Source organism: Pinus tabuliformis, chromosome 1_1 (assembly GCF_031772625.1).
Source record: "Pinus tabuliformis cultivar Carrire ecotype Pingquan chromosome 1_1, CPIR1, whole genome shotgun sequence".
In the NCBI taxonomy this organism is placed as follows: domain Eukaryota; kingdom Viridiplantae; phylum Streptophyta; class Pinopsida; order Pinales; family Pinaceae; genus Pinus; species Pinus tabuliformis.
Window position 1 is genome coordinate 88,143,510 of NC_142297.1, and position 72,089 is coordinate 88,215,598.

General features: G+C 38.4%; 1 long non-coding RNA gene and 1 pseudogene across 2 annotated transcripts; both read right to left on the reverse strand.

The window, feature by feature from the left end:
• Positions 1-9,688: 9,688 nt before the first annotated feature.
• On the reverse strand, positions 9,689-10,551 carry LOC149211771 (uncharacterized). Of its 2 annotated transcripts, none has more exons than XR_016250182.1 (4): positions 10,422-10,551; positions 10,242-10,299; positions 10,120-10,164; positions 9,689-10,025 (listed from the first exon to the last, which is right to left on the reverse strand). It is a non-coding gene; the product is annotated as an uncharacterized LOC149211771 (long non-coding RNA). The 2 variants fall into 2 exon arrangements; XR_016250181.1 differs by having other exon boundaries at positions 10,412-10,503.
• A 14,177-nt stretch (positions 10,552-24,728) lies between these two features.
• Positions 24,729-26,260, reverse strand: LOC149211772 (putative protein phosphatase 2C 53 pseudogene; annotated as a pseudogene).
• Positions 26,261-72,089: the final 45,829 nt, after the last annotated feature.

Below are 72,089 nucleotides of genomic sequence, written 5' to 3' on the forward strand. Positions count from 1 at the left end.
GTGCTCAAAAATTAAAGTGTTCAAAAGTGTTAAAATCTGGTTCCAAAATTTCGAGCTCATTGTCTTGAATCCAACACAACTTGAATCGCTCAAAACTGACATCGTATACTCAAGATATCGTGTTATGATCGTTTTCCTAAACAGGGAAAACTTTTGCAAGTTGCTGACTGGACTACTAACTGGGTAGTCTGTACAGTTGAGTCAGTAGGTTGACTGGGTGTACCATCGAGCCAATTAGGTGATGACAAGTGTCCTCTTATGGTTCGTGCACATGGGTGGATTTGATTTGATGAGGGGTTTTGATGTGTACCAATGGGAACGTGCCACATGGACCAATCATGGGCTACCATGTGGCACCTCCACGGTGCTGTAAAATATTATGGGGTTGGCCCGTAGGCTAGGCAAGATCAAACCCCCAACCTCTCAGCAAACACCAAATAGCTATAACACTGCACTATGATCATGTTGCTTAACTATATTAGCCTCCGACTTTACGTTAAATATTATCAAAATTGCGTTGGGAGGAAGGGTCCGAGACTAAGTCCTGGCCCCTGGTCATTAGAACCCACATGACCTCGGCAGGCACAAGATGGAGGGGCTCGGGCCTAGCCCTATCCCATGGCCACATGACTCACACAGGACCGAGCGTAGAGGGCTTTTGGAACTGGCGAGGAGGGAAGGAAAGTGCAGGAATTGGTCCCAAGTTTTATGGACACTGTGGAATCGTCAGCGGGTGGATTGGTGCTAGCTCGATGGGGGCAGGCGATTAGCCCAAACCTCGACCTTATGGGCATTTATGTCACCATGCCCACTGGCGGAAGGTGTAGAGTGGTGGGGGCATGGTTAACACACCCCTTGGCCATATGCATTATATGACCAGGAGCATATGAATTTTTTTTTTACGCTAAGGCATTATTGGGAAAACTAATTGTTCAACAAAACGCACCATTTGCGGTGTGAATCCTGCTAGCTCCAGACATAATTTTTGCTCGATAGTCTCCAAAATGGCAGAAAACGTAGGATGGTTAGCCAGAATGTCTAGTTTGTACATCAGTTAGTGGAAAAACTTCTCTCAGCCATAACATTATCAGGTTTTGGTCAATTTGAGCCCAACAAGAGCCTATCTTGGGATTTTTGGGTCTTATAAAGCCATTGGAGACATTGTTTCTTCATTCTGAGCATTGTAAATCCATGACATCACATATTTGATCACTTAATGAAAGAGGCCCAACATTACAAGTAGGACAAGGAGATGTAGCCAAGGAAGGGTGAACTCCTTTATCATTTTGTTGTCTTGTGTTGTTGTGTATGTTATATTTTTATATGTTTTTATGCTACAAATTGAGTTTAAAAACCATTAATTTATGTACTTTTGAAAATTGATCCATTTCCTAAAAGACATAAAAATTTACTTGCAAATTTTCCATAAACCTTCAAGTTTGTAATACAGATCAGTTTGATCTCGAAGCTTAAGGATATTTTAAGGGTTTGATTTTCTTTGAAAGTGTTTTCTGGAACTTATAAGGTTGAATTTGAAAAGAGGAGGAGTGCTTGAAGAGCAAAATACTCAAATGGGTTCAAGGAAGCCACACATACCTCAAGCTTCAGCAGTCATGGCACATGAAGAAGGACATGAGATGATGTTTGAGGATGAGAGAAATTTCCAAAAATCTTTCTTTGAAATGTATGAAATGGTGAAAGTTCTATTTGAAGAGAGAAACACAAGGTTGCAAGGAGAGAACTCAAATCCTCCAAAAGGTAATGGAGGAAATGGTGACAAACCACCACCTCTACCTCGACCATTTCCTTCACCTCCATATTCACCCTCATCTTCTTCTACTTCAACCCCTTCACTTACTCCTCCAAGAAATCCAAAAGGACATGTTAAAACACCTTTGTTAAAGATTTATGTCAAATTTTAATTGCCTATGTACAATGGGGAAGTAAATGCTGAGAAATTAGATAATTGGGTTTGTCAACTTGAAGTCTATTGCAGGGTTCAACAAATTGAGGCCAAAACTCAAGAGGATTTAAAGAAAAGAAGTAAGATAATTTCTTCTTGGAATGATTTCATATCTACATTAAGGAGACAATTTTATCCATTAGCTTATGTGCAGAAAGCAATAATGGATTGGAAAAACATTAGACAAGCAAAAGGTATGAGTGTTCAAAGTTATACCCAAGAGTTTAGATGAAGAGCTCTCATTTTTGGGTGTAGATTTATCCTCTCAAGACACTCCCCTTAAATACATAGGTGGTTTATATAGTTACTTGAGGAATACAATTCTTATGTTTAACCCTATAAAGCTAGATGAAGTTTGTGTATAGGCAACTCATTTAGAAGCAAGAGGGAAAAATTTTCCTCAAGAGACTAGCAAGAATCCATTCAAGAGTGGAGACAAAGGAAAGGGGAAGTTCAAAGGCAAGGGTAAAAAGAATGCTTCAATCAAGAAAGAAGGAGAGAAACTCACATGTAAACATTTCTCAAAAGAAGGCCACCATGAATACCAATTTTGGAAACTTCATCCTGAGTTGAGACCCAAAAAGTTTAACAACAAGGGGAAACAAAAGTCTGTTGCAATAACTCAACATGATTTAGGATTTGATTCCAAATATGAAACCAAAATCATAGTCATGGGATTGAAAGGTAAGGATCCTATTGCAAGTACTACTTCTTCTGGCAAGCCCATTGAAACTCAAAATGAAAAAGAAAGAATTGAGCTTTTCCATATTAGGGTCATAACAAAACATAACAAAGTAGATACTATGTTTGATAGTGGATCCCAAGGAAACCTTATTTCTGAGGCCATTGTCAAGAAACTAATTTGGAAACGATTCCTCATGCTAAATATTATCCTTTGGGTTGGGTGTGTGACAATGCACAATTTCAAGTGACAAGAAAATGCATACTTAAATTCACCATCACTGCAAATTTTATTGATGATGTAGAACTTGATGTAGTACCACTTGACATATGCAGGATTTTTTTGGGAATCTCATACTTATATGATGAGAAAGTCATCTTTCATCGCCATAAGAACAAGTATCCTTTTTTTAAACACAAGATTGAGTATATTGTTACAACAAATTGCAATCAATTGAATTTGTCTCTTGTGATTGTTGTACAAATGAAGAGGCTTGTTAATGATAGTAAGAATTTCGTACTATTGACGATCAAACCCAAAGATGATACTGAAAATGAAGCCTTCCAAGGATGTGATGCAAAACGTAAATTTGATTTGGTTGAGGTTGTTAGCACGTATGATAAGATGTTTAAGGAACCTAAAGGATTTCCTCCTAAAAGAGGAATCCAACATGAGATCCAATTGAAGCGGGATATTACTCTTCCAAATATTGGCATGTACGAGATGTGAGTTATGGAGAATGTAGAAATTAAGAAAAAAACCCAAGAGTTTCTTGACATAGGGGTCAACAGACCAAGCACATCTCATTGTCAGTCTCCTATTTTTTTGGTACCAAGGAAGGATGGTACATTTCGCATGTGTTTTGACTTTAGAGCCTTGAACAAAATCATGATAAATAACTGATATTCTCTTCCTCGAATTGATGATTTTCTTGATCAATTGAAAGATGTTGTTTATCTCACTAAGTTGGACTTGAGAAGTGGTTATCACCAGATTAGGATTACTGAAAGTGATATTTGGAAGACAACTTTTAAAATGAAGCAAGGTTTGTTTGAATGTTTGGTTATGCCATTTGGGCTTTGCAATGCTCCTGCAACATTTGTGAGAGTCATTAATGATGTTTTAAGACCATTTCTTGATGATTTTGTGATAGTCTACTTAGATGATATACTGATTTTCAGCAAGACTCGTGAAGAGCATGTCAAGCATGTTAGGCAAGTTCTAGATGTATTAAAGAAAGAAAAGTTGTTTTTGAAGATGTCTAAATGTGAATTTAGGAAAACCTCGTTAGTATATTTGGGTCATATTGTTGTAGGGGGTGAATTGAAGATTGATCCCTAAAAGGTCGAAGTCATTTTGAATTAGCCTAAACCCAATAATGTAACAGAGGTTAGAAGCTTTTTGGGAGCAACCCAATATTGGAGAAAGTTCATTTCTAACTTCTCATCCATTGCAGCTCCATTACATGCTTTGACAAGTGTGAAACAGGTTTTTCAGTGGGGAGGCAAGCAACAGAAATCCTTTGATGCATTGAAAGAGAGAATCAATACAACACCAGTTCTTGCACTTCCATATCTAAAGCATCCATTTGAGATACAAATCGATGTAATTGACTATGCCATGGGAGAAAATTTGATGCAACATGGTAAGCCTATATGTTATCATTTTGAAACCTTTACCAGTGCAGTGATTAACTATCCAACATATGACAAAGAGTTGTATGCTTTGGTGCAAAGTGTGAAGAAATGGAAACATTATCTGATGGGCAAGAAAACTATCATTCACACTGACCATCAACCTTTGCAATACTTGCAATCACGGGCCAATCTAAAACAAGTGACGCATTTCAGATGGATGGGTTTCTTAGAGTAATTCCACTTGGTAATAAGGTGTAAGAAAGGTATATATAGAAAAGTTGTTGATATGTTATCTAGACCAATTGTTAGTGCATATGTTATTATTAAGCATAATTCTATCATGCATGAGAGCGATGTTGAACAATATGCTTTAGATGAAGATTTTAAGGATGTATATGCAATGTTGTGTCAAGGCAACCAAGTAGAGGAATTAGGTTATCATGTTAATGATAAATTGTTGTATCATCTTGGAAACCTATTTATTCCATAGGGTGAAAGAGTCAACATCATAAGGGAAGTGCATACTTCTCTTATTGTTGGCCTCTTTGGTGTAGGCAAGACGGTGGCACAATTACAAAGGTATTTTTACTGGTCTTGTATGAATGAAAGTGTGTCATGATATGTAAGATGATTTTCTTTATGTGCTACTAGTAAGCCTAGAAATATAAAGTCGGGATTGTATACTCCACTTCCGGTTCCTTCCCATCCTTGGGAAAGTGTTTATATGGATTTTGTGGGAGGGCTACCTATGTCTAGGAAAGGTCATGATTATCTTTATGTTGTTGTGGATTGTTTCAGCTAAATGTGTATTTTGATGCCTTGTAATAAGCAGGTTACAACTAAAAAAAATGCATATATGTTCTTTCAAAATATATGGGTTCATTTTGGCTTGCCCACATCTATTATTTCTGATCGAGATTCTCGATTTGTCTAAATTTTTGGTCAATTTTATGGGGACTTGTGGACACCAAGTTGAAGAAGAGCATGGCATTTCATCCACAAACTGATGGTCAGATAGACATGGTGAAAAGAATAGTATTACATCTCATTCGTGGTTATTGCAGCAAACATCCTAAGCTTTGGGATGAACACTTACACTACATCCAACATGCTTACAATCGGGAAAAGCATTCATCGACTCAAAAATCTCCATTTGAGGCATGCTTGGGATACTTACCAAAATATCCTTTATATTTTATCTTTGGGAAAGATGTTTCTATTGATGTAGTGACATAGATAAGGCCAAGAGATTCGTTGAACAAGTTCAATTCGTGCATCAAATGGTTCAAGAACAAATGGAAAAGTGTCAAGCCAAGTACAAGACAAGGCATGATAAGCATTGTGTTGACCATAATTTTCAGGTTGGAAATGAAGTTTAGTTTTACATTAGCAAGGAGAGGCTTCAAGGAGAAGGTAAAAAATTAAAAACAATCAGATATGGATATTTTAAGATTTTATAAAAGGTTGGTAATAATGCCTTCTAGTTAGATTTGCCTCCATATATGCAAGTCTATGCAGTTGTTAATGTTGATAACTTGAGATTATATGAGCCTCCTTTGATTGAAGATCAAGAAGAGAATGTTCATATTCCTTTAATAGAAGATTTCTCTCATGAATACCTTGACGAATTGCGGCAAGATACTATCCTTGACAGAAAAACAAGAACTTCAAGAAGAGGGAATGTGGAGTACCTTTCTGTGGGGCTCAAAGGAACAAATCCAAGCAAGGCCAAATGGATTGAGATTGGAATGATGGAGATATATCCTCACCTATCTGTTGGTTGAAAATAGTCTTTTGGTGATCTAAAAGCTTCCAGTGGAGAGGAGTGATCCAGTGGATCAGTGAAATGCTCAAAAATAAGAGTTTTCAAAAATGCTTGAAACCGGTTCCAAAACATAGAGCTTGTCATCATAAATCCAACGCAACTTGAACTGTTGAAAACCAAAATAGTATGCTCAAGATATCATGTTCTGGTTGTTTTCCTAAATAGGTAAAATTTTTGTAGGTTACTGACTCGGCTGCTGACTGGGCAATCTGTATAGCTGAGTGAGCAGGCTGACTGGGTGTACCATTGGACCTATCAGGTGATGACAAGTGCCCTCTTATGTTTTGTGCAAATGGGCAGATTTAATTGGATGAGGGGTTTTCATATGGACCAATGGGAGTGTTCCCTATGGCACCTCCACAATGTAGTAAAATTTTATGGGGTCAACCTGCAAGTGAGGCGAGATCGAACCCCCAACCTCTCGATGAACATCACAGAGCTCCACCACTGTGCTATGATCATGTTACTTAACTATACTAGCCTTCGAATTTATGTTAAAGATTATGCAAAATTGCATTGAGGGGAAGGGGTCAGGACTAAGCCTTGGCCCCTGGTCATTGGCACCCACATGACCTTGACAAGCACAAGATGGAGGGGCTCGGGCCTAGCCCAAGACCATGGCCACATGAATCACATAGGACCGAGTGTAGAGGAATTCTGGAGATGGCGAGGAGTGTGAAAAAGTTAAGGAACTGACCCCAGGTTTTATGGACATCATGGAAACATCGGCGGGTGGATAGGTGCTAGCCCAGCCCCCAGACTTATGGGCCTTTATGTGATAATGGCCAACAACTGAAGGTGCGGAGTGGCGGGGACACGATTAGCCCGATCCCTTGGCCACATGCGCTATATGACCAGGAGTGGAGGTAGAATGTTCTGCGCTAAGGCATTATTGGGAAAACTAAATGTTCGAAAAAATGCACCATTTATGGCACGAATCCCGCGCCAATTTGTAGATCAGTTAGCAGTGAAACTTCTCTGAGCCATAACTTTGTCATTTTTTTGCCAATTTGAGCCCAAAAAGAGCCCACCTTGGGGTTTTTGGGTCTTTTGAAGCCATTGGAGACATTATTTCTACATTCTAAGTATTGTAAATCCATAAAATCATACATTTGAGCACTTAATGAAAGAGGCCCAACATTAGAAGCTGGACCTGGAGATGTAGCTCAGGAAAGGTGAACTCCTTTATCATTTTGTTGTTTTGTATGGTATATTTGTCTCTATTTTTGTGTTGCAAACTGAGTTTAAAACCCAATAATTTATGTACCTTTTTAAATTGATCCATTGCCTAAAAGACATAAAAAATTACTTGCAAATTTTCCATAAAGCTTGAAGTTTGTAATACAGATCAATACATGTTGATTCCACCTCTTGTTTACATTTCATTATTGTTTTACTACCAACTCAGTGTAGTTTCTAAGACTCATGTGAGTTCTTTAATTGGAATCAAGAAGGATTCAAGGGTTGGGGAATTTATATCTCCATCCTTGTTAGGTAGTTGAAGGCCGTGGATTTTATCTTTTATGACATTCGTGCTAGTGAATTGTTTGTCCTTAGCCCTTGTAGCTTGTGTAATTCTTCGACCTCAAGTGTTATTCTCAGGTAGTCGGTGATGTGTTTTGTTTTAGGGTTCCAGCATCTTGGTCACCCATGAATCACAGAGAACTTGAGTTAGAAGAGGGGTTGTTTACTATAGGGAATGGGCCCATCGGGGTCACACATGCATGCACCATCGCATAGAGTACTTCGCCTCACGATACATGGAGATCACTCAAGCCCATATATAGGAAAAAACCAGCCAAGGAAAAGGGGGAAGTTTCTTCCCATAGGCCCACACTATTTTACATTGAGGTTTTAACTTAATAGGTCGATTGGACCCCAAACATAGGCCACACAAGGGATTGGTTCAACTAGTGCATGTAGAGGGTGGATTTTACTAGAAAATGAAGTTTCTATTGGGCAAACCTTGCTAGACTGGCATGAAGCCCATATGTACATTCTTCACTTGCTTAAACACTTGCACAAGAATCTAGGGGATTTAGACTAGAGGATGGAGAATATAGAGAAACAACCAAGAATTCCTCCAACAACAAGGAAAGCAACAGAGGATCCAATGGATATTATCCTAATTAGAGGCTCAGATTTAGACCCCTCATCATGATTATGATATGGTGATGGTTTTTTTTTACCATTGTTCTGTTACTTTTGTGTAAGGTTAGTTAGGTGAATGCCTTAAATTTAGTTTGATTCTTTTTGTTTCCTTTAGTTCTCACTTGTCTCTCCTCACCTTAGGGAGAGACTATTTTTTGTTATGGTATGGTATCCCATTCGATAGAGAGGCTGGAATTTTGTAATTCTCTATTCACACTTTTACAATTAATAGAATTGACCTCGAACACACACACACATTTTTTTGAAAAAATTGTAATTAGATTAAAAGGAATGAAATGTATAGTTAAAAATTTTAGCATGCTTCATTTTTGACCTATTAATTTTCATATCACAACTAGTTTGTGTCCTAAAGGCTCCTCAACACTTGTTTGAACATTGTACACTTTAAACCTTTTGCACAATATTCTTTCAAAAAATTTTAACAACATGAATAAATGTGAAAATCTACATTCACTTAAATATATATATAACATTAAAAAAATCAACTATAATAATTAAAAAGAACTAGCTCTGGGGCTGTGCAACTTGTGATGGTCGTGTAAATGAAGTATTACGTATGAGGAGGTAAATCTCACTGATTCGGGTTGTATGCACAAAAAAGGGCCTACGTATGTTCCTAAATTTTATAGTAACATTGATTCGAAGCATGCCTAAAATTTTTAGTAGTAATGTGATGCAGGAGCATCCAGCTCCGAGGAGACAGAACGTGCATGATTGTCTTATGGAGAGGTTACAAACAAGCAAGGGACACGTGCATGGCGGACAGGTTATCAAAAGTTATCGTTTCTTTTAATTTACCTTTAGTCTTTTTATTTTATTTTCCAAGAAGGTCACTTAGGGACCATGGTACTTAAACATTGTTCTGTTTTAAATTTAGAAAATTAAAGTAGCAGTTAACAGAAACTTTATATGTATTACAAGAAATGAACAGACAGTTGAACCAATTCGAAGTAACAGTCTAACTGCAAGCGGGAGCAGTTACGCTGCCCGGTTGTAAATACAAAGGGTGGTGAATAACGAAAATCTTCTTCTCCTCGAAAAAGAAAAACAAGAACAGAATTGTTCCTCTGACCATAGAAAATAAAGATTTTTACTTTTTGAACCACTACTAAAGTGTATTGACATCTATCACATGTTCTGAGTTTCTTTACATTTATTGAATTCTGTATATCAAGAATAAATTGAACAGTACGCGACAAGGAAACGGTACCAGTGGAACCGCACAGCCACGACGACCAAAACATACAACAAGGAACGAGTATAACCAGGTAACCAAAAGAAGTCATTTTGCATTTCTAAGTAAACATATATTGTCTGTAATTAAATATACTGTCCGCATCAAAAATTCAAATACATTATTGAGTGCGTAGTTCAGCATTGCCTGAGCATTATACGCTCGGTGAGGTAAACCCTCACAAAACAACAAATACAAATAACCAGAGAAAGCGCAACGGCTACAGAGTTTTCTAACAGTGAACTGAACGAAACATAAAGGAGGCCGCCAACGGCTACAGTTTCTACAGAGACCGGGAAGTTCCACTAAACCCTACGAAACGACCGAAGACTACATACAATAACTACAAAGAAAGGAGCGACGACTAGCATAGCCATACCCGGTGATCAAACAACAACGAAATTCTAAATAGAACAACGTGGAAAGACCCTACCCGGTTAGGGTTTGACGGTTTTCGACTCAGAACCAGTTTGCAGAGGAACAAACCCTCGATCGAAACCTCGGGAAGTGGCCTGCGAGGACAAAGGAACAACACATTAGGGCACAGAAGTGAGAAACCAACAAACAATGCAGAAGCAAATAAATGAAACAGAGAAAATGACTTACCTGTAACGGCAGAGGCCACGTTGGAGCAAACCACCAACTCACAACCTGGACTAGCAAGGAGTGAAGCTGTTAGAGACAGAGTGAAAAGGAACCAGAGAATCTAGCAGGGAACCGGAGCTTACCTTTTTATTTTGACACCATTGCGTGAACGAGCTTGCAGAACCTTGGAGCGAGTTATACCTGTAGCAGAGATCTTACCAGTTAAGGACGAGTGTTATAAAGGAGCGTTCAACATTAAACCTCCATGAAAACAGCTAAAGCATAACGCTACCAAACAAAGGACCATCGTTACCAACGAATACCAGTGTATTGGGGAACAGAACGACCGGGCATTCCCGCGAGCAGAGAAACCTCAGACTCCAAAACCCTCGGCAGAGCGGAGCAAGTTTCTTACCACCAAATGGCGAAAATGGGAAACGAAGGTAGTGTATAGTGAGTCAAAGGGCGGGAAGAATTGTCGGACAGAACCCACATGTGCCGGTTAACAACCGATGGAACCCGTGGTTGACCCTTGTGGAAACATCTGGACGTGTACAGCTCTGTTTACGCAGGCTTTAAAACTCATTAATTACCGCCAACCACTCAGTACGGTGGGCTGGGCCATCAAAAGTGGTATCAGAGCAGGTTGACAGATAGGGAAAAATGGAGGTTGGTAGAAGAGGACGAGGAAGAGGGAGAGCGATCCGGAGAATAGCAGAAGAGGGACTACGTGAGGAGATTCGTGTTTTGAGAGATAGATTAGCAGTGGTAGAAGCTGGGGGAAGGAGAAACCCAGCGGATGACAGTGATGAGGATGTGGCAGCACCCGAAGAGGAGTTGGAAGGAGTGACACCGAAACTCCGGTTACTAAAGTCAGTTTTGCTGTCTAGTCACAAGCCGAAGCATGAGCTGCCCACTTATGACGGAAGTCTGTCTGCAGATGTATTATTAGACTGGTTAAGTGAAGTCAATAAATATTTCGAGTTCGAAGAGACCAGTGAGGATAAACAGGTGAAGTTCACCGCCACCAAGCTGAAGGGACATGCGTCCTTATGGTGGGACAGCGTTCAGGCGGAGAGAAAGAGGTAGCACAAACAACCTATAAAGAAGTGGGCCCGAATGGAAGCAAAACTGAAGGACAAATTTTTACCAAAAGACTATCAGATAATGTTGTATAGACAGGTGCAGAATTTAAAACAAAGAGGGATGACTGTTAAGGAGTTTACAGAAGAATTTTATAAATTGAACCTACGAGCAGGATATGTGGAAGACACCCCAGAAAAGACAGCCCGGTTTGTGAATGGGTTGAGGGGGGAGATCCTGGATGAAATTGGAATCCTCTCGCCCGGAACCTTGGATGAAGCTTATCAGTTTGCCTTGAAGGCAGAGGAGAAAATAAATAGGAAACAGAACACCCGGAGAGGAGGTGGAACCGGCAGAGGAAAAGGCAAGGTTTATGGTAGAGGGAGAAGTACAGTTTCTAGTGAGGAAGGCAGCAGTTCCAAGTCCGCAGGCACGGCAGAAAAGGACAACAGCACTAGAGGAGGACGACCAGTTCAGCAAGGGCGAGGAAGTGGTCGGGGCAGGGGGACTGTCCAATGCTATCGTTGTCATAAACTGGGACACAAATCATATGATTGTCCTGAAGGTGAATCGGTAGGCGGGAGAGGAACTTATGTTGCTTAGCCGGAGGATGCTGAGACAGCACCTCAGGAAGTGGAGAATACACCAGAGACGGGTGAAGCTTTAGTGTTAAATAAAGCGCTGTTAAAACCAGCAAAGGAAAGTGCAGAACCTGATCAGCGAAAAGCTCTATTCCGGACTGTTTGCAAGTCACACAGAAAGTGTTGTAAACTGATCATTGATAGTGGGAGTACCGACAATTTGGTGGCAGTGGAAATGGTGGAGAAACTAGGATTGAAAAAGCTGAAACATCCTACTCCATATAAGGTGTCGTGGCTGCAGAAAGGACACCAACTGCTAGTGGATGAGCAGTGTGAGGTGGAGTTTCAGATAGGGCGGTACAAAGACAAAGTTATTTGTGATGTTATGCCTATGGATGTCTGTCATATATTACTAGGACGACCCTGGCAGTGTGACAGAAGCGCAATTCATGACGGAAAGGCGAACTGTTATAAATTTGTTAAGGAAGGAATCAAGCACACGCTTGTACCCATTAAGGAGGAAAGTACAGCTGAAAACAGTGGGGTTAAAGCATTGTTGATGGCAGGTAAAGAATTTATAAAGCAAATTTGGGACAGTGATGTAAATTTCGCTGTCGTAAGAAGACCAATAGCAGTGATATTACATACACAGATTTCTGATTTGCCTGAGGAAATCCAAGAGTTGCTGCGGGAGTTTGGAGACATCGTGGTGGATGACCTTCCGGATGAACTTCCACCCAGAAGAGGTATTAGTCACTGCATTGACTTTATACCAGGGGCAAGTCTGCCAAACAAAGCAGCCTATCGAATGAGTCCCAAAGACCATGAGGAAATCAGAAAACAGGTCCAGGAGTTATTGGACAAAGGGTTAATTAGAGAGAGCATGAGCCCCTGTGCAGTACCGACTGTTTTGGCTCCGAAGAAGGGAGGCGAGTGGCGAATGTGTGCGGACTCTAGAGCCATAAACAAAATTACAGTTAGGTACAGGTTTCCCTTACCAAGAATGGACGATATGATGGACTGTTTGAGTGGGGCGGCTTATTTCTCGAAGATTGACTTGAAAAGTGGATATCACCAGATCCGGATTCGGGAAGGAGATGAGTGGAAGACAACTTTCAAAATGAATGAAGGCTTATATGAATGGCTAGTGATGCCATTTGGGTTAAGCAATGCTCCCAGTACTTTCATGCGTTTGATGAATGAGGTACTGAAGGAATTTATTGGAAAATTTGTAATCGTTTACTTGGATGATATTTTGATTTTTAGCAAAATGAGAGAAGAACATTTTAGACATGTTCATAGTGTGTTGAGGAAACTACAGCAAAATAAATTGTTGATCAATTTGAAGAAATGTACTTTTTTCCAGCGGGAGTTAGTGTATTTGGGCTTTGTCATTGCAGAAAATGAGTTAAAGATGGACCCAGAAAAGGTGGCATCCATAGTTAGCTGGCCTTCTCCGGGAAGTTTGTTTGAAGTTCACAGTTTCCATGGATTAGCAAGTTTTTACAGGAAATTCATCAGGAATTTCAGCGAGATCTGCGCACCCATGCTGGATACAATTAAAAAGACAAATCAGCGATTTCACTGGACTGAAGTAGCAGAGAGAGGTTTTCAGATTTTGAAAGGAGAGATTACTGAAAGACCGATATTGAGGCTGCCTGATTTCAACAAACCTTTTCAGGTTCGTTGTGATGCCAGTAACGCAGCTATTGGGGCAGTATTAAGTCAAGAGGATAGACCAGTCGCATTTTTCAGTGAGAAGCTGAACGAGAGTAGACAAAAATACTCAACCTATGACAAGGAATTTTATGCAATTGTACAGGCGTTAAAGCATTGGAGGCATTACCTGCTAGGTAATGAATTCGTTCTGTTTACAGACAACTCTGCGTTACAATATATTATGCAGCAACATAAATTGAATCATAAGCATGCAGCATGGGTAGAATATTTACAGAATTTTACATTTGTACTGAAACACATTACTGGACAAGCAAACAAGGTGGCAGATGCTCTGAGTAGAAGAATCTTACTTTTACAGGAAGGTACGATGCAAGTTTTAGGCTTCGAGCACCTGAAAGAGCTGTATCAAACTGATGTTGATTTTAAAGAAGCCTATGAGGCTTGTCAAAACCCTCTGTTAAGAAACAACAGTCTGTGGTTGGATTATAATTTACAGGAGGGATTATTGTTTAAGGGAGGACAGCTGTGTATTCCTAACTGCTCTATGCGCGAAAACATTATCCAGGAAAAGCACAGTGGAGGTTTAGCTGGACACTTCGGTATAGACAAAACGGTCGCACAGGTACGACATTTTTATTTTTGGACAAAATTACAGCGGGATGTACAAAGGCATGTGAGTAGGTGCAAGGTTTGCCAACTGGCAAAGGGACATAGTAAGAATACAGGGTTGTATTTACCATTACCCGTACCAAACCGACCATGGGACTCCGTCAGTTTAGACTTTGTTCTGGGCTTGCCCAAAACGCAACGGGGTTTCGATTCAGTCATGGTGGTGGTAGATTGTTTTTCCAAGATGGCACACTTTGTACCTTGCAAAAAGACCAGTGATGCTACGTACATCGCACATCTGTTTTTTACTAAGATTGTTCAATTACATGGGCTTCGCAGATCCATTATTTCCGACAGGGATGTAAAGTTCACCGGTCATTTTTGGCGAACCCTGTGGAAAAAGTTGAACACTCAATTACAGTTCAGCTCCGCTTATCATCCGCAGACGGATGGCCAAACTGAAGTGGTCAACAGGAGCTTAGGAAACTTGCTTCGGAGCTTGGTAGGTGAAAATGCACAGACGTGGGACCGTGTACTAGCGCAGGTGGAATTCGCGTATAACGACTCCCCTAACCGCAGCACTAGTTATAGTCCTTTTCAGATTGTGTATGGCATGCATCCACGCGGAGTGCATGAATTACGGGATTTGGGGAAACTTGAAAAACGAAGTGCTGATGGGGAAGATTTCGCCCAAGCCATGAGCAATTTACATGAGCAAGTGAAGCTGAAACTACAGGACAGCAGTCAAAAATACAAACAGCGAGCTGACTCAAGGCGCCGGGAGGTTCAGTTTAATGTTGGGGATGAAGTCCTTGCGCATTTACGAAAGGAGCGATTTCCGAAGCGGGAGTACAACAAACTGAAGTACAAAAAAATCGGTCCCTGCAAAATCATTCGCAAATTTTATGCAAATGCTTACGAGTTGCAGTTACCACCAAGGATCGGCATTTCTCCCATTTTCAACGTGGCAGACCTATTTCCTTATGTCGCTGATTCTAAAGATGATGCAGTAGTAAAGCCACCGCGGGACACCAATTGTGAGGAAAATTCATGGATGAGGCAGATGCCAGTAGCACCACCCCTCGAGATCGAAAAGATCCTTGACACCGAGGTAGCCAGGCGAACACGCCAGAAGGAATATCTGCGATATTTGGTCAAGTGGAAGAACCGTCCCATAGAGGACAGTTCGTGGCTTAACGCAACGCAGATCCAGAAAGCAGGCTATTCTGTCGATGACCTCATGGAACGGAGCCATGACTTATTGCCACCCCGGGAGCCTGATGCAGGAGCATCCAGCTCCGAGGAGACAAAAGGTGGGTGACTGTCTTATGGAGAGGTTACAAACAAGCAAGGGACACGTGCATGGAAGACAGGTTATCAAAAGTTATCGTTTCTTTTAATTTACCTTTAGTCTTTTTATTTTATTTTCCAAGAAGGTCACTTAGGGACCATGGTACTTAAACATTGTTCTGTTTTAAATTTAGAAAATTAAAGTAGCAGTTAACAGAAACTTTATATGTATTACAAGAAATGAACAGACAGTTGAACCAATTCGAAGTAACAGTCTAACTGCAAGCGGGAGCAGTTACGCTGCCCGGTTGTAAATACAAAGGGTGGTGAATAACGAAAATCTTCTTCTCCTCGAAAAAGAAAAACAAGAACAGAATTGTTCCTCTGACCATAGAAAATAAAGATTTTTACTTTCTGAACCACTGCTAAAGTGTATTGACATCTATCACATGTTCTGAGTTTCTTTACATTTCTTGAATTCTGTATATCAAGAATAAATTGAACAGTACGCGACAAGGAAACGGTACCAGTGGAACCGCACAGCCACGACGACCAAAACATACAACAAGGAACGAGTATAACCAGGTAACCAAAAGAAGTCATTTTGCATTTCTAAGTAAACATATATTGTCTGTAATTAAATATACAGTCTGCATCAAAAATTCAAATACATTATTGAGTGTGTAGTTCAGCATTGCCTGAGCGTTATAAGCTCGGTGAGGTAAACCCTCACAAAACAACAAATACAAATAACCAGAGAAAGCGCAACGGCTACAGAGTTTTCTAACAGTGAACTGAACGAAACATAAAGGAGGCCGCCAACGGCTACAGTTTCTACAGAGACCGGGAAGTTCCACTAAACCCTACGAACCGACCGAAGACTACATACAATAACTACAAAGAAAGGAGTGACGGCTAGCATAGCCATACCCGGTGATCAAACAACGACGAAATTCTAAATAGAACAACGTGGAAAGACCCTACCCAGTTAGGGTTTGACGGTTTTCGACTCAGCACCAGTTTGCAGAGGAACAAACCCTCAATCGAAACCTCGGGAAGTGGCCTGCGAGGACAAAGGAACAACACATTAGGGCACAGAAGCGAGAAACCAAAAAACAATGCAGAAGCAAATAAATGAAACAAAGAAAATGACTTACCTGTAATGGCAGAGGCCACGTTGGAGCAAACCACCAACTCACAACCTGGACTAGCAAGGAGCGAAGCTGTTAGAGACAGAGTGAAAAGGAACCAGAGAATCTAGCAGGGAACCGGAGCTTACCTTTTTTATTTTGACACCATTGCGTGAACGAGCTTGCAGAACCTTGGAGCAAGTTATACCTGTAGCAGAGATCTTACCAGTTAAGGACGAGTGTTATAAAGGAGCGTTCAACATTAAACCTCCATGAAAACAGCTAAAGCATAACGCTACCAAACAGAGGACCATCGTTACCAACGAATACCAGTGTATTGGGGAACAGAACGACCGGGCATTCCCGCGAGCAGAGAAACCTCAGACTCCAAAACCCTCGGCAGAGCGGAGCAAGTTTCTTACCACCAAATGGCGAAAATGGGAAACAAAGGTAGTGTATAGTGAGTCAAAGGGCGGGAAGAATTGCCGGACAGAACCCACATGTGCCGGTTAACAACCGGTGGAACCCGTGGTTGACCCTTGTGGAAACATCTGGACGTGTACAGCTCTGTTTACGCAGGCTTTAAAACTCATTAATTACCGCCAACCACTCAGTACGGTGGGCTGGGCCATCATAATGGTTAGAATCGACCCTATGTCACATGAGTACAATATTTGCCTACGTATAAATTCCTTTGATCATAAATATAATAATAATAATTAAAAAATATTACTTCATAATTGTTTTATTTAAATGTTTTAAGGAATTGATGTTTAAGAATTCAAATTGAAGTATGTTTAGACTCTCTTAATTTTTTTTTGTAAGCTTGGTATGACTTTCCGATTTTCGTGTTCACATGTCCATTATTAACCCCGCTATGAGGGAGAGTAGCGCAAGATTCGAACCCAAGTTCTTTGGTTCGATAAGACTTCATTTCCACGATCATCACCACTTAAACTACCCACAAACAGAGTCTCTTAATTTTTAATTATTATAATAATTAAAAAAAGAAATCACTATTTCATAATAGCGTTATTATAACTTTTTAATGAATTGATCGTTAAGATTTTAAATTGGAGTGAGTTTCAAGTCTCCTAAGTCAAAGTTTGTTTAAAACCTCCATAACTAACGCCATCGGAATAGACTCACAATGCCGCTATACTATTTGAATGGAACGTCAAAATGTCCCCGAAAGTATAGTGTCTTTTTATTATTTTTTAAATAAAATATTATTGAATATATTAAATAATTAAAATAAATTAATATATTTGTTTATATAAGTATTTTAATTATATTGGCTTATTTATTTTGACATAGTTTTTTTTCCCTTTTAATTTTAATTTTAGTTTAATTATTAATAATTATATTTTTGGAATTAGGTTTCTACGTTTTTAATTTAATTATAAAATATTTATATTAATAATTAATAATTAAATATTGAAACTTATTTTAAAATTAATGATATTATTTTTTTCTCTTTTAATTAATTAAAAATAATGTTACATAAATACATGTTACATGAGTATGAATAATGTCTTTTAGGCATTGTTATTAGTAAGTTAGGATATTGTAACAAAACCTATTTACATGAAATTTATATGATTAAGAATATTTTGTTAGATGTTTGTTAAATTTTTTATATATTTAACTTATTTTTAATTAAGCAAAGTCTCTCGGTAGAAATTATAATAATAATAATATATTGTTTTGATAAATTTTATGAATTTTTTAATTTTGAAAACTAAAATATATCATGAGATAATTTTTTTGATGTCTAACTATTTAACAACCATTTAATTTATATAGATATGCTAGTATCTTATATAATGACATTTACAATAAAACCTCAAAGTAAATATGGATGAAATAAAGATTACACTAAAATAAAAAACATAACCTAATAAGATTTGGAAAAATAAAATCTTTTAATTATACTTAAAAATATATATTTTTATTTTGTTAGATTAAAAATTGGATTAGATTGAAAAATGAAATATATACATTTAATCATTAAATTACAAGCATAAATTCAAAAGATTCCATTTCTCTAGACTCTTGGGAGATTCAAAATTAAGATGAATCAATAGCAATTTTGAACAACACATTTATTAATTATTTTTTTTACTTGTTTTCGTATAACATACACCTAGTTGACATTGAAATGTTTTATTTATGATTTACTCACAGACATATAATAATTTTTAAAATGGCATATTAATCATTAAAGGGATTACAAATCTCTATAGTATCTTGAAGTAGAGAACACCTCTTAACGAATAAGAACTCTCTCGCTCTCTAAGTCTCTACGATATATATGATATTAAAATATTTTACTCATATTTGATTTATATTCCACATTAAACTTTTTTTTCGTTATTAATATTCTTTGAATGTTTTCTTTCCAATGAAAAAATAAGTAAATTTCTATTAATAAAAATGAAAAGTTACATTGTGTATATGCATAAAGCATTCAAAATTTGTCCCGAGGGGCCTGTGTGTGAACAATACATATGTTTAGTAGGATAGCTACCAAAAAAAAAAATTACAAATTTCGAGAGGAACTCGACTTTTCTTTTTTTCCCTTTTTCTTTTGAACTTTTTGCCATACCCCAAGTGATGGAGTAGTACAGAAAATTTCCACTTCATTATTTCTAGATATGTTTGGAACTTCTTTATCTGAATGAGAACTTTTAGATACATGAGTTTGCTTAACTCCACCTGTGCCTTGATTGTTGCTTTTTCCCTAATGGGTTTTCAAGGGTCAGATCAACTGTAGATCTATTTGGATTATTTGCTTGGTTGTTATGTTCTTTCTCCTTCTCTTCTCCCTCCTCTTGAGAACCTTGTTGTTTTTCTATCCCCGACTATTGTTGAATTTCATCCATTTCTTCATCCTCCTCATCTGACGATGAGAGTTTTGGAAATTTCCTTCCTTTTGGTTTTTGCGGTCTCTTTTTTGTTTTTTTTCTTTGCTTCTTTGCATTTGTTTTGCAAGTTCCCTGTTTGGTGGCAAATCCTGCATCTAAATGCAGTATTTTCAAAATATAACCATTGTGTCCACTTGAAATATTTGTGTGTCAGATGAACACAATCCAAAATACCTTTTTCTTAAGTCCATCTCAACACAGATATGAGAAAATGTGAAGATCCCTTTTTCCATTCTTTCTCGATCCAACTTTAGAAACCTTCCCAAAGTGTTTCTGATGCCTTCTAATACCAGATGGTGCCAAAAAGGTAGTGGCAGATTGTGAACCCTTACCCACACCGACATTTTTGAGACCACCATTGAGTTTGCATCGAAACCAGGGAATCATGGGGTTACGAAGAGCCCTGCCTTCCCCAAAACCATGGTCCGTCATTTATGACATGATTGTAATCGTTTTGACTATCAAACTGAACCACAAAAAAGCCTTTTGCACACATATAGATAATGCAGTCTCTGGTCCAGTTGAGATAGATCCATTCACTTAGATCTTCAGATTTTGGCTATAAACCATTAAAACGATAAATGATAGCTTTTGCTTGTAAATTATTGAAGAGACCACTTACTTCTGAGAATTCTATGGACAAATCTATAGCTTGATCCATCTTTTCTACTATGTATGAACCTGGAATTGCCAGATTTGGGTTTTGTTTGTCCTGCGTACCAGCTTTCCCTCTTAATACATCTTTAAAAGACACATGACCCTTATCTATTGGTACTTATCTGGCAAAAGTGCTTGCTCCTGGGGCTCCTCGTTTTAGCCGTAGACTCTGGATAATGGTAGAGTTCCTTTAAATAACATAGTCTTTCAAAGGATCCCTTCCTGTAACACTTTCCCGGAAAAAATTAAACTTTATAATGAAGCAGAAATACCTATGATATTTTGCGCATTTTTCTTCAGATCTATCACTTGATCTGTACTCCGGACCCGTAACATTATCGATTTCCCAAAGATTTTTGATAAAAATCTGATACACATATCTTCCAGATCTAGGTTTTCCCCTCTAGACTTTTGTCCCCTGTTTAAAACTGCCCTATTCAAAAGATTGAAAATAGCCTTCAATTGATACCACATAAAAAGAAAAAATCGGTAATCAACGTAGGATATTTGTTTACAAAACTCTGCAATGACTTCTCTAACCCTGAAGGGACATCATTTTCATCTCGATCCACTGCTGCCATAGAAAAAATGGTTGAGGGCTTGATTCCCCGACACCTCAATGGTAGAGTTGACCCATTTAATCCGATTGAAGATTTTCCAGCTAAGATCTCTAACTGAAGAACCACTGCATGCAACACAGTCGATTGGGTTTCCAGCTCCTATCTTCTTATAAACCCCAAATTCAACAAAGAAAAAGGAACCCCCACTCTCGACTACGCAACAAAAGCCATCGAAATCCATGCGGAAACATGCTTCGAGTTTATCAAATCATTGATAATTGGTTGCACGCAGGGAAATCGAGACGAAGCCATCGAAAATCCATACTTGCTAATGTTAGGGATATAATATTCTTTGAATTTTATATATCAAATCCACATTAAAAATTAAATAAATTACACATCTAACTTATTTTTCTTTATATAAAGTGTTGAGAAATCTAAGGCATTATAATTAAGCGATTTCTCTTGATTAGTAACTTCTTGTGAGTATCTTTTACTTCATTAGATTAGGATATTTTCTTTACTTAAGTTATTAGTGTTCTTCTTCATCAAACAACTACCAATGCATGAACATAATTAGACAAGAGACACAAGATGTAGGCTATGAGCGAGTGCCAAAACCTCTCACACTTTGAGAGGAAAATCTTCACAATTTCTTCTTATATAGATTCCAATTGACAAATACCATGACCAAGACCCTTGACCTATCAGCCACTCCAAGGCCAAGACACAAGCTCCCTTGACATTCAACCTTCTTCTAGACTCCTCTTCCATTTCGACCTTCTTTGAGGCATAGTATTAAAGAGCTGTCATCACACAAACTTATCATTGGTATATCACCAAACTGTGATCTTTGCAATTTCACTAAAATTCACTTGTTACATCATCAAAGATATCATCGAACCTCTGTAGCTTCATTCTAACACTAATATGATATTTCTTCCTAGCATCGAGAACTTCTTTCAGAGATCTGAAATTCTATTAGCTTAGAAAATACTTTCATTGTCCCTTCCTTATCTATACGCATTCCTTTCATAACTAGACATCAGAACTTGTCACTTTGTCATTGTCATTATGAATTTAATCTTAGAGTGATCCAAATTCCCTTTCCTCCCACAAAATTGCAGCCTTCAAACTATAGCCTTCACCGAGATAGATATTTGAATTAGAGATGATCTGAATCTCTTTTCTCTCACTGTTCATCGAAATCTCAGAGACATGCAAAGTTTTGTATTGTGCTAATGTGAAGAGCCTAGCAAAACATATATATAGTAATTCATCCTATATAATGAGTCGATATGAGCATCCAAATGGGTGTGTCTCCTTAATTGGGTGAGACGACATGAGCCATTACTTCATTTGTAGGCCAACATGAAGAGAGGGACTTGTGCTTGTCATTGGAGGGCTTTATAGGCTTCTATACATTTGACACATTCTCAAGAAGAGCTCTTCATACATGACATTGACTCTTTGACTTTAATGACAAATCCTAAGGCTCCCAATGAGAGCCATCTGAAATAAAATCCCTTGCTCATGAAACCCATGAAGCAAGTCTTACAATAATAATTTTATTCTCTTCTTTTCATCATTTACAAAGATCATAATTACATGTCATTATGAAGACCCAACCTAGTTACATTTTTCAACATAAAGTTGATATAAAGCTATGCTATTTAACATGGCCATTGAAATCATTTTTTTGACATTAATTTTTTTTTTGTTATTAATATATTTTGATAAATATTATATGTCAACTGAATATTGAATGAATTACACAGCATGTAATATCAATAATATTATATTTATCTATCAACTCCATAATAATTACTAAAACAATTACCTATCTTCCATTTCTTTTACTTTCAATTACTTTATTTCTCTATATAAAATTGATGTAAAATTAAGGTGGAAATTGAAGTATTTTAATTATGGTTGACATTTTTTAATATTATTATTTTTAATATATAATGCTAGGTTAATTAATGATACATTTATTTTATTAATATTTATAATAATAATAATAATTAATATTACCATTAAAATTATGGTGGACCCACGGGGTCTATTTTTGGTCCTGGACAAAAGGAGGATAGGTAAGAATGGAGTCTCGGCCACTTGACTAACAACATGGAAGAAGGCTACACCTTGTTTCAAAGCTTAAAGATTGCTCAAAATTAAGGAATTGCACAAATCATTGTAATTGGGGATTTGTAGAATAATATAAGGGTTTTGTTCATGGATTACAAGCCCAAGGATGTTCAATTGGTTGTTGTTGACTAAATTTTAGTCAATTTCATTGATTCATGTTTTAAGAAAATTTAATAAAGAGATTAATAGTTTGGCCAACCAAGAACACGAAAGGGGGGTGAGGTCTTTATGTTTCAACTCTCAATTCAACATTCAATCTCTCCCATGACAAATAACATGGCAAGTAGAACTTAGAAAGTGGACCAGAACATGGCAAAAATCTAAACTGATCTTGTTAATTGACAAGAACATGTATTTCGAATGTTTTTTGTACTTAGAAATATTTTGGAAAGTCTTCGCATATAAATATAGAATTTTGGTATTGGTTGAAGTAAAGGCTTAGACTATATAATTTCAGCATTCATAGAGAAACTTGCAACTCCCATCTTATTTCAAATGTTTTTTGTAAATAGAAATATTTTGGAAAATCTTTACATATAGAGATAGAATTTTGGTAATGGTAAAAGCTCAAACTATCTAGTTTCCATGTCCATGGAGAAACTTGCAACTTCCATCTTCATCCATCTTTATGATCTTACCGCCTCTTTTATTAATACAAATACATTCTTTCCCTTTAAAAAGACATTAAAATTTTAATTTTATATATATATAGATATATTAATTATTTTGATAATAAACAAAAATAACATTATAATTTTACTATGAAAAAATAAGACAGCTAGTATATAGTAATTAATTAACAAACACTACTTTGAAGATTTATTTAAAGTTGTTAATGAATTGATGTCGAAGAACCTAAATTGAAGTGTGTATAGAGTCTCCGTAACCAATGTCTACGCCATCGGATTCTTGATGGAGAAACTCATAACGTCGCAATACTATTTAAATGGAACGTCAAAATATCACATAGGATAGTTTTTGATAATTTTTAACTGGAAGAATTATTCACTATATAAATTAATAAACATAAATTAATATATTTATTTACAATAATATTTACCAGTATATATAATTATTTAATTATATTGGTAGGATATATATATATATATATATATATATATTTTACACATTAATTGAAATTTAACCTTTAAATTTCGTGATAAATAACACTTCATTATTATATCAATCTACCATTATACCTTATACATTATCATATTCTTCGTTTAACTTCTTCGACAGAATAGCTGTTAAACACTTTCTTCGAGTGGATATCTGTAATTAGCAAATCTGTGGAATTGTGAACGAGTTTTATATTTATTACAAATCTGTCGATCATAAATTTCGTCCATTCACCGACTAACAAATATTTTCACTGATTCCTCAAATAAACTGTGAATGGTGGTTCTCTTGACATTCCTTTCTGCGGGATGTGTTCAAATTAGCCCTGTTAACGATCACCTTTCCTATGGCGGGTGCTGTTTTTGATAACATCTATTTATCCTTTCTGCAACAGGTTTTCCACATGCCTTGTATTTACACATGCTGCCGATTCATATCCACGAATCTTTTTTAGATGCTGTTCATATCTGTATTATGCTGTCTGATGCATTCATATCCACGAATCATTTTTAGATGCTGTTCATATCTGTATTATGCTGTCTGATGCATTCCTCTTGCGTCCTCTTGACGCCATATATCCACATTTCCAGGACTGCGGTCTCAATGTAAACATGATATATTTCTCAATATATAATATGAAGATTTTTTCCTACTGAAAAAAAAAAAACGCTGTTGAATTGTGAATCAGATTTCTATCTGTTTCTGCATTTTACAAGTTAACCAATAGTTTTGTTGCTTCTTTCTTTAAACCATCAAGATCTGTAATCTGTGACAGAGTTTATAATCTTGTGAACATTGACAGCATATAGCTTAGTCATATAACCATTACGAGGTTGAACGTATATATATGTCAAATGCATTGGCAAATCAAGTATGATAATTGAAATTGAATGAGAGAAGAGCTGTGAAAAAGAATCATTGGACATGAAAAAAAATGGAGGATTCATGCTTCCCAGTACATAGATGAATCGTTTTAAAGTCCAGCTCTCAAGTTGGGTCAGGTAGTTAGTCGAGGCTTCGTTTGAAGGCAGTCATCCCTCATCTCATCCACCCTATTTCTATTTCTTGCAAAAATGTCTGAGTTGTACTATCATAACACTAATATCATCATGTGATTTTCTTGTTACTGCTACTTCTACAAGCCTTTTGCAAGCAGCTATAGGATCGCCTCCTAATGGTGTCGAATTAGGCTGGTTCTCCACGCAAAAAGGCCTGGCAATATCTACGGCTTCTTGATTACTGACTACATCCCACAACCCATCTGATGCCAAAATTAAGAATTCGCAATCAGATGTTATTTCAATCTTTCTAGTCTCTGGTTCAGCCGTTATCCATTCTTTCATGTGTGAGTCACCTATTGCCCTAGATACAGCTAGAGACCCCTGAACTCGCCAAACTCCGTGGCGGAGGTCAACGATTCCACCCAAATTCTCTATCCGTTGTCGCTCGTCCTCCCTTCCAGCTCGATGATCACATGTAAGGGCTTCAGAAGCACCGTTTCTGCTAATAACTGCTCGACAATCCCCAGCATTGGAAACCACTAAGTTACCATCTATAATCAGAGCAGTTACACAAGCAGTACCGCCACCAACATTCTGCTTCAAAAACTCTGCATCTGTTGTTAAGTAGCCAGCTTGAACGGCCTGCTCAAGAATGTTCTCTGTTTCGTCTCCCATGTCCACCATAGCATTGACAATATTCTGCCCAATATTTTCGGCAGCGAAATCTGAAGCTTTCCGACCGCTATGACCATCAAAAACGCCAAAGAAGGCCTGCTTGGAATCGCCAAGAACATTGGCAATGGCTTTGTGGGTGTCCTCCATGAATTCTCGCCGACCCTTTTTGCTTGAAACTGCATAATGAAAACCCTCCACATTAACCTCCTTCGCCTGCTCCACCGCTGAGAACAGCGAATTTAGGTCTGGCAACTGGAGCAGAATATCCATTCTCTGCGGACGTTTTCTCTTTAGCTTTGAGGCAGAGCATTTGCTCGAACCATTCTCCACCCTGACATTGTCCGAACTGTTCCCGCTCTCTGTCCAAAGCAGATTCTCCTTCCTATTCACAGGGCTCAGTCCAGATCCCACAAAACTGGTTTTGATGCCGCTGGTCCTGGGCGTTTGGAAACCAGGATTGGAAGGAGAGCCTGCCCATATTTCAATATCATAATCGCGTATAGAAAGGGACCTGCATGAACCCAAGAACAAGGAAGAATTCCCTGCTGCAAGGCTCGCCATTTTCACAATCTGCGGATGCTGCTGCTATTGTTGATGTTGTCGATAATGGTTGAGCTTGTTGCCTTCGAAAACTGGCTGATAAAGGCAGCAGTAATGGCCTCTCTGTTGTTACAATTCAATTGAATGTCTCGCTCCGAGAAACTAGAGATGGTTCCGTCCTAGGCGATCTACCGTTAGCATTTATATGGCTTTCAAGCGTTGAAATCAAATCGGAATTCCATTTTCTTATTGGTCAACACCTATGTACGCGAACCCTCCACGAACACCTAAATCACTATTTGCCGTGACACCGTGTATACGCTGGAGCACGATGTGATGTTTATTACGTCTCTGTGGTCATATAACACGAGAAAAGAGGAAGGGTTTTTCTTGGGCAGGTTCACCTATCGATGGGTCGTTGCAAGCGCTCACCTTCCCCGCGTCGATCATAGATAGCAGGTTTATTGGAAGCTTCCATGTCGAACCTTCCACATAATCGCCGTCGTGACGACATTGCCCGCGCCACCATGAAGGAACGTTCTGCCCAATGACATCTATTAGAGACAACCAGGGATGCAGGCTATCACGGAAGAAAAGGAAAATCCTAAGAAGCTGAGCATACCGCGAATTCCAACACATAAAATGTGTTATGCACGTTTGCTTTAGACTTGAACGAGTAAACATTGAGCCCACTGGTAATGAATCTTCTTCCTGGATTGAACAGATTAATCCAACATGGAAACTTCTCTGAAACTACAGCTTTTGAAGAATTACACCTGAAAATCTGGGCACTGCCAAGCCAAAGTCCAACAAGAGTTTACATGAGTGAACACGTGAAGTTGTGGGATTCAATACTAAAATGCGAGTAGGAAGAATTTTCTCAATCTTCTGTATGACCTTTCCTCCTTGACAATGATATCTAAGTTTTGATTATAAGAATTTTCGCAATCTTCTGTATGACCTTTCCTCCCTGGCAATGATATCTAAGTTTTGATTATTGTAATTATATCTTTAGATCATTATTATCATCCTTGTTACGCATGGAATAATGGTTTAAAGGTCTATGATAATACGCATGGTTATGGCTGGTTTATGAAAAGACGGTTGAATTACACCAAAATGTTGGCGTTCATTGACCAACAAAGACGATCCCATGTCAGCTATTTAACACCTGACCTAATCCTTGTTGGCACCGTTGATCAGCCTCCTCGTGCACTTTAACAGTATGAAACAGGACCTCCCGCACACCTTTCGGAGTTCTCGTCAGTTTCATGCACATGTTAATAATCAAAAATATTATTTAATTTAAGTCGGTAAAATACTTTAATATAGTATTTCAATATGTGTAGCATGTTATGTGTTAAATATGGAGTTTACATATATATATAAACAAATAATTAAAATGTAAATTTTAGAGTATTTCCGCTATTTTATGGATGGTGAATCTAGCACACCGTTAGCATTGATTATGGGGTCTCGCTTCAAGTGATCAGTGACAACTAGCAACAATAACAATGAACTTCACATCTAGCTCTACACGAATTGAACTAACCCTTTATATATATAATTATAATTTTGAAGCTCATTATTCACATGATACTTCATAACACAATGATGGTCAATTAAACTGCCTATATATATATATATATAGAAGGATCAAATCGCTCCAATTACATTCCTCTTTTCACAACGAAAAACTGGGGATAGGTTTTGCATCTCAATGGATTTGATTATTCTTGGTGCATGGTAGATCGCAAGTTAAAATGGATCTTAATTAAAACATTTCAATTTCATGTTGTTTAGCATCAGAAAATTGTGTAGGTTATTCCATACTCCATGACTTAGTGCTCACACATAGATAAAATATTTCAATGAATAATATCATTTCTTCAAATCCCCAAGTTTTTTAATGTAATTAATTTAAGGATGATAATGTTGGAGAGCCAACATGGATCACAAGGGCTTCACTCAATGAACCCCTGACATATCATGTGCATTCATGGCATACTAAACAATACCCTTAATTTGACTAAATATTGGAAAATACATCTAAAAATCACATTGTTTTACCCCCTACCAATATGAACCCAATGCACCTTCCAAATTTGAGATACCCCTACTTTCACTAGGGCATTGTAGGTACCCATTTTTTCATTAACATTTTTTATACCCCTTTCTATTTTTTCTTTGATTTTGAGTTCCAGGAGGAAGCCCCCGTGACATGGATATCTTTCCAACACAATCTACTATAAATATTTGATTAATTATAAACCGCTAAAAAGTGAAGACAAAGAACAAGCCTAAATAAATCCTAATGCCTTGAAAAATGGCTTGCTTAGGAAGCCCGTAAAGGAGATTAGGGAATTTCCTATCTTCTATTAATTTAATATTTTGATCCTTGATGTTATTGTTTCTCTACCAATTGTGCAAGAATTTATGAAAGAATGGAGTAACTAAAGCCACCGAGCATGGGATGCGTGCCTAAAACAAGTATTGTTTGACTCCATATCCAACGCCAAAGAGAAAGTGTTTTATGGAACGCCAAATTCTACGCCTCCCATTGACCATGTGCTGGAACACACTACAATCCTTATTATGTTTTTGTAGTCATATCACACGAGAAAAAGGAATGGAAAGAGTTATCCAGCCTTTTGTGCGACAGTTAATGCGTAGGGGATGTATATACCCATCGTTGGATAACTTGATTAAATCCAACGGTGGGCATATATAGTCCATGCAAATTAACTTCATCCAACATGTTGGATAAGTCTAACCAAAAGGAATGGTTTTCCTTTTCCATGTCCTATATATCAATATGATGTTCCAAGCACTCAACTTTTTTGTGCTCATCATTTGGGTGTCTCCCTCATCACTAGTAGACTTCTGAGAGGGTTCCACGTAGAACCATCCATGCAAGTGCCCTCCTGACAACATCGTCCGCATCACCCCGAAGGAACATTATGCCCAATGACAACTAATAGAGACATGCGGGGATAGTGCTATCATAGAAGAAGAAAAGAAACCCCTAAAGCTCAATGGATTAGGAATTCTAACACATAAAATGCTCTATGGAGGTTGGTTTTAGACTTCCACAAATACAAATTGAGCCCACTAGTAATGATTTTTCTTCCTCGATTGAACCTATGAATGAAACATTAGAAAGATCTCTAAAATTACAACTTTTAAAAATTTACACTTGAAAATTTGGGCATTATCAACACTGAGTGTGACAAGATTTTATATGAGTGAACATCTCAATCTGTGTGCTCTAATACTGAAAATATGAGTATGATGAATTTTCACAATTTTTTGTGTGACATTTTATCCTTGAAATGATATCTATGTAAGTTTTGATTATTGTAGTTATACCTTTAGATATTCATCATCATCCTTGCCACCATCCCAACATTGACTTTTAAAAATATATTGGTTTATCAAGCTTCTTATTTGTTGGTGCATAGTATAAGCCCAGATCTTTTCTCAACCAAATGCTCTCAAAATTTTGGAATAAATTTTAAATTTGTGTGATAATTACTTTTAGTTTTGCAAGTTTATGGAAAAATTGTTGAATTACATCAAATTGTTTGAGTTATTATTGTCCATTGACCAACATAGATGATCTAATTTTAGCAATGTAACACAAAACTTAATTCATATTGATCAACATCCTAGTGCACCTCAACATTGTGACGCAGAAGGGATCACATACTTTTTGGAGTTCTCATCTCATGGATGTTAACAGTTTGTTGTTTGAAAATATAACTCCTACTTGGTTTAGGTGTGAACTTTGGTTCTAGAATGAGTTTTATCCTAGTCTTGAGGAGGTTGTTGGAATAGTCAAATGTAAGAGATTGTCTAAGATAGTTCCGAGATTGATGTTTAGTTGGTCGTGCCATCAAGATAACTTATCAATTGCGAGAACTCATTTATGTATTGATATATGTAACATTATTTCAAATAATGAAGTATATGTAACATCATTTAAAATAATCAAGTATGTTTTTGTAACTCTAATTTGATATGTATGGGTCTGACTTGGGAGGGACCAGGATCATGGAGATAATAAAAAATGTGTTATCTACATTTCTAGTTTGGTATTAGAAGTTGTCTAGGCTTGAGTCACTCATAAGAAGGCCCAAGATCATGGAGAGTATAAAATAATGTGTTTTTTGTGCATGTATACTTTTCCTTAAGAGATGGAGTTGAAAATAAAGGTGTGTGGGTTCATTAATCTTGAAGCTAGAGGATCAATTGAATCCATGCTACTCATAGAAGTTGTTGCAGCCAATAACAAATTTTGTGCATCAAGTCAATCAACAAAACCTAGAGCATGGTTGAGGGTAAGCCGAGAAAACCCAAAATGATGATGATGGTGATGTAGGGGAATTTTAAAGTATAATGACAAGTATGTAGACATGTGATGGAATAATGGTTGAATGAAACATATATATAAAGTACATCCTAGTAGACCGGTAATTGCAAACACTGGTTAACCATACATTTCAGTGGATGGTAATTTTTTTATAGTATGGACGTCAACATTTTTCTCTTGTTTGTAAATTTCAAGTTGGACCATAAATAAAATGTGCTAATCAAGAAGTGATTGATATTAAGAAAAGTAGTCATTGATAGGGAATGATGGAGTATATAACTCTTAGTTTTGTTAGGTGTGATATTTGGTTTGAGAAGGATTTTATTCCTAGTCCTTAGGAGGTTGTTGGAACTACTTGGCTATGAGAGATTCTCTCCAACAAGTTAGTCCCTAAATTGGTGTTTGGTTGAAAGATTTGCTCAACTAGTTGATTGTGCAATTGAGATAGTTTATATTTCTTAAGAAATGATTTATGTATTTATATATAACATTATTTTGATTAAAGGGGAGCGGGAAGAGAGGAGGCGCTGCAATGGTGCACTAAGGAACTAGGGTTCTTGTCATAACCACCGACAACACACAACTTGAACCTGTAGTCTTCCAAGCTCAGAAAAAAACATTGTCAGGACTGGCACTGTAGTTCTGAGCGCAAGGCATAATGAACAGTCCCAAAAATAATACTACGGAAAACCCACCAGAGGGCGGAACAAAGAATCCAGAGAAGTTTGAGGCACGGCCTATGCAGCAAATGCAGAAGAATGAACAAGAATCTAGTACAAGAGACAGAGGAAAAACAAGCAACATCAGGTCAAACGAAGAAAGCCTCGTCGCCAACATGCAAATCCATTGCTATAGAAAGGCCCAAGATTGAGCTACCTAGCCATAAAATCAATGCGCAAATACTATATATGAAAGATCACGCACTGATCAACAAATTTATAGGTTTTTGGCCGACTGAAAAAGCCCTGCAAAGTTTCAGTTTTAGCAAAAGGATGGTTCATGATTCAGTTCGATAAGAAGGAAATGGCAGACTGGGTGATGGTAAAAAATTGGGCTTTTGGGAACCACCCCATTCTCTTCAGGCAATGGATGCCACTGTTCGATGTGCAACGCGAAAAGGTAGATTCATTCCTGATATGGGTTCGCGCCCCTAGACTACCTCCTTTTCTATGGGTGGATTTAGTTTTCAGGTCCATTGGTAACATGCTTGGCACCTATCTAGAAACGGATATGCCTTTCATCGAAACAAGGAATAAAGCCATGGCCTGGATATTGGTCAATTTTAACCCCGGAGAAGGCCTAGCGGAAAATATAAAAATTCATTATAAAGACCTCATTTTCGATCAACCATTGGACTACGAACACCTGCCCTTTAGGTGGCATAGATTCCATGAGTATGGACATCTTACAAGGGACTGCCCTTTGGGTTTTCACCGCAGGAGGGAACAAAAGAAAGCTGAAGTAGAGGTGGTATCAATAGCAGACGAGATAGACCCCAGATATGAGGCCAAGTGGAGGACGCCATGGAAGTGGATAGGAACGAGAAGAAGAAGGCTCGATGCAAGCAAAACAGACCATGCGCCCGAAATTTGGAGAAGCATCTCCTATTGGATCAGGGAATGGTGCTCCGGAAGTCACAAAAGAAGTATCTGAAGGCATCCTTGAAGTCACGATGGGTACACATCTAGACTCTTTTTTTCCTTCTATCCCTCCTCCATTTGAAGTAAAATATGCATGCTTAAATCCAAATTCGCATAGCCATTCATCTGTAGAACACTTGCGGGTTGAAAATATCATTGCATCTATCCCCAAGATCAATCTGAACTGTGAAGAGGCTCCAAATGATATCGGTGATATAAAAATCTCTCCTTCCAAATCTGTATGTCATTATAACCTGCGTTCCCTTGACAAAAGACTGGCTTCTGGAGATCCAATCAGAGGTTTAGGCATGGATGTATCTCAAACCTCTATGAAGAAGTTGAGGGGACGAAAGTCTTTCATGTCTAAGGCTCAGGTGAAAGCAAAATTTGACGTGGCGGATGGTAAACAACTTTCGATTCCTGGGGTACTTAGACCGGCGAAACCCTGTGGGGATGTGTCAAAATTATCTGTCTTTCAATGAACTGTAGGGGTTTAGCCAGTAAACCCAAAAAACTGGCTTTGATGGAGTTGGTACAACGTTATAACCCAGAAGTACTCATGCTGTAGGAGACCTTAGGCATGAGTTTAGAAGTGGTGTCATCTCTGTGTTCCATTTTCCCATGGTGGCAGTTTCAAGGATTGGATTCCAATGGTCGCTCGGGAGGCTTGGCTATAGGCTTCAGGGAAGGAAGAATGAAACTCATCAATACGTGGGGGATGGATCATGTTTTGGGGATGGAAGCTATGACCCCTGATTTTGACTTCCCTTTGATAATCTTAAATATATACGGGCCATGCCAGGAGAGAGTCTCGTTTTGGAACAACCTTCTGGCTAAAGCAATGATGAGAAATCAAAATCTGGTGGTAGGAGGAGATCTAAATTTTTCCATTGGGAATGTCGAGGCTTGGGGTCCCTCAGCCAGAGAAGACCCTCTATCAGATTTCTTTTTAAATGCACTTGCTACACATAATTTGATCGATGCAAACCTGCTAAAATTGAAACCTACATGGAGAAATCGTAGAACAGGTGAAGCTAGAATCGCAAAAAGATTAGACAGGTTTCTTCTAAGTGAAGATCTAACTTCCAAAATCTCGGTGTTCAGACAGTGAGTAGGAGAGGGGGGAAATTTGGATCACTTCCCATTCCTACTCGAGATGTCCAAGCCTCCCTTTAAGCTAGCAACACCCTTCAAATTCAACGCAGCATCGATGTAGGAGGAATCATTCGGAAAGCTCTTTAATGAAACTTGGCAACACCCGTGTAGGGATGCCACAGAACATAAGAGTTTCATTTTCATGGAAAATTTGAAAAGGTTGAAGAAGGCCACGTTGGATTAGTCAAAAAAGAGGAAGCAGAAAAAAAAATGAAGCCTTATTCAATATCAATCTGAAGCTTGGGGAATTGGAAAATCTTGATTCGAATGGATATGAATCTCAGGAGTCAAAGGATAGGATATTGTTGTTAGAAAAGCAGAGAAGTCAAATTCTTTTGGAAAGAGAAGAGGAATGGAGGTTGAAAAGAAGGGAAATCTGGCTGATGGTTGGAGATGAAAATACAATTCTTTTTCACAATTATGCAAAAGGGAGGAAGATAATGAATACTATCTAGAAGTTAAAGGACAAGGAAGGTAGAGAGGACAATACCTTTGAATCTCTCTCATACATGGGGAGGAACCATTTTCAAAGATTATTCTCTGAGCAAGGAGAGCCTACATTAGCAGAGGTTATCAAAACAGCCCAATGTTTTCCTCGATATGTGGAGGAGGATGAAGTTGAGGGCTTGCAGGGAGAAGTCACACCTGAAGAAGTGGAGAGTATTATAAAATCTATGGCCAAAGATAAAATTCCTGGGCCTGACGGGTGGCCTATAGAACTTTTCCAGCATTTCTTTGATCGGATTGGCTTAGAATTAACAGAGGTGGTTGAGGAATCCAGAAGGAAAGGTATGGTATATGTGCCTTTTAACTCAACCTTTATAGCCCTTATTCCCAAGAAAGAAGACCCTGAGTCGTTTGAAGATTTCAGACCCATTTCGCTCTGCAACAACATTTATAAAATTATAGCTAAGGTGATTGTTGTCTGTTTAAAGCCAATTCTGTCCAGATGCATCTCAAACGAACAGTTTGGTTTTCTGGATTGGCGCCAAATTCATGAAGCCATAGGGGTGGCTCAAGAGACAATTCATAGTGTGAAACTGATGAAAAAGAAAGGAGCAGTGGTGAAAATTGACCTGTCAAAAGCCTACGACAGAATCAGTTGGACCTACCTCCGGATGCTGCTAACTCACCTGGGTTTTAAAATTGACTTTATCAACTGGATTATGGGATGTATCACCAGTGTCAGTTATGCGGTACTTATAAATGGAGCAGCCTCTCCGTTCTTCAAAGGGCAAAGAGGATTAAGACAAGGTTGCCCTTTGTCTACACTGCTCTTCCTTCTGGTAGCAGAAGGGCTGAGCCAGCTAATTCTAAAAGCCAAAAGGGAAGGAACAATAAAAGGTCTGGAGGTTGTTGTCAACTTATGCATTTCGCATATTCTTTTTGTTGGCGATATTTTACTCTTTAGTAATGGAAACCTGTTAGAAATAAAAGAGATTAAGAAGATTCTTGAGCTTTTCATGAAATCAACTGGGATGCAAGTAAATTATAGGAAATCACAACTCATTCTGGAAGGCTTTAATAGACAGGAGAAAAGCCAAATTACCTCAGTTCTTCCTTTAGAGGTTTATAAGCTTGGGGACCCTTCAAATATCTGGGGTTTTGGCTGAAACTGGATAATAATAGGAAGCAGAACTGGAATTGGTTGGTAGCGAATATTGAAGCTAGAATTTCTCACTGGAGCTTTAAGTGTCTTTCCAGAGCAGGAAGGCGAACTTTAATTAAATCAGTCCTTCTAGCAATCCCAGTTTACTGGGTTGCACTGACCTGGGTTCCTAAAGGTATAGTAGAAAATATAAGAAGAATCTGTAGCATATTTCTATGGGCTAGATCAAAGGAGGATTCAATGCTTCCCTGGATTACCTAGGAGAAAGTGGCAAGACCAAAAGAATGGGGAGGGTGGGGAATAAAAGACATCACTGCTTTTATATCCTCCCTGGCGGCAAAATCGGGGTGGAGAATCATCAACATGGAAAACCTCTAGACGAAAGTGCTGAAACGGAAATACATTGACCCCACTCCTCTTGAGGATTGGATAAGGAACCTAGAAAAGAAAGGAGGAAATGTGTCGATAGTCTGGAGGGCGACTATTGATGGCTTCAAAATTATTGAACAAGGATTGTCATGGCAGATTGGAAACGGTGAAAATATTCGAATTGGAAGGGATCCCTAGGTGGGGTGTAATGAGAAATTTGCTCTTCCCCCTCGCCTGATTAGGCATCTCGAGTCGAAAGGAATTCTTTTCCTAAATCAGGTAGAGAAAATCGGTCACTCAACCATATGGGGACAAGCTTGGAAATCAGGAGAGGAATTGGACCTTCATCCCCATTGGTGGAACGATTGGAAGGTATACATTCAAGAACTTTCCAGATCAAATGTAAGTTGGTGTGGGCTCATGCTGATTATGGAATCTACTCCCCAAAATTTGGATACAAGTTCCTCATGAAAAAATAAGGTTGGGGAGATCCGGAATGGTGGGAAAAGTCATTATGGAAGTTAAAGTGCCCTGCTAAAGCAAAACTTTTCTTCTGGTGTATTTTAAAAGGGAAAGTCCCTACATGGGACATTCTGCAATCCAGATTTAAATCAAGACCGGGAAGATGCGCTATGTGCAAAAATGACTCTGAAACTATAATGCACCTTTTTATTGGTTGTCCTGTAGTTAAAAAAGTATGGATGGAGGTTGAGAAGCTTATTCATTCACCAATAACCTAGGAAGGGGATAATACCGCTGAAGCTTGGCACAAATGGTGGCACTTAAATTCAATTTGGGAATTGAGGAATCTGCCTCCTATTATCTGTTGGGGAATTTGGATTGCAAGAAACAGATTCATTTTTCAAGACAAGGAAACCATTGTTGAATCAATTCCCATTCAGTGTACATCAATTTATTTGAATATTCTGGATTCATAGGAAGAAAGGATGCCCAGACAAGTTAGAGAAGAACAAATCAAGGAAGGAGTGCCTTGGGCTTACTTTGATGGAGCCTCTCAAAATAAAAAAGTTGGAGTAGGTCTAATCCTCCATATAAACGAAAGACATTCTCTAAAAGCTTCTGTAGGCTTGGGAGTGGCTCAAATAATTTTGCAGAATTATCTGCTCTTAAGCTTCTTCTATGTTGGCTGATACACAGGAACATCTTCACAGTTCAGATTTTTGGGGATTCATTAATGTTATCAAATGGGCAAATGATCAAAGCAGATGTCAAAACTATATCCTGTATCCTTTATTAGAAGAAATACAACATTTAAAATTATCTTTCAATATCTTCTCTATTCATCACATCTATAGGGAACAAAACGACTCTGCAGACAAGCTTTCTAAAGAAGGTCTACAACAAGATTTGGGCAGTTGGAGAATAGTGGAGGAAAACAATGGAGGCATCCACCTCTCGGACCAGCCTCCTTATATATATATTGCATGATCCTGGCACTTAGTAGAACTGGTCATACTAGTTTTCTTTTTGTAAACAGTTGAAAAGTCTTTTTTTCTGAAAATTTGTTTAGTCTTTTATGCTAGTGATGCACATTCTTTTTCGTCTTAGGTTGTTTTCCTCAATAGAGGAAACTCAGGGAAAGATGCCAACTGCTGTTTTTGTTATCATGGATATCAAACATAAGGAAACTGTGGACTCTTTTTGATAACGCTGAGGAAGGGAGTTGTTTTCCTCTCTAGAGAAGGCTCTGCTTATTCTCAGAATAACCTTCCAGCAGGTTTTTATGATGCTCTACAGCAAAAGGAAAGTTGCGACATGTATATGTAACTTTTTATCATGGTTATAAAAAGTTCGTTTTTTTCTTTGGAAAAAAAATCACATTTAAATTTGTAATAAATGATAATCATGAAGTGAAAAAGTACAATAAGGATAATGACAAATATTATGTTCATAGGGATAATCATGTTGATGAGGTAGTGCACACCTATAACAAACAATTCCTTTAAATGGGTGGACAAGATTTTAAGCACATTATTTTCCCTATTGTTTTTTTCCAAATTTCTACTCCACATTTAGGTCATGGTAATGTATCAAATTGGGTATATTGTAGGCGTATGTGGATGTTACCACAACAATGTGAAATGCCAAAATAATTAATAGGTTACAATTCTAAACCCGTAATTTTTTTTACATTGATACATGGTTTACTGAATTTTCTTAGGATATACATAGTTTATTGAATTGTCTTAGGATGCTAAAATGTAGAGATTGCAAAAAAAACATTCGATCTACAAACTAGATACCAATATCAAATTTCTTCCATGTAAAGATAGTTCATTCTTTCTTAAGTTTGAGAGATAATGTTTTCAGATCTTTAATATGATTTAAAGAAAAATATCTTTCTGATATATTGCAACTTTCTGCATCAATTTCACTAAGCAAGAATACTTTGGTTAGTTTCTTTTAAAAGACTATGAAATATTTTAAACATTTAAAGATTAGTTTGTGAGATATATAACTTTTCATGTAAATTACTCATCCAAAAACCTCAAAAGTTGATTTCCTTTAATATATTATAATATTGGCCTTTAGTTAATAGTTAATATTCAAATGTAAAAAAAAAAAAAAAAAAAAAAAAAAAACAAACAAACAAACAAAAAACACAAAAGTAGTTTTGTGAAATTGTAACATATATATTTAAATATACCAAAGCAAACCATTTAACATCGTGTTACGAATCTAAAATTTATGAAACATGAAAACATTACAAATTATTCTACATTGAAAATGCAAATATAGAGGCTGCTTACCTCAATGTATGGTTTCCAAGAAGATATAAACATTTTAACTCACCTAGGATATCTTCTTGATAAACTCCTCTATGTTGCAACTGTTCATGGCTTCCTAAATTAAAATCAAACAAACTCCTTGACATTGAGACCCTAACTGTTGAAAATTTAAAGTTTAGGGTAAGAATAATTTTTCCAAACATGCTTCCCTTGGACACAAATTAGTGGCCAATCCAAAAGAGCATTGCGAGATTTTCCATAATTCACTTACACTAGTATATTTTCTATCTATAATAAAATGGTGATGAATAATAAAATGTAAGAATAATTTTTCCAAACATGCTTCCCTTGGACACAAATTAGTGGCCAATCCAAAAGAGCATTGCGAGATTTTCCATAATTCACTTACACTAGTATATTTTCTATCTATAATAAAATGGTGATGAATAATAAAATGTTAAATCTAAAATGTGTATTGCAACTCAACACATGGTTACATAAAAGATGTCATGTCAATACATTTGAAAAGATTTGAGAATCTTTCATAATGGAATCTATTATGATAGAATGTTGTGTCATCATTGATAGTATGATAAAAAATAGTTCACGAGGATGTGAGTACTATATTTTTCTTAAAAAAATATGGAAGGAAAAATTGTGATTTCCTATGAAGGGGAAAGAGTGCTAACAACAAAAGTAAAAGTTAAGTTAAAATAGTAGTAGAAGAGTCATTTATGTTCAACCAAAGAATTTTGAAAGGAGAAAAAACACGTGAGGGGATGATTTCCTATTATTCCAAAGAGACCAAGTTCGAAGTAAGGGGAATTGAGATTCTAACTAGAGAAGAGAGTTGCTAAATGGGTTTGAAATTATTTTATGGAAATGTCGCGTTGATTACCCCTTGTTAACGAGAGGTATTTCTCATCAAATGGACTTCATTGTAGGTTCTAGTTTGCATAACAAAGCCCTGCATAGAATGATGCCTATTGAGAACGAGGAGCCTAACAAACAAACCTGAGTTGTTGGAAAGAGGTTTAATTAGGAATAGTTTAATCCCAAATCTATTAAATACTATACTTACGGGATGGAGGGTGGTGAATGTACATTGATTCTAGGGCCATTAATAGAATTATAATTAAGTATATATTTTCATTCCCTAGGATCAGTGATCTAATGTAGTGTTTAAGTGGCACATGATAGTTTACAAAGATCGATTTGAAGAGTGGGGATTATCATATTATAATTCATGAAGGATATGAATGGAAATATCTGGAAATATCATACTTTGAATTTATAATTTGATACTTTTGAATTTATATTAAAATTCGAAATAAGAAAGCTTGACAATTGCAACCTTAAGTGGATATCGGACTTGGAATGGGTTTGTGCTAAAAGTAAATAATAATTTTAAGTTTCATGTGACTCGATATTTTGTAACTTCATCTTGCATTATGTTTACCATTATATTTTTGTATTCCCCTTCTCCTAGTGCACTTATATTTGAAACAATTTTTTAAGCGTGCTCATGTATTTTTGAGACCCATTAAAATCATTAATTAAATCAAAATCATTAAAATTTATAGCATAGGATTACAATCGGCATTTGGATGTTAAACTTGCATAGAGGTTTTTTTTCTCTATTTAGTTTACAAGAATCACTCATGTCATAGAACTGTTAATCATGTCACATTGATAAACCTATAATGTTGGAATATCTAGAGGAAATAAAATGAATCTTACAAATAGATATGCGGCCATATGACAAACAATTTTATTTAATATTGTATTGCTGGTTGTATGAGGTAGTTTTAATTTTTTTGTTCTCGATTATCTTACTTTCCAACGATGCTTTTATTCCATGAGAATATTTTATAGCTTACTTGAACCGCTAGTATTTTTCTTTGTGAAATGGAATCATCACACTCTTAGAACAAGTATTTTAGGGTTTCTCCACATATTGGTATATAAGGTTGGTTTATATGTCTCACACACACCACCCCCTTCCCCAATAATAAATGATTTCCATCCTAGGGTGGAAAAGGTTTTAAGAACATTATTTTGCATGATTAGTTTTTTTCCAAATTTTAGCACCACATTTAAGATATGATCATGTAATAGATTAAGCATAGTGTAGGTGTATGTGGATTCGGAGACCAGCAAGAAGGAGACATGCAATGGTGGATCACATATATGAGTGGGTTTAAGATGTGAGAATTTATAAAAGAATGTGTCATACAATGGATTAATTGGTTTAGCTGAGTCCATACCATGAATCAGATGTTGTGCACTTCTAAGCTCTGCAAACATTTTTAATAGGTAAAATTGTGTGGTGCTTAAGTCTAGTTTTGCATCAATTAATTTGGTTAACTAGCAAGATGATCTGTAGGGAAATTCGATGAGGAGAGCATATGAAACTATTTCTATATTATCCTGGATTTTTTGGTTACTTCCATTCCTTGGTGTCTGAGGTGTAGGATATAATTTATATGGTTTGATGATGTTTTTTTTTTTTCTAAGTTATACTAATTCTATTAATGAAAAAGGATATCATACACTGAGGCCAAAGCCTATACTTAACCATGCCAGAGGAATGGCATCAATCAGCAAAAGTCTGGATTTGAACTGCCCAGAAGGGAAACCAGTCTAGAACCAAAAATGTTCAAAAAATTAACTTGCTGCCTATGCAGGGGAAACTAGCAAAGCATTCAGTTTTGTATCATTGTATCTAATGAGACCAAAAAATGAAAACCCAACTGAAGAGCCGAAAATCTTATAGTTTTTTTCCCCAAAAACCCATTGAAAACAGAAAGCTAAAAAACAGAGTCCCAATGAACTTGAGACACGTGGCATGCTGAGTGGCAGACTATGTGGCGGACGCATGGCATGCTAAGTGGAAAAACAGTGGCAGACAAAGAGGCTGACACACGGCATCGAGGTGGCAAGATAGGGACGTGGCAGCCACGCAGGGTGCTCCTCTACAAGGAAGCATCTATGTTGAGATTTTCTGTTTTAAGTAAAATAGGCAAAAATATCAGTGTGTGACAACAATAGGAATTTTTTGCTAGATTAGCTCTAGGTTGTTGGGAGAGAGTTAATGCATCCTAAATTTGATGGGAGAGGATTTATGAGGCAGTTAGATTCTCCTTGCTATAAAATAGGTATCCATACGGATGGTTTGAGGGTGGTGAGAGTTTGTGAGGAATTGATTTATGTAATCTCCTGTTTGATTAATAAAGATTGTCGATGCCTATTTTTGGTGGATGTAGCCCAGAATGGTTGGGTGAACCACGTTAATTTTCCTGTGTCTCCTGTGCATGATTATATTTGCTGTGTATATGTTTTTTGTCTGTTGTGCATCTTGCCTTTAACAATTGGTATCAGAGCAATGTTGGAGGCATCGCGCAGCGGAAGTGGTTGTTGTTTTGCAGTCCCGAAGTGGTGATGCGTAGAAGTGTTGGTGCGCTGAATGGTGCGCACTGCTGTCCAACGGAATTGCTATGTGGAGAGGTGCGTAATTGAACTACTGTCCAACTGTGTGTAGATGAGTATGACTGCTGGAGTGTAGGTGCGTATGACTGCTGGCGTGTTGGTGCATTGATTGCTGGAGGCCGAGAACGCTGAGCCTGCGAGCGTATATATGATTGCGGTGTTTAGAGTGCTCGGTGATACTCTATTCATTTCTGAGCTTTTTAATAAGTCGCACGAAAAAATGTGACAAAAACTGGAAGATACCGAGTAGTGCGACGTTGTTGTTTTTTGACCAAACTATGCCATTCATACGACATAACACTCCATTTAAAAAGCAGTAAGTAGCACGCAGAGAGACTGGCTTCCAGTTGTCGTCAACGATTGATCCACGTCCATTTTATACCAAATCAGATCGGTATCAATATTGTTGTTGCAGAGAAGCGTTGAGCCTGCGTGTGAATGCATATGCCGTGGATTTCTGTGCGTGGAGGATTGCTGCGTGGTGTATTGGAGCGCAGTTGTTGCGTGGTGTATTGGAGCACAGTTGCATGTGTGGTGTATTGGAGCACTGGTGCGTGAAGCGCTAGTGCTGCGTGGAGTTCCGAGAGGTATTGCGTGCTGGTCCCTTGTCTGCTGCACAAAACTCATATTGCTATGCGTGGAGTCCCAATAATAAATTGCCTGGTGCTGCGTTGAAAAGCCTGAATGCTGGTTAATGCGTGGTGCTGGTGAGTATGGTTTTGTTTTGGGATTGGCGCGTTTTACATTAATACAGTCGCGCCAAAATACTGAAATGGCGCGGATCCTTTTCAATTAAGGGCGCCAGTGCGCCAATTTTCTGGTCAGCGCGTATTTTAGAGGTATACACGCGCCATTTTGTCAACACTTAAAGCGATTTTTAAATGGCGCGGTTCTTGTGGTCATCAGCAAGCGCCAATTTTTATTTACACTGTTTTTTAAATTGAAATCTGAGATTCAAACAACAAAGCAAAGGGGGTTGTTTTTTTTTTTTTTTTAATAAAGGCAAAGGTAAACTAAGGCATAGGCATTTATTGAGATTAATTTTTTTTTTAAAATTGGAATTGGAGATTCTTTGATTTTTTAAAACGAGATGGCAAAAACTCAAAGTGCCTGATTTGAAATCGAGAAATTTAATGGAAAAAATAATTTCGAGATCTGGAAGGTAAAGATGCATGATCTGCTGGTACAACAAGACGTGGCGAAGGCACTGTTGGGCAGATCCAAACTGCCTTACCCCGTGACAGATGATGAGTGGAATGAATTGGATGGAAGAGCCTTGAGCGGAATTCAATTGTGTTTGGCTGATGATGTTTTATTTAACGTCGTGTCAGAGAAGACTACAGCTGGTTTGTGGACGAAGTTGGAGAAGTTGTATATGACGAAATCCTTGACAAATCGGATTCTCCTGAAGCGGTAGCTATACAGTCTGTGAATGAAGGAAGGTACTTCCATTACTGACCATTTGAATGTTTTTAATACTTTAATGGTGAAATTAGAAAGCATAGAAGTAAAAATTGAAGCCGAGGATAAAGCCATAACTTTATTGTGCTCGTTGCCTGAGTCGTGGGATCATTTTGTGATGTCCATAAGTCTTAGTTCATCCGAAACCCTTGAATTTGATGATGTCGTCGGAGCTTTGTTGTCCGAGGAGACCAGGAAGCGGTCGAATGCTAACACCTCTACATCAGAGGCAATGATGGCTAGAGGTCGTTCTAGAGAAAGACGCTCTGGTAAGCGCAGCGATTCGCGTTCAAAGTCCAAGGGGAAGAAGAGTAAAGTCAAGTGCTGGTTCTGCGGCAAATTAGGGCATTTGAAGAAGGATTGCTGGAAGCAACAACAAACTTCTAAAGAATCTTCATCAACATAAAATAAGGAAGCGAACACGACTGGTACAAGTTCAGCATCTGGTTTAGGTATGAGCGATGAAGTCTTATCAGTTAATTTGTCAAATCATGATCAACATTGGTTGTTAGATTCCGGTGCATCAAACAACATGTGTATTCATAGAGACTAGTTTAAGACATATAGATCAGTGAATGATGGAGCTGTGTACATGGGTAATGATGTCACATCTAATATTGTGGAAATAGGGAGTATACAACTGCAAATGTTTGATGGGACAACCAAAATGTTAACAGATGTAAGACATGTACCAGATTTAAGAAAAACTCTAATTTCACTGGGGGCACTTGATACAAATGGATATAAGACTTTCATTTAAGGTGGAGTAATGAAAATTTACAAAGGTACTTTACTAGTAATGAAAGCTAATAAAGTAGGAAATATATTTTAGTTAGAAGGAAGAACAGGGTTAGTTCATGTGTCTACGATGTCTGAACAGGAAAATAGTTCCATTCACCTATGGCATCAGAGGTTGGGCCATATGAGTGAAAGAGGGTTAAAGATTTTGGTTGATCGCAAGTTACTTCCTAATCTAAGATCTGGAAAGTTAGATTTCTGTAAACATTGTCTGTTTGGCAAACAAAGTAAACAAAAGTTTAAAACAGGCAAACATACTAGTAAAGGAATACTTTATTATATCCATTCAGATGTTTGGGGTCCATCACCTACAACCTCGTATGGTGGCTTGTCATATTTTGTGTTGTTTATTGATGACTTTTCTAGGAAAGTATGGGTCTACATGTTGAAGAGGAAGTCTGATGTTTTTACAGTTTTCAAGCAGTTTAGAGCATTGGTAGAAAACAACACTGGTAGAACTATAAAATGTTTAAGAACTGACAATGGTGCTGAGTTTACTTCCAAGGAGTTTGACAACCATTGAAAGGATGCAGGGATCGAGAGACATAAGACTACTGTGTATACTCCTCAACAAAATGGAGTTGCTGAATGCATGAACAAGACTCTTTTGGAGAGAGCAAGGAGTATGCTGAGTAACGCTGGTTTGCAGAAGGAGTTGTGGACAGAAGCAGTGGGTACAGCTTGTTATGTGATAAATCAGTCGCCATCAATAGTGATAGGTTGCAAGATTCCTCAAGAGGTATGGAAAGGACACCCTTGTGATTATTCTAAACTCAGAGTGTTTGGTTGTGATGCATATGCTCTAGTGCCTAAACATCAGCGAACTAAATTAGATCCGAAATCGAAAAGGTATTTCTTTGTTGGGTATGGTGATGGAACAAAGGGATTTAGATTGTGGGATCCTACTACCCACAAAATCATCATCAACAGAGATGTAAAGTTTGATGAATCCTCTCTTGTACAGTTAGATGTAGATAATAAATTGAAATAGGATGATGTATCTGATTTTCAGCACATTCAGTTTGACAACACTTCTGATGATAGTCATGATGACCATAGTTCAAATTCTAGTCATGAACAGGTCTCAGAGTCAGATTATGAACAGGGTTCAGATGGAGGTCATGAACATGAACAGGTCTCAAATGGTGATCATGAAGAAGTTCCTACAGATGGTAGTCAGCCAATTGTGGAAGCACCAGAAACATCCTTAAGGAGGTCTACAAGGATCAAACGTCCTCCGAGAAGGTATGATGATTATGTTACTTCAGTTGCTTTGACTGCTAACGATGATGAACCTTTGTGTTATCAGGAAGTTGTAGAAGGTTCAAAGAGTGACAAATGGAAAGCAGCCATGAAGGAAGAAATGATGGCCTTAGGTAAGAATGGCACATGGAATCTGGTTGAACTTCCAAAAGGTAGGAAAAATGTGGGATGTAAATGGGTTTTCAAGATAAAACAGGGTGTGAATGATTCAAAGGACAGATACAAAGCAAGGATGGTTGCAAAAGGATTTTCTCAGAAAGCTCGCATAGACTTTCATGAGATATTTTCACCAGTTGTTAAAATTGTTTCAATTAGAATTGTGTTAGCATTAGTTGCTTTGCTTGATTTAGAATTACAGCAACTAGATGTTAAGACTGCATTTTTACATGGTGATTTAGATGAGGAAATCTATATGGAACAACCAGAAGGGTTTGTTCAGCATCGCAATAAGAAATTTGTATGTAGGCTCAAGAAGTCATTGTATGGTCTGAAGCAGTCGCCTCGACAGTGGTACAAGAAATTTGATTCTTTCATGTTGAGTCAAAAATATATAAGAAGTGAATATGATCATTGTGTTTACTTTAAGCAGTTAATTAATGACATGTTCATTATATTAGTGTTGTATGTTGAAGATATGCTTTTAGCAAGCAAAAGCATTGAATAAATCAACAGGTTGAAGACTCAGATGGCAAGGATGTTTGATATGAATGATCTAGGAGCAGCAAGACAAATTTTGGGCATGGAGATTTTCAGAGACAGGGGCAATGGTAAGCTGTGGCTATCGCAACAGAAGTATGTTGAGAAAATACTTTTGAGGTTTGGTATGAACAATGTGAAGCCTATGTCAGTCCCTTTAGCTTCCGATTTTAAGCTTTCTTCTAGTTTATGTCCTAATACAGATGAAGAAAAGGATTATATGTCTCGAATTCCATATGACAATGTAGTAGGATGTTTGATGTATGCGATGGTGTGTACGCGACCAGATATTTCACATGCAGTTGGAGTTGTTAGCAGGTACATGGAAAATCCGGGTAAAGAACACTGGTCAACAGTGAAATCGGTGCTTCAGTATTTGAGAGGCACAAGTAGTTATTGTATTACTTACAATAAGAGTAGTGAATCTGTTTGTGGATATGTTGATTCTGATTTTGCTGGTGATTTGGATAAGAGAAGGTCAACTTCAGGGTATGTCTTTACTCTTGCAGGTGTTGCTATTAGCTGGATGTCAAAGCTACAAAACATTGTTGCTTTATCCACTACTGAAGCAGAATACACTGCCGCTTCTCATGCTTGCAAAGAGGCGGTTTGGTTGAAAATTTTACTTGGTGAGTTTGGTAGGTTATAGGACAACATCAGGTTACTTTGTGATAGTCAAAGTGCAATACATTTGGCTAAGAATCCGGCCTATCATAGTAAATCAAATCATATTCCAATTAAGTACCATTTTGTAAGACAGGTTATCATTGAAAGGGGAGTCTCTCTTGAAAAGGTGCATACAAAGGAAACCTGTGCAGACATGTTCACGAAACCAGTTTTGTTGGAGAAGCTACGCTGGTGTTTGGCTTCTCTTGGCTTGCAGAAAAGATAAAATAATGAACAAACAGGGCATCAGGCTAATTGTTGTCAAGGTGGAGATTGTTGAGATTTTCTGTTTTAATTAAAATAGGCAAAAATCTTAGTGTGTGACAACAATAGGAAATTGTTGCTAGATTAGCTCCAGGTTGTTGGGAGAGAGTTAATGCATCCTAAATTTGATGTGAGAGGATTTATGAGGCAGTTAGATTCTCCTTGCTATAAAATAGGTATCCATACGGATGGTTTGAGGGTGGTGAGAGTTTGTGAGCAATTGATTTATGTAATGTCCTGTTTGATTAATAAAGATTGGCGATGCCTATGTTTGGTGGACGTAGCCCAGAATGGTTGGGTCAACCACGTTAATTTTCTGTGTCTCCTATGCATGATTATATTTGTTGTGTATGTGTTTTTTGTCTGTTGTGCATCTTGCCTTTAACAATCTGTACTCGTCCATGTTGCCACTTACTAGCAGCAATGTCTCCATGTTGCTAGCATGCAATGCCGGGTGTTCTTCCTCGACGAGGCAGCCGTATTCATCCATTACCCAGTTTTTTTGCAGAGCCTCATTCACTTCCTTCCCTACGCACCTGGTTTGCTGCTCCTGGCTCCGCTCCCCTGCGCCTTGAATGCTCGTCTGAGCCAATTCCTGTTTGGCTTTGGTGTGGCTGCACCCTGCTCTGGTGCGCCCACCACCAGCAATCTTCGATATCCCAATTGCCCTGGTTCGGTCACCTACCATCGTTCATTGCTCCTCATTTATCGTGAAGCATCCACCAGCCTCGGTGGCTTGTGCCTCAAATCTCTACTCTTCCTTGTGAAAGCTTATGGTTATGGTGGCCATGATGAGGGGCTTGTTCAGGGCAGAGCGGAAGGTGAATTGGGCATTCTGGGAATGCAGTTGAGGAGTGGGTGGAGTGCCTCTGGGGGATGGGGCAAAAATGGAGGGGAAGCTGCTGGGAGGTGAGGCAGAGGCCACCGAGTGGAGGCGACCTCTTCCATTGCGCGTATTTGGGTAACGACCTGGGATTTGCTCAGCCAGAGAGGATGTGGTATCCGAAGCAAGAGAGCGGCAGGTGTGACTCAGGCTCCCTCGGTTCCCACCCCCACGGCTACGCATCCTGTGTCGCACCATGCTGTCTACAGGTGGGTTCGAATTTCATCCTGAATTGGGCACAATGGAATGCAGCGTCACAATGGAGCTTGCAGACAATTCAGCAGAGGGATGAGCAACTAGGGCCAAAGAGGTGGTAAAATGACAATCCAGGTTGTGGGTGAAGTGGATGACCGAGCCAAAATCAATACAACAAATGAGGTTGCAACGTCTCCCTATGGTTTTGCAGGAGCTAGGTGCAGTCACTGCATGAGGGCAGAGGCGTTACAAGGGCCGAGGTTTCAGGGGTGGACAGGTAGGAGCAGAGGTGATATTTGTTGAAAATAATACTGAGAGGGGGGGTGAATTAGTATTATCAGATCAATAAAACCTTTTCAGTTTAATACTCAGAAACATATACGCTACTTCAGTTAAGTGAACCAGCGTGTACACGCTACTGTGTCAAAAGCAACCAGCGTATAACCAGAAATCTAATGATTCAGTTAGCTTATCTTCAGTAAATGCATCAGAACATTATTAACCATATTAATAGTAAACATGTGCAGTATAACAAAACAGATCATCACACAAAAGCCACACACATGAACACCATGATATAAGGTGGAAACCCAATGTGGGTGAAAACCACCTGCTGCAAGTCGTCTCTATCTTTCTTTAATGTGAAACTTCAGTTTACAACCTTTTGTACTAGTGCAGCCTTATACCAGTATGCAGGCTACAACCTGCAGAAGGCTACAACCTTCTCTCGTTTTCCAGACTCTCCTAGAAGGGAGCTCCAACCCCCTTTGCTCTTGTACTAGCTAAGATACTAGTACATAGGTGCTGGCCTACAATCTTCTTTCCTTCAGGTACCACTTTTTATACATTTTCAGACTGGATATTCCTGAAGCACAACATTACAATCTGAAGACCACAATTCATCCAATTTTCATAACAAATCATTCAAGCACAAAACAACCAATACTAGCATCATCATTCTTTGGATCACTGAACCACTGAAACACTATCAACACCCAGTCACCAGAACACAGAGCAAATTACAGAACTCTACAATAACTGTCAGACCCAACTGTAACCCCAAAAATTAAGCTTCAAAAGATACACGCTACTTCAATGAAACCAACCCGTGTATACACGCGCTTTTGCCAAAGACAACCTGCGTACAGATCTAAAAATAATTTCTCATAACTTGCATCTGTACCAGACATCAGTCATACTCAGAACATAACATTGCGTCAGTATGCAGATCTAAAAATACGCATAATCAACCATATAACGATAGTTCATTTCAAACCATTTGATCCCGATCTATTCTTAGATCTAGTCTTCCATCAACCGGTGTGATCCCTCCTTAGCTTAGATCAAGCAACCCAGAACCTGCATACTAGATCTCTTTCTTTATCAGATATTCAAGACTTTTTCAAATACACTTGCCTAATGATCTTCTTCTCCTTATATAGCCTTAGGCCTTGCTCAATACCACGGGCCAAAACAATAGAAATCCAATACCATCAACTTCAAAACGAGGGATCAACACGTCTGTCGAGATACCTTGGTCCAAAGAAATAGGCTCAAGTACCGAGGACTAACTACCACGGACCAAAGGGAAGCTTCTCGACATGTACGCCCTTTTCTATTCATGAAACTGCGTGTATACGCGACTTCGTATATAGCGAGCCAGCGTATCCGCGACTTAGTATATAGCGTACCAACGTGTATACGCAACTTGGGCTTAATGAACCTGCGTATATGAAATTTCTCTTCATTCTTGTAGTCTGGACTGAGATCTGTCATCAAAGAAAGTTGCCATCAAGGACAACACCTGTACCATAGCGCCACACCTGTGCCAAAATGCCAACAATCTCCCCCTTTGGACTTGATGGCAACCCCAAGATCCTTAGAATCATTCTACCCCTTTGTCATCAAGGGCAAAGGGTTGTGCTCCCCCTGAGTACATGCTGATATCTCTGCTCTGCTGTGCTGAACATGCTCCCCCTGACTGTAGGAAAGATCTGCAAAATATGTTCTTCAAAAAGAACCAAGACTTATACATCATAAAGGACCTTCCTATCACCAAAAGACTCAATACTTACATCCATACTCCCAACCAAGAGGGGATACATCAGAAATTTACATATAACAACCAATTACATTACATCATTCATCCCAGGCATAGTGGGGAAACCAACATAGGCCGTTACATGACCTTGACACCATAAAAGAGATATCACAAAAGAGATACATGACATAGAGACGAAAAATCTAGACCAAGACTTATGAAAGTCACCAGCAGCATCTGATAATCATCTTTTAGATCAGCAACCAAGATTTCCTTTTGTGCTCCTTCTCCTGAAACCAACAACAGTGGTGAACTAGAACCAAAAACATCTAAATGCCAACAATGCTTTATTAGACTTTAAGCTGCTCCACCTGAAATTGTGCCTGCTGCTCCCCCTGAATCTGTGCCTGAAGGACTCTGGCATACCCATCTCAGACCTTCTCCAACCAGAATCTGCCCTTGCTGTTCAGAACTCCATATACGCGACTTCACCTGCATAAATCAGCATATGTACGCGGATATCCCTTACACAACTCGTGTATACCAACTTTTCTGTAGAACAGACAAGCTTCAACAGTAGGATGAAGCATCAACTACTCCCAGCTTTTGTCTGAGATATTCAAAAGTCTCTCTGGGCAGTGGTTTTGTGAGAATATCAACAATTTGTTCTTTAGAAGAAACATACTCCAACTTGATCTTTTGTTCAAGCACTTGTTCCAGGAGGAAGTGATACTTGATTGGTATGTGCTTGGTTTTTGAATGCATGACTGGATTCTTTGAAATGCTGATTGCACTTGTATTATCACATAAGATAGAGACTGGTGGAGTGCAAGTGATTTGAAAATCCTGCAAGGTCTGCATCATCCAAAGAAGTTGTGTGCAACAAGATGCCGCAACCACATATTCTGCTTCAGCTGTAGATAAGGCAATCGAACTCTGTTTCTTGCTGAACCAAGATACTAATCTCGAACCCATGAAGAAAGCACCACCACTTGTGCTTTTCCTGTCATCCACACTTCCAGCCCAATCTGCATCAGCGTAAGCATGAAGAGTGAGATCTGTATCTCTAGGATACCATAAGCCATAGTTTTGAGTCCCTTGAAGATACTTGAATATTCTTTTGACTGCCTGAAGATGAGTTTCCTTTGGGTTGGCTTGAAATCTTCCAACAATTCCTACTGCATGCATAATATCTGGCCGGGTACCTGTCAAATAAAGCAAACTCCCAATCATGGATCTATAAGTTGGTTGATGAACTGCTGCTGATTTATCATTTGCACTGAGGCTGCATCCTGTAACCATGGGGGTACATACTGGCTTTGAATCTTCCATGCCATACTTCTTCAAGATTTGCTTGAGGTACTTGGTTTGAGACAAGAAAATACCTCCTTCATTTTGTTGGATTTGCAATCCAATAAAGTATGTCAATTCTCCAAGTAATGACATTTCGAATTCTTTCTGCATAACCAAGGCAAAGTTTTGACTCATAGTCTCTTCATTACTGCCAAAGATAATATCATCTACATACACAACAAGTATTAGCAATTTTTTATTTTCAACTTTTATATAGAGATTACTATCTGTTGATCCTTTTGAAAAACCTTGTTGGTGAAGATATTTGTCCAAACGATAGTACCAAGCCCTTGGAGCTTGTTTGAGACCATAGAGAGCCTTTTTCAATCTGCATACAAGGTTTGGATCATTCCCAAGAATGAAACCATCTGGCTGCTCAATATATACTTCTTCTTCTAAGTCTCCATTCAGAAAGGCTGATTTCACGTCCATTTGAAATACCTTGAAGTTTTGAAAGCTTGAGAGAGCAAGGAACATTCAGATGGCATGAAGTCTTGCAACAGGAGCAAAGGTCTCTTCAAAATCTATTCCTTCTTGCTGCACATACCCTTTACAAACAAGTCTGGCCTTGTTTCTAATTACTTCTCCATTTTCATTCAATTTATTTTTTAAGACCCATTTTTTCCCTATGACATTCTTATCTTTTGGTCTAGGAACCAATTCCCAAGTGTTGTTCTTTTCGATCTGCTCAAGTTCTTCATCCATTGCTTTGACCCAACATTCATCTTTGCATGCCTCTTTCACATTTTGTGGTTCAGTGGAAGAGAGTAATGCCAAATATCTTGAAGCTTCTGCAATTGTTCTTCTTGTTTGTACTCCTGCTTCTTTTTGCCCCACATTCTGAGATTCTGGATGATTTTTTTGAACATATCTGGATGGAGTCTTCTCTTCTATTCTTGTCTGCTCCTCTGGTTCTTCTTGATGTTCTTCTTCTTCTTGAGGTTGTTCTTCTTCGTCATTCTGTCTTTGAGGGTAGCCTTCATCTTCTTCGATGTCTTCATGATGAACTTGCCTAGGAATGTATCCCTTCTCATCAACCACTACATCAATGCTGTCAACAATTCTGCCAAGTCTTTTATTGTAGCACTTGTATGCTTTGCTATGTGGAGAATAGCCAAGAAGAATGCCTTCATCTGCTCTTGGTTCAAGTTTGCCAAGTTGCTCATCAATATTCTTAATATAACATTTGCTCCCAAAGATTTTGAAGTGCTTCACCGAAGGAGTCTTACCACACCAGAGCTCATAAGGGGTTTGAGTGTTGTTTACTCGGACATTTGTTTTGTTGAGAATAATGACCGCAGCATGTGCAACTTCACCCCAGAAAGTTGCGGGAGTACCTAATTCATCAAGCATAGCACGAGCCATTTGTTGGACTGTTCTGTTCATTCTTTCCACAACTCCATTTTGCTGAGGAGTTCTAGTTGTAGAGAATTCTCTTCTTATCCCATTTTCTTCACAGAAATCAAAAAATTCATTCGAGGTAAACTCCCCACCTCTGTCAGATCTGAGGCACTTAATTTTGTGTCCTGATTCATTTTCAGCCAAGGCTTTGAAGGATTTGAATTTTTCGAATGCTTCATCTTTGTGCTTCATAAGTCCTAACCAGACAAACCTGGAGAAATCGTCAATGAATAATATCAAATATTCTTCTCCTCGAGGTGTTCTTTTTCTGAATGGACCACATGTATCTGTATGTACTAGCTCAAGAGGCATGCTAGCTGATCCTTCCTTCTCAGGAAAATTAGTTCTGGTTTGCTTTCCAAACTGACATGATTTGCATATGGTGTTGTCTGGAATTTTGATATCTGGAAGATCACGAACTGCCTGATATTTGCATGCTTTCCTTATTTGTGGAAAGCTTAGATGCCCCAACCTCCGATGCCATAGCTAGTGTTCATCATCCTTGCTCAAATAGCATTGTTGTTTTCTTTCTTCAAAAATGTATAGATTATTTGGAGTCCTTCTTCCTTTGATCATTGTTTTACCTGTATCAAGATCACGAACACAACATCCATTTGATCTAAATATTACCTCTATTCCTTGATCGCACATCTGACTGACACTCAGAAGATTATGCTTCAATCCATCAACATACAAGACATTTCCAGCTTTGACCTTCTCTTTCAACGGAGCAACACCTTTTCCTTTTATGGCTGCAGAGATATCGTTTCCAAAAGAAACTTTCTTTCCCTTTTCTAATGCGGTATATGATTCAAGTTTTTCTTTGTCCCCTGTCATATGCTTCGAACATCCGCTGTCATTGTACCATAGACTTTCTTGACCTTCTGCATAAAAGGCTATCCCACATCTTTCTGGTTGCGGTTCCTTTATTCTCCATGTTCTGACATTTGAGGTTTGTTCCTTCTGAGTTGTCTTACAGAACATGCTCCTGCATTCAGAGTCTTCATGACCAAAGTTATTACAAATAGAGCATTCAACTTCATTTTCAAGAACCGAAAAGTTGTTATAAGTCCTTTTCATGGTTCCAGTCATACTTCTTTTCTTTTGAGCTTCTCTAGTCATAATTGTCTTGTAGGCAACACATTTAGCTGCTTTGTGATCGAAGTTATGGCAAGTAAAACATTGGCCATTAAAGAAATTTCTTCAATAATCAGATCTATCACCCAACCGATTGTAGCTTCTATTGACATCCATTCTTGGGGCAAATTGGGAAGATTTTACCTGTGGTTGATTGTAGCTTCTGTTTGTCCTTAAGGTAGCTTGTCCCCGAATTTCTTGATAGTCTTTATTCGTTCTTGAGGTAAACTGTCCTTGATTCACCTGATGACTTTTACTTGGCCTTTGCTCGCTCCTCTTTGCTGCATCAAGATAACTTTTAGAGGTAGAGGCTTGAGATGTTTCTCCATTATATCCCAGACCTATCTTGATCAGAGGAGAATGCTGCACATTGATAATCTCATCCAAGGTTTCAGATCCTTTTACAAATTTAAGATTAATCGCTTTTGTTTTCTCAATCTCCTTTCTAAGACAAACAATCTCACATTCCATTTTTTCAAGATGTTTTTCCTTTTCAGCCAGTTGACATTGTAGAGAATCAATAATAGCACTTTTCTCTTCTAAGCAAACTTTGAGATTATTCATTTCTTCATAAAAGCCTTCTACATCTATAGCATCCATGTAGTCATCATCTTCAAAAGCCATTAAAAGTTTATATCTATTACCTTGTTCATCTTCATCACTATTTGAAAGACCATGACTATCTTCATGAGTGTAATAGCTTTTCTTCTTTTCATTCTGTTTCTTGTTCCATTTAACAGGTTCCTTTCCCTTGTCATTCTTATCTTTGTGAGGACATCTGGCAGCATAATGACCTACTCTTCCACAAGCAAAGCATTTAAAAGGTAACTTACCTCTGAACCTTCCAGAACCCCTTTGAAGATTTCTGACAAAATTTGATTCTTCTTCTTCATCTTCTGGCACGTAACTTGCTTCATAATAATCTTCTTTGCCTGAAGCCTTGAAAGAAGCTTCTCTTCTGTCTGATGGACCTCCCTTTCTCATTTCATAAGCAGTTAGAATTCCGTGAAGCTGAGACATAGTAAGAATTCGTAGATTTTCATTTTCTTCTATTGCAGACACTTTAGATTCAAATTTGGGGGACAATGATCTTAGAACCTTTTCAACCACAATAGCCTCTTTTATTTCTTCACCCAAGTTTTTCATGCAATTAACAATCTCATCTACCCTAAGGAAATAGTTAGCCACACTTTCATCATTATACATTTTGAGAGTCTCATACTTAATCCTGAGAGTTTGAAGTTTGGCACGCTTTACCTGTTCGTCTCCTTCATAGCTCGTGACAATTTTGTCCCATATTTCTTTTGCGGATTTATAGTTCATTACCTTCATGAATTCCGATTGGGATATACATCCTAATAGAGTACTGACTGCTTTCACATTTTTTTCATATTTCTTTTTCTCGTCTGAATCTGTAGGAGTAGCTAAAGGAAAAGTGTAGCCTATCTCTACGATGTCCCAAACTTCTGTAGCAAGAGATTGAAGATAGGTAGTAACTCTTACCTTCCAATAATTGAAGTTTGTCCCATCAAAAACCGGTGGCCTGATTGATGCTTCTCTCTCGTAGTTGCTCATGATGAACGATCTACTTTCAAGCGATCAAGCTTCTCTGAAGGACCTGCTCTGATACCAATTATTGAAAATAATACTGAGAGGGGTGGTGAATTAGTATTATCAGATCAATAAAACCTTTTCAATTTAATACTCAGAAACAGATACGCTACTTCAGTTAAGTGAACCAGCGTGTACACGCTACTGTGTCAAAAGAAACCAGCGTATAACCAGAAATCTAATGATTCAGTTAGCTTATCTTCAGTAAATGCATCAGAACATTATTAACCATATTAATAGTAAACAGGTGCAGTATAACAGAACAGATCATCACACAAAAGCCACACACATGGACACCATGATATAAGGTGGAAACCCAATGTGGGTGAAAACCACCTGCTGCAAGTCGTCTCTATCTTTCTTTAATGTGAAACTTCAGTTTACAATCTTTTGTAATGGTGCAGCCTTATACCAGTATGCAGGCTACAACCTGCAGAAGGCTACAACCTTCTCTCATTTTCCAGACTCTCCTGGAAGGGATCTCCAAACCCCTTTGCTCTTGTACTAGCTAAGATACTAGTACGTAGGTGCTGGCCTACAATCTTCTTTCTTTCAGGTACCACTTTTCATACATTTTCAGACTGGATATTCCTGAAGCACAACATTACAATCTGAAGACCACAATTCATCCAATTTTCATAACATATCATTGAAGCACAAAACAACCAATACTAGCATCATCAATCTTTGAATCACTGAACCACTGAAACCCTGTCAACACCCAGTCACCAGAACACAGAGCAGATTACAGAACTCTGCAATAACTGTCAGACCCAACTGCAACCCCAAAAATAAAGCTTCAAAAGATACACGCTACTTCAATGAAACCAACCCGCATATACACGCGCTTTTTCCAAAGACAACCTGCGTACAGATCTAAAAATAATTTATCATAACTTGCAGCTGTACCAGACATCAGTCATACTCAGAACATAACATTGCGTCAGTATGCAGATCTAAAAATACGCATAATCAACCATATAACAATAGTTCATTTCAAACCATTTGACCCCGATCTATTCTTAGATCTAGTCTTCCATCAACCGGTGTGATCCCTCCTTAGCTTAGATCAAGCAACCCAGAACCTGCATACTAGATCTCTTTCTTTATCAGATATTCAAGACTTTTCAAAATACACTTGCTTAATGATCTTCTTCTCCTTATATAGCCTTAGGCCTTGCTCAATACCACGGGCCAAAACCATAGAAATCCAATACCATCAACTTCAAAACTAGGGATCAACACGTCTGTCGAGATACCTTGGTCCAAAGACATAGGCTCAAGTACCGAGGACTAACTACCATGGACCAAAGGGAAGCTTCTCGACATGTACGCCCTTTTCTGTTCATGAAACTGTGTGTATACGCGACTTCATATATAGCGAGCCAGCGTATCCGCGACTTAGTATATAGCGTACCAGCGTGTATACGCAACTTGGGCTTAATGAACCTGCGCATATGAAATTTCTCTTCATTCTTGTAGTCTAGACTGAGATCTGTCATCAAAGAGAGTTGCCGTCAAGGACAACACCTGTACCGTAGCGCCACACCTGTGCCAAAATGCCAACAATATTCTCCCGAGAATTCATTATTTTCCTTGAGCTGAGGTTGATGGCAGTTATCAGATTGGAGGCATCACTCACATAAGGTGCATTTATGGTGATTGTAAATGCCATTTTTGGACCACCGTGTCGACCTTCAGGAGGCCATGTGGTCTCGCCACATGCCAACCCAGTTGGTGGCCACCTCACTGTCCTTAATTGTCACCCGCATCTGGGAGATGGGCATCCTTGTGCACCAGGTCAGTGCAAGCTTGCAATTGAGAGTGGTCATTTAGAATGTTGATTGTGCCAGAATGTAGGACTTGATCCTGTTCAACTCTGATATTTGCCAGGAGATCTGCTACATTGTTGTTGCCCCTTTTGACAAAAATAAATTTGGTTGCTCTTCTATTTTTCATCCATTGCTCTATTAGGTCAAGCCTGGCCACTAATCTCCAACTTTTGGAAACTCTTGAAGTAGTGCTTCCTAGTTGTATTTGAGTGACCATATTTATTAGAATTTGGGAGTCCCCCTCTATTATGATGGGATGCAAATTATGTTGGTGTGCTAAGTTCATACCTTGCCATAATCCTTCCATTTTTGCGGAGTTTTTCGTGTCCCAACCATTGGAGCCGAAGTATATTAGCAAGGGTTGGCCTTCATTGTCTCTGAATATGCCACCATGTCCTGCTTTACCTGGGTTGCCCTTGGAGGCACCATCAAAATTTAGCTTTATCACCTTTTGTGGGGGGGGAGGGGGAATCAAATGTGAGAGCTGCTTGGTGAGAGTACTTAATCTATTGGGATCCAATTGTACCTGCTGGAGCTTGAAGTTCCAATTTGCCCATATGCTTTGTTCCTATGTCTGGGTGGGAAAGTCCTTAGCACTCCACTGATGGAGAGCTAATGTTTCCTGAATATTCTGACATAGGTTGGTCCATATGATCTCTAAAGTAGTTCTTTGGTTTTTGAAAATTCGTTTGTTTCTTTCCTTCCAAATAGTCCAGAAAAGAAAGCCCGACAGAATTGTCCATAGCTTATTGAGAATTTTGTTGTTATAAGGCTCTGGATTCCAGTTGCGAATGGTGCCCTTTATATCCCCTAGGATTCTGCATGGTCGCTGACATCGGAAAGTAAGCTTTTCCCATAGTTGGTTAGCCATGTGGCAGGAATCCATGAGGTGTTGAATAGTTTCTTCATGATTTTGACAATTAGGACAGTAGGAGGGTCCCTGGAATCCTCTTTTGATTAAGTTGTCCCAAGTGAGAATTTTCTAATGATATAGCAGCCATGTGAAAGTGGAATTTTTTGGCCAAATCCCTGTAGTCCATATGCGATTCCAAGCAGGATCAACTGGTTCCTGTGTTTGGAGCATCAATTGGTAGGCTTCTTTTGTGGTGTATACTCCTTTCGGTGTATATCCCCATCTTAGAACATCTTTTCCAGTATTATATCTGATTCTTCTGCTGGTTAGCTCCGAGTTATAAGCTTTAGTTTCTTGCTGTGTTATCTGTGTAGAAGGTTTCCATTGCCTGAAGCCCTGATTGGTACTGTGAGTCCAGAATTGTGCTACATGGTCTGTCTAGTTGATGTTGTTTCCATTGTGATTTGTGCAAGGTAGAAGTTCTTCTATTTCTGGTCTCTGTTGCCATGAATCCGTCGAGAAAAGCGCGGTTCTCCCTTCGCGTATCTCCCGAAAGCTATGTTTTTGGATGATCTTTCTGTGTTGTTTTGCCGCATTCCAGATTAGGGATCCTGTGGGCATGGTAGTTATTCTTATCAGCTCTTGCTGTGGTCGATTGTTTGCATATTTTGCAGTCCAGAGTTGTGCCCATGGCTTCTGTGGGCCTGAGACCCATTTCCACCATATTCGTGCTCCCATTAATGTGTTGCTATGTTGCGGGTCACGTAATCCTAGACCTCCCTACTTTTTAGGTGTACAAACGGTGTCCCATTTTACTAACGCCCATTTTCTATTTGGCCCTGTGGATCCCCATAAGAAATTGCATTGCAGATTTTTGATTCTCTTTAGCACCCATTTCAGTGCAGCAAGAACCGAGAAGAGATAGAGGGGCATGGATTGTAGGATTGCCTTTATTAGGACAAGCCTTCTTGCCATGTTGAAATCCCTGTATGTCCATGACAATAGTCAGCTTTTAATTTTTTCAATGAGTTGTTGCTAGGAGGTATGCTTTAAGGCCGAGTCTATCAGTGGAGCACCCAAATAATGAGATGGGAGTTTGTCTTGAGAGAATCCAATGATTCTAGCAATGATTCTTTGAGTGGCTACTAGAGTATGGAATAAGAATATTTGTGATTTGGCAGTATTTATAGTTGTTCCAGAGGCTTTTGAGAAAGTTTCTAGAAGAGCTTTGTAGGTGCGGGCTTCACTCACAGAGGGATGTCCAAAAAGCATATTGTCATCAACAAATTGTTGATATGTGATCGCAGAGGTTCTAGGTATAGAGATGCCTCTAAGGTCATGAGATTGAATGGCCTTCTTTATAAGATGACCCAGACCTTCTGCCATAATTATAAAGAGAAATGGGGATAATGGGTCATCTTGACGGATTCCTATAGAAGGGGAGTAGGGTTTACAGGGGATTCCATTAACTAGAACAGAGAAGAGGGGGGAAGTTATTAGATTCATAAGCCATCTAACCCAGGTCGGGCTAAATCTGAAGGTAGTTAGTATATGTTTTATATAGGACCAGCTAAGCTTGTCAAAGGCTTTAGAGAGATCGATTTTCAGAAGCATACCTGCCTGTTTGTTTCTCTTTAAGGAATGGATGGTTTCATGAGTCAGAATAATGTCGTCCAAGATTTGACGTCCTTCAACATATCCAGATTGTTCTGGTGAAATGAGAAGAGGGAGGAGCAGTTTGAGGCATTTTTCAATTACTTTCGAGATAATTTTGTATATGACGTTGCATAATGCAATGGGCTTGAACTTCTACAGAGTGCTTGGCTGTGCTTCTTTGGGAATAAGTGCGATGAATGTCACATTGAGAGAGGGAAGTAGCCAATGCATAACTCAGGATTCTTCGACCACATTCCAGACTTCTACTTTGATTAAGTCCCAGAAATGATGGTAAAAGTTAGAGGTGAAACCATCAGGTCCTAGAGCTTTCCCAGCTTTCAATTGATTTGATGCCTCTTCTACCTCCGTCAGGGTGACCGGTCTTAGAAAAAGTTGATTATACTCCTCTGTTATAATTCTGGGAATATGCTGAAGTATTTCATTTATTGCAGGCTGTCTATCTGTAGGTGGCTCTTGATGTACTGTTTTGAAGTGATTAGTGAGCTCTTTCTCAATATCTTGATGTTTCTCCATTCTCTCTCCCTATGTATTTTGAATATACGAGATGGTATTATTCATTCTTCTTTGAATAGTTGTGCGATGAAATAATTTGGTATTTCTTTCACCTTCTTTTAGCCATGTGATTCTTGAATTTTGTTTCCAGAGCAGTTCCTCTTGTTTCCTTCTTTCTTCAAATTGTGTTAGTAGAACTTCTTCTTGACTTGCTAGTTCCTCTGTTCTGCCTCCTATGATGATCTTCTGTTGTAGCTCTTTCATTCTTTGCTCGAGGACTTTTTGCTCTTGAAATATATTGCCGAATATAGTGTAATTCCAGGTCTTGATTTTCCTTTTGATGTGCTTCAGTATTTGTTGGAATTGATACATAGTTGAGCCACCATTGGGAATGAAGCTCTCCCACGCTAATTTGACCACTTTTTTTAACTCATGGTGGGTGAGCCAGAAAGCTTCAAATTTAAATGGTTTGCTATTTGAATTTCCAGGATTCTTCCATTGCAAGGAAATAGGCCAATGATTTGAGCCGGAAATGGGAATTATGGAGGCGCATATATCACCACCTAAATGGACAAAGTTGCCTGATATTAGATATCTATCCAACCTGGAGGAGATTTGTTGAGAGCCCGTCCATTTGTTATTCCATGTGTAAGTGCCATTATCGAATGGTAAGTCAATTAGCTAGTTGTTTTGGATGTATTCTTTGAAGTTGTTGCTTTCATTGTCCAGCCTTCTTCTGCCTCCAAGTTTTTCCTTCAGCCGCGTGATCATGTTGAAGCCACCATCTGTGATCCAGAGTGGATAAGTTCTTGTAGAGTTGAGAATTTCCAACGTTTTTAGCAACATAGTCTTTTGTATTGCATCTTGAGGGAAGTATACATTGGTCAAGTGGCCATGTATGTTGGTTCCAATAAGGTGGAAAGTTGCTTGAATAAAATGGTGTGAAGCATTGAATCTGTTAGGGAGACGTGTTAAGTATTCCATGCTATGGCAAGCCCTCCTGAAGCGCCTGTTGCATCTACTGTAACAGTCTGACATCCCGCCCATGCTTTGGATAATATGGAAGCTAAGGTACTAGTGTTACATTTTGTTTCTTGCATGAATATAATGTGTGGTTTTTCTTGCTGAATCATGTTCTTTAACATTCTGTATTTCCCCGTATCATTAAGTCCTCTAACATTCCATGAGATGAGCTTCATGGTTGACCTGTAGGCAGGGAACGGTAGTATTTAGTCAGCTTGGATCAACTTCCGAACTTCACTAGCATTTCCCCTATTAGGATGGTGCATTGTAGATATGTCCTTCTCCCTCTCTTCTTCCCATCTTTGATGATACGTTTCCCATCCCAGTTACCTCCTTGTTGTATGCCTAGTGTGCTATGGTGATGCACTCTTGATAGTACTACTTCCAGATTTTCAAGCTGCCTATCTGGTATTGTGTCGAACTCTTTCCTCTTACAAGAATGTTCTAGACTAAAAATGTCTATATCACCTAGATCAAAGCTTTTCGGTTCTTCTTCCATTAAACTTTGTTGACTGTTGTCCTCCATGTGGGGTATTGGCTGAAGAGGGTCTGTCAACAGATTATCAATGTCCATTACTTTATCGGCCTAGAGGGCTTGTTATTAGCATGGTTGGGGATAGGTTGCGTGGTTGATGCATGCGGATCAAAGGTGTTAACTTTCGATGGTTGGTTGGCTTCATTATGAATAGGTGTAGAAGAAAGTCTGGTGGATGGAGCAGAGGTTGTCTTTGCTATCATAGGGGGATCTGATTCAGGCATGTCTAGGTTTGCTAAAATATCAAAGCTATTGCTTGAGGATGGCACATCTAATGATGGAGTAGCATTTTTTGGGGTTGTGGGTGGTTTTTTGGTATGCTTCTTTCTACTGGCCACTTTAGTAAACCCTTCCATATCAGACTTTCCCCCATTGTCTGTGGATTTAGGAGGAGCGTTTAAAGGACAGTCACGGAATAGGTGTCCATGGGCATGGCACCTCTTGCATATGAAAGGTACATGTTCATAATCTATGGGTTGTATCCATTCAAAGTCATCGTGAAGGAGACTTACCGAGTCCATGAGCGCCTTACCCAGCTTCATGTAAATGCAAATACGAGCATAGGAGGTGTACCTACGAAGCCTTGTTTCCTCTACTGCCTTTATGAACTCGCCTAATCCATTACGAATGGCTTTAAGTGATTCTTCATCCCAGTATTCCAACGGTAAGAGTACACGCAGAACCAAACTGGCGCCCAATTGAAATCTTCCTTATTTGGATTAAATATTTCTACCCAGTCTCGTAGATAGAGACCTGCTGCATTAAAGAAGTAGGGTCCTCCATCTAGGACATGATTTTTATCTTCGAGGCAGTTAAAGATGGCTGTGAAGAAGCCTTTGGGGCCTAGCTGTAGGGTAACATGTCCTTTGGGCTTCCACTTTGAGATTATCCAGCCTTGTAGAGCTTTTTCAGTTGGCTAATAGCCTATAAATTTGCCTATCAATGCATGGTCTTTCATGTATTGTATTTGTGCATTGATTTTGTGACTGGGGAGCTCAATCTTGGTCATTTTGTAGCAATGGGATTGCAAGTGGACGACGATGCCTTCTTTGATTGCTCATATACTGCAAGGTTATCTCCCTTTTCGTTTTCCAAATCCGCTTGGGCGTTCTTCTCCTGCTGCTGCACAGGCCATACTGCTGGCTTCTTTGCAATCTCATTTGAAATCTTCCCAGTTCCGCCTTCAAGTGGGTCTTCATTTTTGTAGTCTTTGGGGGGAGGCGCTGATGCCTCCCCCATAGGAGTGTTCATCAGTTTTAGCTACCAGATGCGCCAAGCCTGAACTGGCAGCAGTCCTTCTTGGACCTAAGAGGATACTTGCTCTGTCTCTACGCTGTGTAAGGGTTTGTCAGAAACCCTAGTCCACCATTTTCCTTCAACTTCTCTCCCCTTTTTTATTTTTTTCTAAATATGGTTTGATGATGTTGGGCACCAGACCTAGATTTGTTTTACAAGATCTCATTTTGGCTCTCATTCTCAACTAGAAGTTGTTGGTCTAGTTTTTCCCTTTATCTGTGTGATAGTTTATGCATATATTTTATTGGGGTCTACATGTTCTAATGGGGTTTGGGGTTGGGAGAAATATTGGGGCCTAAAGCCATATAGTAATTGTAATGGTGGTTCCTTCCTTGGAAAACAGTAGTATGGGTTCTATCCACTCCCTTTGGTGGTATTTTAATGTTCATTTGGTTCTCTTAGAGGACCCTTAGACTGTATATGGCTGGGTGGTGGATTTCTTTCTGGTGGTTGGGAGTTACTACTCAGTATATGTTGAATAATCTTGTGTCTACATGATCTAGTGGATCAATAAAGTGATAAAAAATTAAAGTGTTCAAAAGTGCTAAAATATGGTTCCAAAATTTCGAGCTCATTGTCTTGAATCCAACATAACTTGAATCACTCAAAACTGACATCGTATAGTCAAGATATCATGTTATGATCATTTTCCTAAACAGGGAAAACTTTTGCAAGTTGCTGACTAGACTACTCACTGGGTAGTCCATACAGTTGAGTCAGTAGGTTGACTGGGTGTACCGTCGAGCCAATTAGGTGATGACAAGCGTCCTCTTATGGTTCGTGCACATGGGTGGATTTGATTGGATGAGGTTTTTGATGTGGAACAATGGGAACGTGCCACATGGACCAATCATGGGATACCATGTGGCACCTCCACGGTGCTATAAAATATTATGGGGTTGGCCCGCAGGCTAGGCGGGATCAAACCCCCGACCTCTCAGCAAACACCAGATAGCTATACCACTGCACTATGGTCATGTTACTTAACTATATTAGCCTCCGACTTTACGTTAAATATTATCAACATTGCGTTGGGGGGAAGGGTTCGGGACTAAGCCCTGGCCCCTGGTCATTAGCACCCACATGACCTCGACAGGCACAAGATGGAGGGGCTTGGGCCTAGCCCTATCGCATGGCCACATGACTGACACAGGACCGAGCATAGAGGGCTTTCGGAACTGGTGAGGAGGGAAGGAAAGTGCAGGAACTGGCCCCAAGTTTTATGGACACTGTGGAATCGTCGGTGGGTGGATCGGTGCTAGCCCGATGGGGGTAGGCGATTAGCCCAACCCTTGACCTTATGGGCCTTTATGTCACCATTCCCACTAGCGTAAGGTGTAGTGTGGTGGGGGCATGGTTAGTCGACCCCTTGGCCATATGCACTATATGACCAAGAGCATATGAATTTTTTTCACGTTAGGGCATTATTGGGAAAACTAATTGTTCAACAAAACACACCATTTGCGGTGTGAATCCTGCTAGCTCCAGGCATAATTTTTGCTTGATAGTCTCCAAAATGGCGGAAAATGTAGGATGGTTAGCTAGAATGTCTAGTTTGTACATCAGTTAGTGGCAAAACTTCTTTGAGCCATAACTTTATTAGGTTTTGATCAATTTGAGCCCAACAAGAGCCTAGCTTGGGATTTTTGGGTCTTCTAAAGCCATTGGAGACATTGTTTCTTCATTCTGAGCATTGTAAATCCATGACATCACATATTTGATCACTTAATGAAAGAGGCCCAACATTAGAAGTAGGACCAGGAGATGTAGCCAAGGAGGGGTGAACTCATTTATCATTTTGTTGTCTTGTGTTGTTGTGTATGTTATATTTTTATATGTTTTTATGCTACAAATTGAGTTTAAAAACCATTAATTTATGTACTTTTTAAAATTGATCCATTTCCTAAAAGACATAAAAATTTACTTGCAAATTTTCCATAAACCTTCAAGTTTGTAATACAGATCAGTTTGATCTCAGAGCTCAAGGTTATTTTAAAGGTTTGATTTTCTTTGCAAGGTTTTTCTGGAGCTTATAAGGTTGAAGTTGAAAAGAGGAGGAGTACTTGAAGAGAAAAATCCTGAAATGGGTTCAAGGAAGCCACACATACCTCAAGCTTCAGCAGTCATGGCACATGAAGAATGACATGAGATGATGTCTGAGGATGAGAGAACTTTCCAAAAATCTTTCTTTGAAATGTATGAAATGGTAAAAGTTCTATTTGAAGAGAGAAACACAAGGTTACAAGGAGAGAGCTCAAATCCTCCAAAAGGTAATGGAGGAAATGGTGACAAACCACCACCTCTACCTCAACCATTTCCTTCACCTCCATATTCACCCTCATCTTCTTCTACTTCAACCCCTTCACTTACTCCTCCAAGAAATCCAAATGACATGTTAAAAAAACTTTGTTAAATATTTATGTCAAATTTTAATTGCCTATGTACAATGGGGAAGTAAATGCTGAGAAATTAGATAATTGGGTTTGTCAGCTTGAAGTCTATTGCAGGATTCCACAAATTTAGGCCAAAAATCAAGAGGATTTAAAGAAAAGAAGTAAGATAATTTCTTCTTGGAATGATTTCATAGCTGCATTAAGGAGACAATTTTATCCATTAGCTTATGTGCAGAAATCAATAATGGACTGGAAAAACATTAGACAAGCAAAAGGTATGAGTGTTCAAAGTTATACCCAAGAGTTTAGATGAAGAGCTCTCATTTTTGGGTGTAGATTTATCCTCAGTCATGGGATTGAAAGGTAAGGATCCTATTGCAAGTACTACTTCTTCTGGAAAGCCCATTGAAACTCAAAATGAAAAAGAAAGAATTGAGCTTTTCCATATTAGGGTCATAACAAAACATAACAAAGTAGATACTATGTTTGATAGTGGATCCCAAGGAAACCTTATTTATGAGGCCATTGTCAAGAAACTAATTTGGAAACAATTCCTCCTACTAAATATTTTCCCTTGGATTTGGTGTGTGACAATGCACAATTTCAAGTGACAAGAAAATGCATACTTAAATTCACCATCACTTCAAATTTTATTGATGATGTAGAACTTGATGTAGTACCACTTGACATATGCAGGATTTTTTTGGGAAGCTCATACTTATATGATGAGAAAGTCATCTTTCATCGCCATAAGAACAAGTATCTTTTTTTTAAACACAAGATTGAGTATATTGTTACAACACATCGCAATCAATTGAATTTGTCTCTTGTGATTGTTGTACAAATGAAGAGGCTTGTTAATGATAGTAAGAATTTTGTACTATTGATGATCAAACCCAAAGATGATACTAAAAATGAAGCCTTCCAAGGATGTGATGCAAAACTTAAATTTGATTCGGTTGAGGTTGTTAGCACATATGATAAGATGTTTAAGGAACCTGAAGGATTGCCTCCTAAAAGAGGAATCCAACATGAGATCCAATTGAAGCGGGATACTACTCTTCCAAACATTGGCATGTACGAGATGTGAGTTATGGAGAATGTAGAAATTAAGAAACAAATCCAAGAGTTTCTTGACATAGGGGTCAACAGACCAAGCACATCTCATTTTGAGTCTCCTATTTTTTTGGTACCAAAGAAGGATGGTACATGTCGCATGTGTTTGGACTTTAGAGCCTTGAACAAAATCATGATAAAGAACCGCTATTCTCTTCCTCGAATTGATGATTTTCTTGATCAATTGAAAGATGTTGTTTATTTCACTAAGTTGGACTTGAGAGGTGGTTATCACCAGATTAGGATTACTGAAAGTGATATTTGGAAGACAACTTTTAAAATGAAGCAAGGTTTGTTTGAATGGTTGGTTATGCCATTTGGGCTTTGCAATGCTCCTGCAGCATTCGTGAGAGTTATTAATGATGTTTTAAGACCATTTCTTGATGATTTTTTGATAGCCTACTTAGATGATATACTGATTTTCAGCAAGACTCGTGAAGAGCATGTCAAGCACGTTAGGCAAGTTCTAGATGTATTGAAGAAAGAAATGTTGTTTTTGAAGATGTCTGAACGTGAATTTAGGAAAACCTCGTCAGTTTGAATTAGCCTAAACCCAATAATGTTACAGAGGTTAGAAGATTTTTGGGAGCAACCCAATATTGGAGAAAGTTCCTTTATAACTTCTCAGCCAATGCAGCTCCATTACATGCTTTGACAAGTGTGAAATAGGTTTTTCAGTGGGGAGGCGAGCAACAAAAAACCTTCGATGCATTGAAAGAGAGAATCAGTACAACACCAGTTCTTGCACTTCCATATCTAAAGAATCCATTAGAGATACAAATCGATGTAATTGAGTATGACATGGGAGAAAATTTGATTCAACATGGTAAGCCTATATGTTATCATTTTGAAACCTTTACGAGTGCAGTGATTAACTATCCAACATATGACAAAGAGTTGTGTGCTTTGGTGCAAAGTGTGAAGAAATGGAAACATTATCTGATGGGCAAGAAAACTATCATTCACACTGACCATCAACCTATGCAATACTTGCAATCACGGGCCAATCTAAAACAAGTGACACATTGCAGATGGATGGGTTTCTTAGAGTAATTCCACTTGGTAATAAGGTGTAAGAAAGGTATATATAGCAAAGTTATTGATATGTTATCTAGATCAACTGTTAATGCATATGTTATTCTTAAACATAATTCTATCATGCATGAGAGCGATGTCTAACAATATGCTTTAGATGAAGATTTTAAGGATGTATATGCAGTGTTGTGTCAAGGCAACCAAGTAGAGGAATTAGGTTATCATGTTAATGATAAATTGTTGTATCATATTGGAAACCTATTTATTCCATAGGGTGAAAGAGTCAACATTGTAAGGGAAGTGCATACTTCTCTTATTGTTGGCCTCTTGTGTGTAGGTAAGACGGTGGCACAATTACAAAGGTAATTTTATTGGCCTCGTATCAATGAAAGTGTGTCATGATATGTAAGATGATTTTCTTTATGTGCTACTAGTAAACCTAGAAATATAATGTTTGGATTGCATACTCCACTTCCGGTTCCTTCCCATCCTTGGGAAAGTGTTTATATGGATTTTGTGGGAGGGCTACCTATGTCTAGGAAGGTCATGATTATCTTTATGTTGTTGTGGATTGTTTCAGCTAAATGTGTATTTTGATGCCTTTCGATAAGCAGGTTACAACTGAAAAAATGCATATATGTTCTTTCAAAATATATGGGTTCATTTTGGCTTGCCCACATCTATTATCTCTGAGTGAGATTCTCGATTTGTATAAATTTTTGGTCAATTTTATGGGGACTTGTGGACACCAAGTTGAAGAAGAGCATGGAATTTCATCCACAAACTAATCGTCAGATAGACGTGGTGAAAATAATAGTATTACATCTCATTCGTGGTTCTTGCAGCAAACATCCTAAGCTTTGGGATGAACACTTACACTACATCCAACAGGCTTACAATGGGGAAAAGCATTCATCAAATCAAAAATCTCCATTTGAGGCATGCTTGGGATACTTGTTAAGATATCCTTTATATTTTATCTTTTGGAAAGATGTTTCTATTGATGTAGTGACATAGATAAGGCCAAGCGATTCGTTGAACAAGTTCAATTCGTGCATCAAATGGGTCAAGAACAAATGGAAAAGTGTCAAGCCAAGTACAAGACAAGGCATGATAAGCATTGTGTTGACCACAATTTTCAAGTTGGAAATGAAGTTTAGTTTTACATTAGCAAGGAGAGGCTTCAAGGAGAAGGTAGAAAATTAAAAACACTCAGATATGGACATTTTAAGATTTTATAAAAGGTTGGTAATAATTCCTTCTAGTTAGATTTTCCTCCATATATGCAAGTCTATGCAGTTGTTAATTTGAGATTATATGAGCCTCCTTTGATTGAAGATCAAGAAGAGAATGTTCATATTCCTTTAATAGAAGATTTCTCTTGTGAATACCTTGACGAATTGCAACAAGATACTATCCTTGACAGAAAAACAAGAACTTCAAGAAGAGGGATGTGGAGTACCTTCGTGTGGGGCTCAAAGGAACAAATCCAAGCAAGGCCAAATGGATTGAGATTGGAATGATGGATATATATCCTCACCTATCTATTGGTTGAAAATAGTCTTTTGGTGGTCTAAAAGCTTCCAGTGGAGAGGAGTGATCCAGTGGATCAGTAAAATGCCCAAAAATAAGAGTTTTCAAAAGTACTTGAAACTGGTTCCAAAACATAGAGCTTGTCATCCTAAATCCAACGCAACTTGAACTGTTGAAAACCAACATAGTATGCTCAAGATATCATGTTCTAGTTGTTTTCCTAAATAGGTAAAAATTTTGCAGGTTGTTGACTCGGCTGCTGACTAGGTAGTTTGTATAGCTGAGTGAGCAGGCTGATTGGGTGCACCATTAGACCTATCAGGTGATGACAAGTGCCCTCTTATGTTTCGTGAAAATGGGAAGATTTAATTGGATGAGGGGTTTTCATATGGACCAATGGGAGCGTGCCCTATGGCACCATCACAATGCAGTAAAATTTTATGGGGTTAGCCTGTAAGTGAGGCGAGATCGAACCTCCAACCTCTTGATGAACATCACAGAGCTCCACCACTGTGCTATGATCATGTTACTTAACTATATTAGCCTTCGAATTTATGTTAAAGATTATGAAAAATTGCATTAAGGGGAAGGGGTCAGGACTAAGCCTTGGCCCTTGGTCATTGGCACCCACATGACCTTGACATGCATAAGATGGAGGGGCTCGAGGCTAGCCCAAGACCATGGCCACATGAATCACACAGGACCGAGTGTAGAGGAATTCCAGAGATGGCGTCGAGTATGAAAAAGTTAAGGAACTGACCCGAGGTTTTATTGACATCATGGAAATATCAGCGGGTGGATAGGTGCTAGCTCAACCCCCAGACTTATGGGCCTTTATGTGATAATGGCCAACAACTGAAGGTGCGGAGTGGTGGGGACACGATTAGCTCGATCCCTTCGCCACATGCACTATATGACCAGGAGTGGAGGCAGAATGTTCTATGCTAAGGCGTGCACCATTTATGGCACGAATCCCGCGCCAATTTGTAGATTAGTTAGCAGTGAAACTTTTCTAAGCCATAACTTTGTCATTTTTTTGCCAATTTGAGCCCAAAAAGAGCCCACCTTGTGGTTTTTGGGTCTTTTGAAGCCATTGAAGACATTATTTCTAAATTCTAAGTATTGTAAATCCATAAAATCATACATTTGAGCACTTAATGAAAGAGGCCCAACATTAGAAGCTGGACTTGGAGATGTAGCTCAGGAGGGGTGAACTCCTTTATCATTTTGTTGTCATTTTTTGTTGTGTATGGTATATTTGTCTCTTTTTTTATGTTGCAAACTGAGTTTTAATACCCATTAATTTATGTACCTTTTTAAATTGATCCATTGCCTAAAAGACATAAAAAATTACTTGCAAATTTTCCATAAAGCTTGAAGTTTGTAATAAAGATCAATACATGTTGATTCCACCTCTTGTTTACATTTCATTATTGTTTTACTACCAACTCAATGTAGTTTCTAACACTCATGCGAGTTCTTTAATTGGAATCAAGAAGGATTCAAGGGTTGGGGAATTTATATCTGCATCCTTGTTAGGCAGTTGAAGGCCGTGGATTTTATCTTTTATGACATTCGTGCTAATGAATTGTTTGTCCTTAGCCCTTGTAGCTTGTGTAATTCTTTGACCTTAAGTGTTATTCTCAGGTAGTTTGTGACGTGTTTTGTTTTATGGTTCCAGCATCTTGGTCCCCCATGCATCACAGAGAACTTGAGTTAGAAGAGGGGTTGTTTACTATAGGGAATGGGCCCATTGAGGTCACACATACATGCACCATCGCATAGAGTACTTCGCCTCACGATACATGGAGATCGCTCAAGCCCATATATAGGAAAAAATCACCCAAGGAAAAGGTGGAATTTTCTTCCCATAGGCCCACCCTATTTGACATTGAGGTTTTAAATTAATAGGTCGATTGGACCCCAAACTTAGGTCACACAAGGGATTGGTTCAACTAGTGCATGTAGAGGGTGGACTTTACTAGAAAATGAAGTTTCTATTGGGCAAACCTTACTAAACTGGCATGAAGCATATATGTACATTCTTCACTTTCTTAAACACTTGCACAAGAATCTAGGGGATTTAGATTAGAGGGTGGAGAATATAGAGAAACAACCAAGAATTCCTCCAACAACAAGGAAAGCAACAGAGGATCCAATAGATATTATCCTAATTAGAGGCTCAGATTTAGACTCCTCATCATGATTATGATATGGTGATGGTTTTTGTTTACCATTGTTCTATTACTTTTGTGTAAGGTCAGTTAGGTGAATGCCTTAAATTTAGTTTGATTCTGTTTGTTTCCTTTAGTTCTCACTTGTCTCTCCCAACCTTAGCGAGAGTCTATTTTTTGTTATGGTATGGTATCCCATTCGACAGAGAGGCTAAAATTTCGTAATTCTCTATGTACACTTTTACAATTAATAGAATTCACCTCGAACGCACACACACACATTTTTTTGAAAAATTTGCAATTAGATTAAAAGGAATGAAATGTATAGTTAAAATTCTGTAGCATGCTTCATTTTCGACCTATTAATTTTCATATCACAACTAGTTTGTGTCCTAAAGGATCCTCAACACTTGTTTGAACATTGTACACTTTAAACCTTTTGCACAATTTTCTTTCGAATTATTTTAACAACATGAATAAATGTGAAAATCTACGTTCACACACACACACACACATACACACACACAGATATATATAACATTAAAAAAATCAACTATAATAATTAAAAAGCACTAGCTCCGGGGTTGTGCAACTTGTGATGGTCATGTAAATGAAGTATTATGTATGAGGAGGTAAATCTCACTGATTCAGGTTGTATTCACAAAAAAGGGCCTACGTATGTGCCTAAAGTTTACAGTAATATTGATTGGAATCATGCCTAAAAATTTTAGTAGTAATGGTTAGAATTGACCCTATGTCACATGAGTACAATATTTGCGTAGGTATAAATTCCTTTGATCATAAAAAATAATAATAATAATTAAAAAATATTACTTCATAATTGTTTTATTTAAATGTTTTAAGGAATTGATGTTTAAG